A 72,089-nucleotide genomic window follows, 5' to 3' on the forward strand; every position below is an offset into this window, starting at 1 on the left:
CAAGAAGTTAAGAAAGGGGGAGAGAAAGAAGGGAGTGATCATTCACCCCCTAACAAATCTAAGAAAAAGAAAAAGCCAGAATCTAGGCTATACCCTACGGTAGAGCTAGAAGCCTTGGAGCTAGATAATTCCGATTCTGACACTCTGGATTCTAGCGAAGAAGGTGGTCTAGAGGAGGAGGTGGCACGGTATGAGGAAGAAAGATATCACCCTGATAGACACCGGCCGCTGAAAACAAAAATGAATGTGAGGCCACCACCTATAAATCCAGCGGGCTCACGCCCCTCGGCGCTTCTGCAGTATGAGCTTCGGCTGAATACTGGTACTGACTCCTTTTTACCTTTAGAGGAACGGAGAAAAATACAAATGGCTTTTCCAGTATTCGAGAATGTGGAAGGCGGAAGAGTACATACTCCCGTAGATTACAAATAAATCAAAGAATTGGCCGAATCCGTTCGTAATTATGGGGTCAATGCTAACTTTACCACAATACAGGTAGAAAGGCTTGCTAATTTTGCCATGACTCCCACTGACTGGCAGACGACAGTGAAAGCAGTGCTTCCCAACATGGGACAATACATGGAATGGAAGGCTCTCTGGTATGATGCAGCCCAGGTGCAAGCTAGAGTTAATGCCACAGCTGAAGATGAGAATCAGAGGCAGTGGACATTTGAAATGCTGACAGGTCAGGGTCAACATGCCCTTAATCAAACCAACTACATCTGGGGCGTCTATGGTCAGGTGTCGGCCGCTGCTATTAAAGCATGGAAGGCCCTCACAAAAAGGGGAGAATCCAGTGGACACCTTACAAAGATTGTCCAAGGACCCCAAGAGCCATTTTCAGACTTTGTGGCCAGAATGACCGAGGCCGCCGGTCGCATCTTTGGTGATTCAGAACAAGCTATGCCCCTGATTGAGCAACTTGTCTATGAACAAGCAACCCAGGAATGTCGAGCGGCTATCGCCCCTCACAAAAGCAAAGGTTTACAAGATTGGCTCAGAGTGTGCAGGGAGCTGGGGGGGACCCCTAACCAATGCAGGACTAGCTGCCGCCATTTTACAAACGCACAGGCGTGGAGATTTATCTAGTCGAAAAGCTTGTTTTAATTGTGGGAAAATGGGGCACCTTAACAAAGATTGTAAATCCCCTGAAAGAACAAGAGAACTGAAGCTTTGCCATCGTTGTGGTAAAGGTTATCATAGGGCTAGTGAGTGCAGGTCAGTCCGGGATATGAAAGGGAGGCTTCTGCCCCCTATTGAAGAACCCAAGGTACCCCAATCAAAAAACGGGTCACGGGGCCCATGGTCCCAGGGCCCTCAGAAATATGGGAACCGATTTCAGAAAAGCAATCAAGAGGAAGTAGAGGCTTCCGAGGAACCCCCGGAATGGACTTGCGTGCAGCCTCCGACTTCTTACTCATGCCCCAAATGAATGTTCAACCGGTCCCAGTCCATTCCCCTGGACCTTTGCCTCCTGCCACCATTGGGCTTATTCTGGGCCGTAGCTCCTTAACTTTACAGGGACTCATTATATATCCTGGGATTGTTGACCCGTATCATAAAGAGGAGATTCAAGTTCTCTGTTCTAGCCCTCGGGGTGTATTTTCTATAAAGCAGGGAGATAGAATTGCACAACTGGTGTTGCTGCCCTCCCTCGAGGATGGAGAAACCTACACTTTACAAAAAAGGGCTATGGGATCTTCTGGAAGTGATTCAGCCTATCTGGCTATACCCCTAAATGAGAGACCTACAATAAAATTGTTAATTAATGGAAAAGAATTTGAAGGGATAATGGATATGGGAGCAGACAAAAGCATTATTTCACTCCATTGGTGGCCGAAGTCTTGGCCCACTGTTGTTTCATCTCATTCTCTACAAGGTCTTGGATACCAGTCCTCTCCTGCCATCAGTGCCTCAGCCTTAACCTGGCTGAACGCTGAGGGCAAACAGGGATGTTTTACCCCCTATGTGTTGCCACTCCCTGTAAATTTATGGGGACGGGATGTGTTACAAGCCATGGGCATGACCCTAACTAATGAATACTCCCCCCCAGGCATCAGCCATTATGGCAAAGATGGGGTATACAAAGGGTAGAGGCTTGGGTAGGCAAGAACAAGGCAGAATAAAACCCATTACACAACATGGAAATCGGGGTAGAAAAGGACTGGGTTTTATTTAGGGGCCGTTGAGGCTTCACGACCCATACCGTGGAAAACAGAGGAGCCGTTATGGGTCTCTCAATGGCCTCTATCCTCTGAAAAATTAGAGGCTGTCACAAGATTAGTGCAAGAACAGGAACGGCTGGGGCATCTAGAGCCTTCTACCTCCCCATGGAATACACCAATTTTTGTTATTAAGAAGAAATCTGGGAAGTGGAGATTACGCAATGACCTGCGGGCCATTAACAATCAGATGCATCTTTTTGGCCCTGTTCAAAGAGGACTTCCTTTGCTTTCTGCACTCCCTCAAGATTGGAAGCTTATTATTATAGATATTAAGGATTGTTTCTTCTCTATTCCACTTTACCCACGGGATAGACCAAGGTTTGCCTTCACTATCCCTTCTCTTAATCATATGGGACCAGACAAGAGATTTCAGTGGAAGGTACTGCCACAAGGCATGGCCAATAGCCCAACAATATGTCAGCTGTATGTGCAGGAGGCTTTGGAGCCAATTAGGAAGCAATTTACATCTTTAATCATGATCCATTATATGGACGATATTCTTATTTGTCACAAAGAGTTAGATGTTTTACAAAAGGCTTTTCCCATGCTGGTGGCTGAATTAAAACAGTGGGGATTAGAGATTGCCTCAGAAAAGGTTCAAATTGCAGATACAGGGCTCTTTTTGGGCTCAATGATTACTCCCAAAAATATAGTTCCTCAGAAAATAGAAATTCGCAAAGACCACTTACAAACATTAAATGATTTTCAGAAACTTCTGGGAGATATAAATTGGTTGAGGCCCTTTTTAAAAATTCCATCTGCTGATCTAAAACCCCTCTTCGATCTCCTGGAGGGTGAGCCTCATATCTCCTCACCCAGAAAATTTACCCCTGCTGCCCACCGAGCCTTACAGATGGTGGAAGAGGCCTTATAGGAAGCACAATTACAACGTATTGAGGAGTCACTACCTTTTAATCTGTGTGTTTTTAAGACAGCTCAATTGCCAACTGCAGTCCTGTGGCAACATGGACCATTACTTTGGATTCATCCAAATGCTTCCCCTGCTAAGATTATTGACTGGTACCCTGATGCTGTTGCACAGCTCGCGCTTCGCGGAATAAAAGCAGCTGTTACGCATTTTGGCAGGGATCCTGATTCCTTGATTGTGCCTTATACTGCTGCACAAGTTCAGACCTTGGCAGCCACATCTAGTGATTGGGCAGTTTTAGTTACTTCCTTTTCAGGACAAATTGATAATCATTTTCCAAAGCATCCAATTTTACAGTTTGCCCTAAACCAGGCTATAGTGTTTCCACAAGTGACAGCTAAAGACCCACTCCCAGATGGGACTGTGGTGTACACTGATGGATCGAAAACTGGTATGGGAGCTTATGTGGTCAAGGATAGGGTTATATCTAAACAATATAATGAAACTTCACCTCAAGTTGTAGAATGTCTGATAGTACTGGAGGTTCTTGAGGCTTTTCCAGGACCCCTCAATATTGTATCAGATTCCTCTTATGTGGTTAATGCAGTTAATCTCCTTGAGATAGCTGGAATAATAAGATCCTCCAGCAGAGTTGCTAACATCTTTCAGAAGATACAAGCTGCCTTGTTAAATAGGAGATTTCCTGTTTTCATTACCCATGTCCGAGCACATTCTGGACTCCTAGGTCCCATGTCCTTAGGGAATGACTTAGCGGACAAGGCTACAAAGCTGGTGGCCGCTGCCTTGTCTACCCACACACAAGCAGCAAAAGAATTCCATCAGCGCTTTCATGTGACGGCTGAGACCTTGCGCCGTCGTTTTGCTCTATCCAGGAAAGAGGCTAGGGAAATTGTTACTCAATGCCAGAATTGCTGCGAATTCTTACCTGCTCCCCACGTGGGAATAAACCCACGTGGCATTAGACCATTGCAGATGTGGCAGATGGATGTTACTCATATTCCCTCTTTTGGAAGGCTTCAATATGTTCATGTTTCTGTTGACACCTGTTCTGGCGTAATGTTTGCCACACCCCTAACAGGGGAAAAGGCCTCATATGTGATTCAACATTGCCTTGAGGCCTGGAGTGCTTGGGGAAAACCCAGAATTTTAAAAACAGACAATGGACCAGCATATACCTCTCAAAAATTCCGACAGTTTTGTCGGCAAATGGATGTTACCCATCTAACTGGCCTACCTTATAACCCTCAAGGACAGGGCATTGTGGAACGTGCCCATCGTACACTCAAATCATATCTGATTAAACAAAAGGGGAGTATTGAGGATGTTCTACTCTCGGTACCAAGAGTTGCTGTGTCCATGGCACTTTTTACCCTTAATTTCTTGAACTCTGATGCCCAAGGCCACACTGCGGCCGATCGCCACAGTTTAGAGCCTGATAGGCCAAAATAATTTGTAAAATGGAAAGATGTGCTAACTAATGAATGGAAAGGCCCGGATCCTATTCTAATAAGATCCAGGGGAGCTGTGTGTGTTTTTCCACAGGAGGAAGAAAACCCCCTGTGGATCCCTGAAAGACTCACTCGAAGAGCTCCTTCACAACTCCAGAATAAGAAGGATGGAGGCCAAGTGGGTGATGAAGACTCTCCTACTCGGGATGATGGTTCCTAGTATGATGGGAGAGTTACGGTGGGCCATCATGTCTACCTTCCCCTACCGATGCCAGTGATGCATAATGCCCAGGAGTTCCCTAGATTTTTCACAACTAATAGAGAGTTGGGGCTTGCCTTTTTGCCTTTAGATCCTCAGATACAGAGTTTTCAGGATGAGAGAACCTTGTCATTGGTAGGAAGCTTGTGCTTTACTGTGATTTCTTCATTAAAGGATAATTTTATTCATATGGATCCAGAAAGATCTAATGCTAATCCTTTTGAATTAATGGAAGCTGTACTGATCTTTCTCCTATGGCAATGATTGCTGGAGGATATAGTGAGAAGGGACAGATTACTTTTGATTGGAAAGGGGCATTAGGCAACAGTCTGAGTGAGGGACAGAGCTCTGGATCATCTGATTGGTCCTCCTCCAATGTTAAGTATACCCCTTTTAAGAGAACTAATTATTCAGCTGCTCCAATTTGTGTTTGGCTGCCCTTTATTTGGGTTGTGAGTAATGATACCTTAGGTAAGAATCAGAAAGAAATAAATTGCTCTGCTTAGAATTGTTTTTATGCATTATGCTGGGATGCTATTAAGCACCCTTTTGCTTTGGTAATGCGCATGCCTCGATTTGTTCCAGTTCCTGTTGAGGTGCCAAGTAGTTTGAGTTTGTTTAGGGAAAAGCGAGATTTTTGGGATCTCTGCTATTATTGTGGGCCTGATAGCTGCCGCCGCGGTTACTGCTTCGGTTACCGCCTCGGCCCTTGCACTTTCCGCCACTGTGCAGACAACTCAAACCATTAATGAACTATCAGCCACTGTGACCATGGCCCTAGATAAACAGGCCACTGCCAATTCTCAGATACAAGGAGGCCTGATGTTGGTAAACCAACAGATTAATTTGGTTCAGGAACAATTGGATATATTGTGGCAGATGGCCCAATTGGGATGTGAACAAAAGTTGCCTGGCCTTTGTGTCACTTCAGTACAATATGAGAATTTTACAAGAGCAGCTAACCTGTCAAAAGCTCTGTCTCAACATTTATTACAGAATTGGACTTTTGAGTTTGAGCAGACACTCCGTGAGTTGAGAGTGGCGATCCTGCAAGTGAATTCCACGCGTCTGGATCTTTCTCTGATGGAAGGCCTCTCCTCCTGGATTTCATCTGCATTTTCTTATTTTAAGGAATGGGTGGGGGTGGGATCATTTAGCCTAGTTCTCTGCTGTGGAATAGTGTTGATGCTTTGGATGGTGTGTAAGCTCAGAGCCCAAACAAAAGAGACAAAGTGATGGTGGCACAAGCACTTGCTGCCTTAGAACACGGAGCCTCCCTGACATTTGGTTAACCATGTTAAAGCAATAGGTCGCTGGCCTCCCGGCTCTTGCACCCCACGAGGCTAGTCTCATTGCACGGGATAGAGTGGGTAGGCTTCAGCAGCCCAAGGAGTTGCAAGGCTAAGCACTGCACAGGAGAGGTCTGCGGTATAACGACTTTCTCCTGGGAGATAAGTCATCTTGCATGAAGGTTCTATGTCATGATCTCCTTCCCCCAGAAAAACGACATCGGGACTGGTCAGGGCTCCCTCTGGGGATAAGACCCTGGAGAGGAGCTTTGTACATGTTCCAAATTTGCACATGGGGATTTGACCTCTATCTCCACTCCAAAGTTGTGGGTGTCCTATGGCTTCAAAAATAAATGAATAGGGGGAGATGTGAGGAGCCGTCCTCACTATCGCTATTGCCATTAGAAGATGGCGCTGACATCTGCTGTCAGTTGGAGTTTACCGTTTAAGCTGTGCCTCACCCGTCATCTGGGGTGATGAGCAAACCACCAATCCCGGCTCTACACGTCTCACTCGGAGCTCCTAGGCTTATATAAGGGGCTGGGTTTCTTAGCTTGGGGTCTCCCTCTCAGAAGCTGATCATCTATCTCTCAAGATGTATTAAAGCTTTACTGCAGAAGGATCCGAGTGTCCTGCGTCGTTCTTGCTGGCGAGACGGTAGCGCAGGACACCCAGTATCTACCCTACAGTGTTCTATGACCACCCCACTGTCTGCAGTGTCAACCACAGTGTCCACCCTACTGCTACAGTGTCCACCACAGTGTTTACCACACAGTGCCCAGTGTCCATCCCACTGTCTCCCCACTGTGCACACCACTGTCCCCTGTGTCCTACTCACCATCAGCAGTGTTCAGCCCAGTATCCCCAGTCTCCACCCCACTATCACCAGTGTCTGCCCACTGTCCCCAGTGTCCAACACACTCCACTGTCCCCAATGTCAACCCTACTGTCCCCATTGTTCCACCACACAGAACCCCCTTTGTCCCCAGCCCACTGTCCCCAGTGCCCCCACCCCACTGTCCTGCGGTGACACACCATACTGTCCCCAGTGTCTTCCGAATGTTCTTCAGTGTCCCACATCACTATCCCCAGTGTCCTCTCCACTCTCCCCATTGTCCAGTCCACTGTTCACAGTGTCCATCGCACTGTCCCGAGTGTCCCAACACACTGCTTCCAGTATCCACTCCAGTGTTATCAGTGTCCACCCCTCTGTCCCTCAGTGTCCCAAACCCTTGTACCCTGTGTCTCATAAAACTGCCCCCCTCAGTGTCACACCTAAAGTACCCAGTGTACCCTACTTTCCCCAGTGGACCCCATTGTACCCAGGGTTCACCCCAGTTTACACAATGTCCACACCAGTGACCACCACACTGTCACCAATGTCAACCCCACTGTCCTCAGGGTTCAACCTAGTGTCCCCAGTGTCAATTTCTACCGCATTGTAAATCAGTGTCCAACCCCACTATTCCCCAATGTCTCACCATACTGTCCCCAGTGTCCACTCCACTGTCACCAGTGCCCACCCTACTGTCCCCTGTAACCACCCTACTGCCTCCAGTATTCCACCCCATTGTCCCCCCAGTGTCCAACCACAGGGTCCATACTGTCTACCACACTTGGTCCTGTGTCCACCAAACTGTCTCCAGTATCCACTCCACTTTCTACAGTGTCCACCACACTGCCCCAGTGTCGCCTGTGTCCAACACACTAGCCTCAGTGTCTCACCTCACTGTCCCCAGGGTCCACTCCACTGTCTTCAGTGTCCATTCCAATGTCCCCTGTGTCCACCCCACTGTCCCTTGTGCCTGCCCCAGTGTCCCCACTGTCCACCCTTCTGCCCCAAGTGTCAATCCCATTGTCCCCAGGGTCCACCCAACTGTCCCCACTGTCCCCACTGTCCCAATGCACTTTCCCCCAGAGTCCACCCCACAGTCCTCTGTGTCCACGCCACTGTCTCCAGTGTTACACCACACTGGCCCTCAGTGTCCTTCAGTGTACCACCCCATTGTCCCACCAGTGTCCCACCCCACTATCCCTAGCCACCACGTCACTGTCCCCCTGTGTCCCCAAACCACTGTTCCCAGTGTCCCCAGTGAAACACCACCATCCACCCCAATACCCCAGTGTCCCCAGTGTGCACCGTACTGTACTCAGTGTACAGATCAGTGTCCACCGTACTGTACCCAATGTCCACTGCACTGTCCTCAGTGTCTGCCTCACTGTGCCTCAGTGTCCCAACCTAATGTCTCCCCAGTGTCCTACCCCATTGTCCCCAGTGTCTACCACAATGTTCCCTGTGTTCACCCCATGACGTCCTGTTCTTAGGTGTGTGGATTAATATCGCTGTTGTCAATTTGATTCCGTTGGTCTACCTGTCTATTTTTTAAACATTTTTTATTTTAAATAGCTTGTTTTACATGTCAATCCCAGTTCCCTCTCCCTCCCCTCCTCCCGCACCCCCCCCATCCCCCCATCCTCCCACCCTATTGTCAATTCCTTCCGCATAGGGGATATCTAGAGTCTATCATTTCATTCAGGGTAGGGTCCAGGCACTTCCCTGAGAGTCCAGGCAGAGAGAGCAACCCTCTTTGTGTTATGGACACACGATGTCTGCTAGTATTCGAGGGATAAACACTGATCCACTGCTCAGGACCCCATAGGTAGCCCAGGCCTCCTCATTGACTCTCACATTCAGGGGGGGTCTGGATCGGTCCCATGCTGGCCTCCCAGCTGTTGGTCTGGGGTCCAAGAGCTCTCCCCTGTTGGAATCAGCTGTCTCTGCTGGTTTTGCCAGCCCATTCTTTGCCAATTTGCTCTTCGCTCCTCTCTCTCTGTCGCTGGGTTCCTTGGGTTCTGTTCAGTATTTAACTGTGGGTGTTTGCCTCTGCTTCCATCAGTCACTGGATGAAGGCTCCAAGATGGTTATAAAAGTTCACTATCAGGAATAGGCATTCGAGGTGGTCTCTACACTATTGTTTAGCTTGCCAATTGGTGTCATCCATTTAGATCACTAGAGGTCACAATGGTGCCTGATCTGTCTTCTAACCTATGATTCCCTCTTCCCCCTATCCTACCCCCCCACTCAACCTTCCTGTTCCTCCATGACCTACTCTCTCTTCCTCTTCTCCCCCTCTCTATTTCCCAGGTCCCCCTCCCCCCCCACCCCTCGCCATGTTCCCCATCTGTTCAGAGGATCTTGCCTCATTTCTCTTCTCTTGGGTACCATGTATATCTTTTAGGTTCTTTCCTGTTTCCCAGACTCTCTGTCAGTGGAAGTGCAGACTGACACTCTCCTGATCCATGTTTAAAATCCATATATGAGTGAGTGCATACCATGTTTGTCTTTTTGTGACTAGGTCACCTCACTCAGGATGGTTTCTTCCAGTGCTATCCATACCTGTCTATTTTTGTGCCAATACAAAGCTGTATTGAGCTGTAGTAGAGCTTGAAGTCAGGGATAGTGATGCCTCCGGAAGTTCCTTTATTGTTTTGGCTATCCTGGGTTTTTTTCATATAAAGTTGAGTGTTGTTCTTTCAAGGTCCATGAAGAATTGTGCTGGGATTTTGATGGAGATTGCATTGACTCTGTAGATTGCTTTTGGCGAGATTGCCATTTTTACTATGTTGATCCTACCTATCCAACAGCATGGGAGATCTTTCCATTTTCTGGTATTTTCTTTGATTTATTTCTTTAAAGACTTTAAAGTTGTTGTTATACAGGTCTTTCCATTGTTTGGTTAGCATTACCCCAAAATATTTTTTCTTGGTTCTTGTTATTTTAATGGGAGATGCTTCTCTGATTTCTTTCTCAGCCCATTTATCATCTGTGTATAATGGGGCTATTGATATTTTTTTAGTTAATCTTGTACCCTGCCATTTTGCTGAAGGTGTTTATCAACTGTAGAAGCTCCCCTGCAGAGTTTTTTGGGTCACTTATGTAAACTATCATATCATCTGCAAATAGTGAAAGTTTGGCTTATTCCTTTCCAATTCGTATCCCTTTGATCTTCCTTTGTTGTTTTACTGCTCTAGCTAGAACTTCAAGTACAGTATTGAAGAGATATGGGGAGAGTGGACAGCCTTGTCTTGTTCCTGGTTTTAGAGGAATCAAATTAAGCTTCTCTCCATTTATTTTGATGTTGGCTGTTTCCTTGCTGTATGTTGCCTTTATCATGTATAGGTATGCTCCTGTTATCCCTAGTCTCTCCAAGACCTTTATCAAGAAGGAGTGTGGAATTTTGTCCATTTCCTTTAGATTTTCAAATTTTGTGGAGTACAGGTTTTCAAAGTATGACCTGATGATTCTCTGGATTTCCTCAATGTCTGTTGTTATGTCCCCCTTTTCAGGTCTGATTTTGTTAATTTGTGTGCTCTCTCTCTCTCTCTCTCTCTCTCTCTCTCTCTCTCTCTCTCTCTCTCTCTCTCTCTCTCTCTCTCTGCCTCTTGGATAGTTTGGATAAAAGTTAGTCTATCTTGTTGATTTTCTCAAAGAATCAACTCTTCACTACATTGATTCTTTGTATTGTTTTCCTAGTTTCTACTTTATTGAGTTCAACCCTCAATTTGATTATTTCCTGGAATCTACTGCTCCTGGATGAGTTTGCTTTTTTTGCTCTAGAACTTTCAGTTGTGCTTGTAATTCTCTAGTGTGACTATTCTCCAGTTTCTTCATATGAGCACTTAGTGCTATGAACTTTCCTCTTAGTACTGCTTTCAAAGTGTCCCATAAGTTTGAGCATGTTGTATCTTAATTTTCATTGAAGTATAGGAAGTCTTTAATTTCTTATTTTATTTCTTCCTTTACCCAGGAATGATACAAATGAGCATTGTTCAGTTTCCATGAGTTTGTAGGGTTTCTGCAATTTGTTAAATTTCAACTTTAAACCATGGTGATACAGGGGGTTATTTCAATATTTTTGTATCTGTTGAGGTTTGCTATGTTGCCGAGTATGTGGTTGACTTTAGAGAAGGTTCCATGTGGTACTGAGAAGAAAGTGTGTTCTTTTTTGTATGGATGGAATGTTCTATTAAACCCAATTGGGTCATAACTTCTGTTAGTTCGTTTCTTCGTTAAGTTTCTGTATGGTGGTCCTGTCTAGTGGTGAGAGTGGGGTGTTGAAGTCTCCCACTATAAGTGTGTGAGGTTTTGTGTGTGATTTGAGCTTTAGGAGTGTTTCTTTTATGAATGTGGGTGCCTTAGTATTTGGAGCATAGATGTTCAGAATTGATACTTCATCTTGATGAAGTTTTCCTGTGATGACATGAAATGACCTTCTTTTTTCTCTTTTGACTGGTTTTAGTTTGAAGTCTAATTTGCTAGATATTAGGATTGCTACACCAGCTTGTTCTTAGGTCCATTTGACTGGAAAATCTTTTCCCATCCCTTTACTCTGAGGTAACATCTGTCGTTGAAGTTGAGTTATTATTCTTGTATGCAGCAGAAGGATATATTCTGCCTTTGTATCCATTCTGTTAGCCTGTGTCTTTTTGTAGGTGAGTTAAGATGATTGATATTGAGGGATATTAATGACCATTGTTGATTCTTGTTTGTTTTGGATTTGGTGGTGGTGGTGGTATAGTATGTGAATCCCCCCGCTGTCAGTGGCTTCACCATAATCCAGCTCCAGCAGCACAATGTCCTCATAGAAAAGACGTGACTCCAGACCACCCTGCCACCTCTTCTGACATAAAGCAAATTCCAAGAAACAGGCCTGCACCTTATCTGTCAGTTAAAGATTAGCTTAATTGGAAAACTACAAAGGATAGGCCTGAGCAATAGACACTATATTGTAAAAGATAGGATCAGATCCTGCCCTCAGGTTACCAGGTAACTCAGGACATTCTACCCCTCCCACTGACCTCTTGCCCTGCCAGCATCCTTGAAGCAGCAGTACATTTCCATTCCCCCCTCACTTCCCTATATAAATCCCTTTGGGATGAATAAAGTTTTGTCGACTTGATCAGAATTTTGTCTTGCTGTCCTTTCTCGTATCTCTTGTCCTTCATCTCTCTCCTAGGTATCACCCAGACCTATGTTGGGACACCATGCCCTTTTTTTTCTTTTGGTGTTTGGTAACGTGGGATAATCTATTGCCTATGTTTTTGTGAATGTAGTTAACTTCCTTGGTTTAGAGTTTTCCTTCCAGTATTTTCTGTAGGGCTGGATTCATGGATATGTATTGTATAAATCTGGTTTTGTTATGTATTATTTTGTTTTCTCCATTTATAGTAATTGAAAGCTTTGCTGGATATAGTAATCTGGGCTGGCATCTGGTCTCTTAGTGTTTGTAGAACATCTACCCAGGACCTTCTGGCTTTCAGAGTTTCCGTGGAGAAGTCAGGTGTAATTCTGATAGGTTTGCCTTTGTATGTTACTTGGCCTTTTTCCTTTGCTGCTCTTAATACCTTTCTTTATCCTATAAGTTTGGTGGGTTTTTTTCATTATATTTTATTACATTTTTTTAGAAAAGAGCTTGCTTCACATGTCAATCCCAGCTCCCTCTCCCTCCCCTCCTCCTGCACTCCTCTACCATCCCCCCAGCCTCCTCCCTTCCACATAGGGGATATCCAGAGTCTGCCATTTCATTCAGGGCAGGACCCAGGCCCTTCTCCAAGAGTCCAGGCTGAGAGAGCATGCCTCTTTGTGGTATGAACACATAAAAAAAGTCCATTTGTGTGCCAGGGATAAATACTGATCTACTGCCCAGGGCCCCATAGGTTGTCTAGGCCTCTTCACTGACACCCACATTCAGGGGGTCTGGATCAGTCCCATGCTGGCCTCCCAGCTGTCAGTCTGCGGTCCAAGAGTGCCCCCTTGTTCAGGTCAGCTGTCTCTGTTGGTTTCACTAGCCCAGTCTTTACCCCTTTGCTCATCACTCCACCCTATCACTGGGTTCCAGGAGTTCAGTTTGGTGTTTAGCTGTGGGTGTCTGCCTCTGTTTCTGTCTGTCACTGGATGAAGGTTCTAAGATGGTACTTAAAGTAGTCATCAAACTCATTATCAGGGATGGGCATTTAAGGTCATCCTTGAAGATCACTAGAGATCTCACTGGTGACAGATCTCTCTTCAAACCTATAATGGCTCCCTCTATTATGGTATTTCTCATCCTGTTCTCCCCTATTTTCCCCCAATCTTCCTGCTCCCACATGACATTCTCTCTCCTCCTCTTATCCCCTCTCTTTTTCCCAGTTCCCACTCTCCTCCCCCCTGCTCCTAATCTGCTCAGGAGATCTTGCCACATTCCTCTTCTCTGGGGTGCCATGAATATCTCTCTTGGGTTCTTTTCTGTTCCACAGACTCTCTGTTAATGGAGTTCTAGGCTGGCACTCCCCTGATCCATGTCTAAAATCCATGTATGAGTGAGTACATACCATGTTTGTCTTTCTGTGACTGGGTTACCTCACTCAGGATGGTGTCTTCTAGTGCTGTCCATTTACCTGCAAAATTTCAAGATTCCATTGTTTTTTTCCACTGAGCAATACTCCATTGTATAAATGTACCACATTTTCTCCAGTTTGTATCCCCTTGATCTCCTTTTGTTGTCTTATTTCTCTAGGTAGAACTTCAAGTAGAGGTATGGAGAGAGTGGACAGCCTTGTCTTGGTCCTAATTTTAGAGGAATTTCATTGAGTCTCTCTCCATTTAGTTTGATATTAGCTGTTGGTTTACTATATATTGCTTTCATTATGTTCAAGTATGTTCCTGTTATCCCTGATCTCTCTAGGACCTTTATCATACAGGAGTGTTGGATTTTGTCAAAGGCTTTTTCAGCATCTACTGAGATGATCATGTGGTTTTTCCTTTGCAGTTTGTTTATATGGTAGATTACATTGATATATTTTCTTATGTTGAACCATCCCTGCATCCTTGGGATGAAGCCTACTTGACCATGATGGATGATTTTTCTGATGTGTTCTTGACTCTGGTTTGCGAGTATTTTATTGAGTATTTTTGCATCAATGTTCATGAGGGAACATGGTCTGTAGTTCTCTTTCTTAGTTGTATCTTTGTATGGCTTGGGTACCAAGGTAAATGCAGTCTTGTAAAAAAGTGAAACTCCTGCTTCTATTGTATGGAACACTATTATACTGGAATTAGCTCTTCTTTGAATTTCTGGTAGAATTCTGCATTGAAGCCATCTGGGCCTGGGCTTTCCTTTTGGTTGGGAGACTTTTGATGATTGCTTCTATTTCCATAGGGCTTATAGTTCTGTTTAGATTGCTTATCTGTTCTTGATTTAATTTTGGCAAGTGATATCTATCCAGAAAATTTCCATTTCCTTTAAATTTTTGAATTTTGTGTAGTACAGGTTTTCAAGGTATTCCCTGATGATTCTCTGGGTTTCCTCGGTGTCCATTGCTATGCCCCCCTTTTCATTTCTGATTTGTTAATTAGCGATCTCTCTCTCTCTCTCTCTCTCTCTCTCTGCCTTTTTGGTTAGTTTGGATAAAGGTTTGTCTGTCTTGTTGGTTTTCTTAAAGAATCAACCTTTGTTTCATTGGTTCTTTACAATGTTTTCCTGGTTTCTACTATATTGATTTCAGCCCTCAGTTTTATTATTTCCTGGTGTTTACTCCTCCTGGGTGAATTTGCTTCTTTTTGTTCTAGAACTTTCAATTGTGCTATTAATTCTCTAGTGTGACTGTTCTCCAGTTTCTACATGTGGGCACTTAGTGCTATGAACTTTCCTCTCAGCACTACTTTCAAAGTGTCCCATAAGTTTGGGTATGTTGTGTCATTTTCATTGAATTCCAGGAAGTCTTTCTTTTTATTTCTTCCTTGACCCAGAGATGGTGCAATTTTGCTTTGTTCAATTTCCATGAGTTTGTAGGGTTTCTGCAGTTTGTGTTGATGTTGAATTCTAATTTTGAGCCATGGTGGTTCGACAAGATACAGGGGGCTATTTCAATTTTTTTGTATCTGTGGAGGTTTGCTATGTTTCCAGTTATGTGGTCAATTTTAGAGAAGGTTCCATGTGGTGCTGAGAAGAAGGTATATTCTTTTGTGTTTGGATAGAATGTTCTATAGACGTCTATTAAACCCAGTTGGGTTATAACTTCTGTTAGTTCTTTTGTTTCTTTGTTAAGTGTCTGTCTGAAGGTCCTGTCTAGTGGTGAGAGGGAAGTGTTGTAGTCTCCTACTACTAGTGTGTGAGATATTATGTGTGATTTGAGCTTTAGTAATGTTTCTTTCACGAATGTGGGTGCCTTGTATTTGGCTCATATATGTTCAGAACTGAGACTTCATCTTGATGGACTTTTCCTGTAATGTCCTTCTTCATCTCTTTTGATTGATTTTAATTTGAAGTCTAATTTGTTGATACTAGGATTATACCAGCTTGTTTCTTGGGTCTGTTTGATTGGAAAATCTTTTCCCAGCCCTTTACTTTGAAGTAACGTCTGTCTTTGATGTTGAAATGTGTTTCTTGTATGCAGCAGAAGGATGGGTTCTGTCTTTGTCTCCATTCTGTTAATCTGTGTCTTTTTATAGGCAAGTTGAGACGGTTGGCATTGAGGGGTATTAACGACTATTGATTGTTGTTGATTTATTGGTAATGGTGTTATTGTGTAGAGGTTTTCCTACCTTTTTCTTTTGGTGTTTGGTAAAGTGGGATTATCTATTTCCTATGCCTTTGTGAATGTAGTTATCTTTGTTGGGTTGAAGTTTTCCTTCCTGTACTTTCTGTAGGGCTGGATTCATGGATATGTATTGTTTAAATCTGACTTTGTCATGGAATATTTTGTTTTCTCCATCTACAGTAACTGAAAGCTTTGCTGGGTACAGTAGTCTGGGCTGGCATCCTTGTTTCCATAGTGTTCATAGGACATCTGTCCAGGATCTTCTGGCTTTCATAGTTCCCATTGAGAAGTCGGGTGTAATTTGGATAGGTCTGCCTTTATATGTTACTTAGCCTTTTTCTTTAGCTGCTCTTAATATTTTCTCTTTATTCTGTAGGTTTTATGTTTTGATTATTATGTGGCGAGCGGACTTCTTTCTTGTCTAGCCTATTTAGTGTTCTGTAAGATTCTTGTATTTTCATAGGCATATCTTTCTTTAGGTTAGGGAAATTTTCTTCTTTGATTTTGTTGAATATGTTTTCTGTACCCTTGAGCTGTATTTCTTCACCTTCTTCTATACCTAATATTATTAGGTTTGGCTTTTTCATGGTGTCCCATATTTCCTGGATATTTTGTGTTGGGGATTTGTTGGATTTGAGATTTCCTTTGGATGATGACTGTATATCCTCTAATGAGTCTTCAACACCTGAGATTCTCTCTTCTATTTCTCATAATCTGTTGGTAGTTCCTGATCGTTTACCCAGCTTTTCTATTTCTAGCATCCCCTCATTCTGTGTTTTCTTTATTGTTTCTATTTCAGCTTTTAAGTTGTGGCACTTGCACCATGAGCACATCTAATGTATTGGGTGAAATCCTGGAGATTCAAATGAAAGAGAAGATGTCCAGCTAGTTGTGCTGAGAGAGAGAGACAGACAGACAGAGAGACAGAGAGAGAGAGAGAGAGAGAGACAGAGACAGAGAGAGAGAGAGAGAGAGAGAGAGAGAGAGAGAGAGAGAGAGAGTTTTGAGGGAGCAGCCTTATATACAGACTTACAGCACAATGGAAAGACCCCAGGTGTAAGAGTTCAAGTTTTCACCGGGCATTGGTGGCACACACCTTTAATCCCAGCACTCTGAAGGCAGAGGCCAGCCTGGTCTACAGAATGAGTTCCAGAACATCCTCCAAAACAATACAGAGAAACCCTGTATCGAAAAACCAAAAAAAAAAAAGTTCATGTTTTCATAATTAGATGTTGATGCCAGTGGGGTAAAACCAGGGCTTTTAAGCCAGGACTAGAAAACAGGATGCACCTGTGGTTATTAGGTGATAAAGAACTCACAAAGACCATGTGGGGTCTAGAGCCCAATATTTCCCCCTTCTTTATATATAAATTAGTGCCTGTCTTAGGTGACTAGGACGTTAACCCCAACCTTACCCGTCAATGGAGAAATCACTGAGGCTGCATGACCCTCCTGTCTTAGGTTGGCTGCATCCCCTTAGCCTTGCCCATCATTGGCTGCCTAATTTTTCTGTAGGCTCAACCATAGTTGAGCTGAAGGATTCTCTGTGGCCTCAAGTGACAAATTGAAGCTGGGCTTGTCTAGCACCAAGGCACCTTAGCCAAAAGAAGCATATGATAATAAGTCCTATGGCTACAAGGCCCAGAGATGGGGATCCAGCCCATTCTTTGATTAAACAGCCTGCCATCTATAATCCTCTCTAGAGGACAAAGGAACCCAAGTCTTGTTTATCCTAATTAACCATTTATAACCAACCTCATTTAAATGAAAACAAACATGTATAAACAATATTTGGGAATGTAGGCATCATTCTCTCCAAAATGCTTACTGCTGTTTGGGGGCACTGAAATACCATGGGGATCCAAAGAAAATCCAGAACTCCTGGCTATAGTGGTCTGCAAAACTCTCTTGTCCCAGCTGTTTTGAGGGTTGGATCACCTGGGCCACTGTTTCAAGGGGTCTTGCTTCATGAAACCATATTAGTCTGGAAGTAATCCACAGCTTTTCATGGTCTGTGGAAACAAAAGCAGAAATTCATTTACCAAGTAGCATATTCTTATACTAAAATTTTGAAGTCAAAGAGTTTTAAAATATATAGGTTGGATTAATCCAGCAGCATTTCCTTTAGCAGTTGGTGCTATTTGCTCAGCAGTCAAACAATTCAAAGACAACACAATAGCACACAGTACCCAGACTCTCTGTGTACTTTCCATCTTTATGTGGCTTTTTATTACTCTATTTCTTTTACTTTTACTTTTACTTTTATGAGACAAGATTTCTTTATTTACTTTGCCTGTCCTGGAATTCACTTGGTACACCAGGCTGGCCTTGAAATCACAGAGATCTGCTTGCCTCTGCCTCCCGAGTGCTGGGATTAAAGGTATGAACCACCAACATCTGGCTACTCTCTTTCTTTCTTTCCTCCTTCCTTCCTTTCTTTCTTTCTCTTAGTTACTTTATCCTGTTTCTTTTCTCTAAAGGTATTCCCTCTGAATACCTTTTTTCTTTTTTATTATTTATTTTTTTAATTTTAAATAGCTTGTTTTACATGTCAATCCCAGTTCCCTCTCCCTCCCCTCCTCCCGCACCCCCCCACCATTCCCCCCATCCTCCCACCCTATTGCCAATTCCCTCTGCATAGGGGATATCTAGAGTCTATCATTTCATTCAGGGTAGGGTCCAGGCACTTCCCTAAGAGTCCAGGCAGAGAGAGCAACCCTCTTTGTGTTGTGGACACACAATGTCTGTTACTGAATACCTTTTTTCAATTCACCCTCATAAATCCTTACATGCTGGCTAGTCTCTGAGGGTGATCTCTCAGGGTCTTCTCTCTTTCTTTCTTTCTTTCTTTCTTTCTTTCTTTCTTTCTTTCTTTCCCGATCTTGGTGGAACCTTGTGTCATGAGCAAGTCTAATGTATTGGGCAAAAGTCTGGATATTTAAATGAAAGACAAGACGTCCAGCTGTTTGTGCTGAGAGAATGCATGTATGTGTTTATTGTGAGGGAGCAGCCTTATATATAGATTTACGGCACAGTAAGAAAACCCCAGGTGTAAGAGTTTGTGTTTTCATAATTACAGGTTGATGCTAGTGAGGCAAGACTGGGGCTGTAAGCCAGGACTAGAAAACAGGATGCACCTGTGGTTATTAGTGACAAGCAACTCACAGAGACCTCATGGGGGCTGGGGCCCAACACAAGCCTTGCAATGTTTGAGTTGTTTCCTTCACTTTTTTGGTTGTTTTTTCTTGGCTTTCTTTGCTTTAAGAGATTTGTTTATTTCTTGAATGTTTTGGTTTGTTTTTTCTTCCATTTCCTGCATTTTTGTTTGTTTTTTCTTCCATTTCTTTAAGGGATTTTCTCATTTCCCTTTGAGGGTCTCTGTCATCTTCATAAAGTTATTTTGAAGGTCCTTCTCTTCTGCTTTGTGGGGACACCAGACCTTGAGCAGAAACCCACTTCCCCTTTGGCCTGGGAGCAGGCATCTATGTATTGTTTACTGAAAACAATTCAGTGCTTTAAAGCTTGATAGGGCTCAGATAGGGCTGGCTCACTGAAATACCATGCCTTCCACACCTCCTATGGCTAGATGCCTCTTCCTGCCCCCTGTGGTGTCTCCCCGATTCTGGGGCCGGAGATTAAACCACCAGCCAGGAAGGTGAGAAGTGGAAAGAATGGTATGTAAATGGATGGCAAAAGTCCTTAAAAAGGGAAGCCCTTTTTCTTGGAGAGACTTCTCCTGAGATTGCTTCTGAGAGCTCTCTCCTAAGCTGACTTGGGAAGATAAAGTTTTCTTAAAGCAACCGACCGGTCTCTGTGTCATCTATCCCGACCACCTCGCTACATTCTCGGATGCAGGCCGCACAGCAGGTGCGACACTGCTTCATCTGCATTGGGATGTTCAGGTCTTGCTGGTGTAGAGTTCCTAGACTCTGGTGGTGCCATATTGGTCTTTCTGTTGTTGGATGTGTTCTTATACTGTCATCTTCCCATCCTGTCTTCCAGTGGGTACAGGTGAGGGGTCTCTCCCTCTCCTCTCTTCTCCTGGTGGGTGTAGGTGGGCCAAGACTTCAATATCAGCAACTCTGGATGGTCTGGCTTCTCCTGGTGTTCTCTTTACCCAGGGGGTGTAGGAGGGCCAAGACTGAAATGTGGGCAGACTCCAGATGTGCCAACCTGCTGGGGTGGGTTTATTACACCCTGAGCAGATCCAGGAAGCTCCAAGGATGGGATGGGGAGAGCTGGGCCTAAGAAGGGCCCACACTCACTTCACGTGGAGGGCATGGGGGGGGCAAGACGGCAATGTGGGCAGACTCCAGATGGTCTGGTCTGCCAGGGTGGGTCCACTACACTCAGAGCACACCCAGGGAGCTTCATGGACATGTTTTAATTTTTGCAATTTAAAGTTTCCAATTTCATCACTAATGCCCAAAGGACAACAGGAAAAAAGTAACAAAGACAAAATTAGGGATAGACAAGTCATTTGGATCATAGATGCTGAAATGGAGGTACAGGGCATTAGTGGAAAGACAGAGTGGTATTATTTCTAAATAACCCAAATGATAAAGAGAAACAGATTCTACACCATGACATACATAAGTGGAGCTTCTTGTGAGCTGTTGAATGCAGTTGGTCTATTGATTGGAAAATAAGGAATCTGTCAATTATAGACTTCATTGTATTAGCTGACCCTGTATTCTATTGAAATCTGGGCAGACTCAGACTTGGGCCTTCCTAGTTGTCATCAAGAGAGGTTCTTTGGATTGAATGATATCATCTGGGACATTCTCATCACTGTAATTCTTTTTAAGAGAGTTTTTGCTATAGTGGAGTCACACAACTTTCTGCCATAGAACTATGTTGGAAAATTTATTTCATTTCATGTCTTTTCATCATGCACGATATGACTAAGACCAGTTTCTGTCACCCAATAAACTCTCAGATGAAAGAAATGAGGGCATAACAGAAAAGAAAATTCCTAAAGCTAGTTATTCTTAGGATCTCCTGAAGAACACATTTCAACTTCTTCCATGTTTCTACTCTATCCTTGAGAAAAATGCTGCAACAAGTCATGTTCTGCTCTGGTCATGCCTTGTTAATACAGTAGAATATTAAAATAATATACAGGGAGTAACATGTGTAAAAAGTTAAATAAAAAATTTATTATAAAAACTGATTTTAACTTCCCAAAGAGATAAGGAAATCAATTATAAATATAGTTATGTAGCGTTCTAATGTTCTGGAAAGTGACAATTAATTCAGAAACTATTTCTAAGCACTTTTAACTGTGAAAACATATCGTCAAAACATTGCTTATTGATTTTAATGCTGATATCTGAAATGTCTTTGAATAAATGAGAAAACTTCTTTTTCTTATAAAAATAATATATAATTTCTTTGGTGTTCATATAGAAAACTAAATAGGATCTGAGAAAATGGTTTTATCCATTAAACAAGGAATGAACTTGAATCTCCTCCTTGTGGAAAATGGAAATTAACCATTATATATACATACAGTTTAGTGACTCAGAAGATCATGTGAACATTGGTAATCAGATTTAATTCTCAAAGACATTGGGAAATGTGGTCATTTTCTATTAACATACAGATGCCCATGAAAATCTCTCAGGTGAGAGGAAAAGACAACAATAGAGTGTCCACTGGTGTCAGAGTTGAGGATGAATAAGTATAGCATAAGATCAGTCTTTTAAGTATAAAACTTCTAAAGGCCAATCTTTAGAAATAGCTGTGAACAGAAGTAAACCAGACTGCAATACTCGCATTGGCCACATGATGGCAGGGCATTAACATTTCATAAGTCAACCAATAATTTCCATTTTATAGGTTAATCTCAAACGAAGCTAAAGTTATCATGTTGTAACTACTGTCTGGTTACTGCAGGTTCTTATGTATTTAATTTTCTATTTTAAGTTTCTAGTCTCATAACATGCCAGTTTTGCTGACTTCAATGTACCTTAACATATATACAGAATTAACTTTCTTACTTCCTCATGTAATAATTATAAAACTCTAATGCATGCTTTAAAAAATTACACTCAGATTCAGCACTCTCTTGTGTTTGTGTCTGTTTGTCACTTGCCAACTCTTTGCCCACCTGAGTACAAATCCCTAATTCTCCCCCCAAAAATTTTTCCTTTTAATTACAAAAGCAGAATTCCAAGGAGAAAAAGAAGTCTCTATGTGCCCATTCTCCACCTGTTCTCTGACTAACTGGTGAAGAGGCTGTAACTTTTCTTTAGGTGTTCAGGCAGGTTCACCAGATTTCCATGGCCTAGTCTTTTGTTTTGTTTTGTTTTTTTGGTTTTATCTTCCATTCTTTTCATTAGCCTTGATCCTATGAAAAATAAGCTGCATTGTTGCAGAAAGTCTCCTTTCCATGACTAGTTGGAGCATGAGTGACATAAGGCTGCAGGACTGTCATTAGGCCAGCTGGACCTATGCATTGTAATTTTGTAGCATTTTGTAGAGCTCATAGTTGACAATCATGTCAGGGTTGAATTTACCTCCATAACAGGCCATCCAGGGGCCATTCTCCTATCATGGAGATATCAGCTTCAGAATCACTCAATCCTGTAAAAGCTTTTCCTCTTATTTTTAAATCCAATAATGCCTTATCATTTTCCTTCAGTGAGGTGCTTTAAACTACATATTTATCTTTATTGCTATATCCTCCCTCACAGAGCACATTTTCTCATGTAGGGACTACATAAGGCAATAATAATAATAATCGTACATCTTTGCTCTGATTAAATCGCCTATCGGTGGACACTGTGATTATAATTGCAATTTCCCCTGTGCAATCTTCATCAATGACTCCTGTATGAACCATGGTTCCCTCCATGGATAAATTACTGCAACCCAATAACAGTCCAATGGTTCCAAGAAATATAGGTCCCCAGTATGCTGTGTTATTATGATAACTTAAATAACTTAAAATGTTAAAGAGGGAAAGGGACAATATCTTTAGAGAAAGAAATTTAAATAGTAGCACTTCCCTTAGTAGTAGCTTGTAACAAAGGAATAGATTGATTAAAATCTGAAGCTGGCACAAATGTTATTGTTTGGGGATTTAAAGCACTTTAGTTTTGTAAGGCCTGACAAAGGCCCCTCAATCCATTTCTCTGTTGTCAGCTGGTATTGTTATTGTTGCTAAACAATGTATTGTCAGCCTTATCATATTTGGGTCAGAATTCCTTAATTTTCCTTTCTTGTATTCAGGGGATAATCCAGGAGCTCCTTGATTCTAAGCATTCATTTGTAAAGGCAATTTATATTGTTTGTTTAAGAGGCCAGGTCTGCCACAATTGGAATACTTTGCCAACATCTGCTTTTGAACAGTTCTTTCTGGTCTATGTTTATAGGTCCCCACCTTTCTCCATGATTTATAAAAATCCATAGCATTTCCTGTCCCTCTCTGAGGTCTGATTAGTCTTTGGCAGTCTTCCCTAGCATTATCAAAAGCCAGGCATTTTTACAAAAACTCTTGACTTGGTTTCCCCATTTCCTTGTTTTTCAATAACATCTTTGCTCCCTATGAAGCTAGCATAAGGCTCAGAGGGATCTTGTGTGATTTTTGTGTAGGTAGACCCAAAGTCATATTCCATATCAGTTTTATCCAGGCAGCCATAGCTATGTTCCTAACTTATGGAAGAACTGCCAGATGATAGCAGTCAACCCATTGCTGCTCATTAAAGACACTGGCCCTCCATGTATAAAGAGTTAGCATCCAGGTATACCTTGACCCCGCCCCTTGGGGACCTGGCAGAGTGCCCACCACTACATGCTTGGCAGGCAGTGCCCTGGCTGTGTGTGCAGGTTAGAAAGTCCTTTTAAAAGACAAACTCTGCTTTCTTTCTCTTTTTCTACACTATCTCTAAGGGGGCAGCCCTCCTTCCCCCTCTCTCTTTCTCCTCACTCTTCCCTTCCCCTTCTCCCTCCCCTTCTCTCAGTAACTTTCCACGTAAGTCCTGTCTAACGGTGATTTGTCTCTCACCAACCATGGGATCTGCTAAGGGTCCCACCTCAAGTAGTATCCATAACATAAAGGCTCATCAAATACCTTTAAATTGTGCTCCAGAACATCAGCATACATGGGAGATCACTTTTCTCCTGTAATCCAACAAATATTTACTATCTGAAAAAGCCATGTCATTCTGTGGAGTCAAATGCCTGCTCAGAAAGGAAAATAATTCCACAGGAAACTGACTTCACTTGGACAGAGCAGGATTGACCAGTGTCAGTGTCAGTGTCAGTGGGGAACTGAGATACTTTTTCCAGCTATGAGGGACTGAGGCATCTTAAAGACTAAAGTGACTACACACATAAAAAGTAGCTGCTAGCCATATGGATTTATTTTTCTGACCCTGGAGCATTGATCTCACACATTTTCTATTGCCATGCACTGCTGAGCAAAGCCAAAGAGGAACAGCGAGACAGGAACCCCCTCCCCCACATTCACGGATTCTCCCCCTCCAGCAACATGAAATCCATTTTAATTATAAACCAATAACTCACATATTTAAAAGGTTCTGGGTTTTATGGGTTTTTTGTTTGTTAGTTTTTGCTTTTTTTTTTTTTTTGGTTCTCCATAAAGGTTTGTTGGGTGAATGTGCAAATATTACAAAAGGACCAGCAATTTGATATTGTTTAGCCTAATATTTGTTGTGGCCTCTGCCATGCATGCTTACACATTTTCTTTAAAAATGTATGTGTGTATGCACACATGTGCCACAATTTTCAGTTCTTAGCTTCCATCACGGGTCCCAGGGATTAAACTCAGGTCATCATACTTGTGCAGCAAGTTCTTTTACCTATGGAGTACCTTGCTGCTATTCCACAAGTGTGTGTGTGTGTGTGTGTGTGTGTGTGTGTGTGTGTGTGTGTACTTTCATATAAGTATATACTGTACATTAGGCATACACACACACACACAATGCTATTATCCTCCCTTTCTTACCCCTCCTGTCATTTCGTTTTATATCTCAGGACAGTTTTACTTTGTGTCATAAAGACATACATACTTTTACATATTTGTACAAAATGTAGGAACACTGAGTAATATGAGTAATAACAAAAGTAAACTGTTAAAGTAAAAATACATGCAGTCTTTTTCGTTAGCATTTATTAACGTATGTTTTGCTTTGATTTTTTCCCTACAATTCATGTCTAATAATTAATGGTTAATCAGCTTGAAATTTTTCCTTAATGTTGATAATACCTTTTTCATTGACATCCTTGGAGTTTTCATAAATGTTACTATACTGATTTACCCTTTTTTATTCTTATGCCTTTATGCTAATAAGTATCAGCAAAAGCCTTCAATATAACATTGTAACAGGGCCCCATGCCAACCTCTCTTTTTTCTTTAAAGTTTATTCAGCAAAACACGATCTCCAGCTTCACTGAGGTGGCTGACCGAGTCCATGTCCAAAGCTGCTTCTGAACCGGACTTCAGTTGCTGGCACAGCCCAGTCTCAGCTCCCTTTCAGCACAACGGGCACAGCCCTTCAGTGTGTCTGTAGGTGTCTCTGTCTGCCTCCCCTCTTGTCGTTCATCCTCTGGACCTCTGAGCTGAGGCCTGCTAGCTTCAGGACAGCTATGGAGCAGGGTGGTAGGCAAGATATCCAGCAATAAACGGAGGTAATCTCAGCGATGCACTCATTTATAAGAAACCAATAGAAATGTCTCCAGGCAAACTGCTCCTTCTTCATATGGCTTTGGGACGTTGGAGACTGCCTGACCTTTATTGCATGAAGACTGGGTACGTTCTTGTCTGTCAGCTCACAGAGTTTGGGCATATGGACATCTATTTTGGCAACCATAACTCCTTGTTTTAAAAAAAATGAGTTCATGGACAGCAATCTGGATCTTCCTTAGGCGTCAACATCTAAACAGCTGCAAGGTCGGAGGTGGAGCCTGGAGCCACGCCAACTTCTAATTCACCCTAGTGACCAGACACAAAATATCACTTACTTCCATTCTGACCACAGCTCTGCGCTGTGTATAGCGGCTCTGTGGTCCCACCCAACAAAGAGGGAAAGAGAAGGGTGGTGTTGCTGTGCCCTCTTTTGGTAGACATCTTTAGATTTCATCTGTTGCGATGGGAACTTCCACTTGTTTGTTCATGAGTTCACTCCTTTACTCCGTCATGAGTTTGTGATACAGCTTTGTATAGGTCTCCCTGCACACCTTTGATCCCAGCACTCAGGGGGCAGAAACAATCGGGTCTCTGAGTTTGAGACCAGCCTGGTCTACAAAGAGAAACCATGTCTCAAAAATAAAATAAAAATAAAATAAAAATGGGGCTGGAGAGATGACTCAGTGTTTAAGCACACTGGCTGCTCTTCCAGAGGTCCTCAGTTCAATTCCCAGTAACCACATGGTGTCTTACAAGCACCCATAATGAGACCTGTTGCCTTCTTCTGGCCTGCAGGCATATATGAAGGCAGAACACTATATGCATAATATATTTAAAATCTAAAAAATTAATAAATAAATAAAATTTAAAAATCCAAAAAACAAAAACCACCAACTAGTTTAGCTATTACATATAGAGACATATTCCCTCTAGTCCTCTTGTCTGTAGAACTTTGATCTTGAAGGAATGGTAGATTTCATCAAAGAGTTTTTCTGTGTTTTATATTTCAGCTTTAATTATTATTTGCCTTCTAGAGGGTTTGTGTTAGATTTGTTTGTATTTGTGCTAATTTTTAATGGAATTATTTGTGTTCTTATTTTTTGAGTGCTAGATAATTTTTATTTTTTAATTTAAATTTAAATTAGAAACAAGATTGCTTCACATGTCGATTCCAGGTCCCTCTCCCTTTCCCTCCCCTCCTCCGACACCCTCCTACCAACCCCTCCATTACCCCTTTATTTCCCCAGGGAGGGTGAGGCCCCCCATGGGGGTGTCCGTAGTCTGTCATTTCATCCAGGGCAGGGCCTAGACCCACCCCCAAGAGTCCAAGGTGAGAGTGCATCTCTCATTGTTGGATGGGCACCCAAAGTCCATTTGTATACCCGGGATACATACTTAGGCCTCCTCACTGACACCCCCATTCAGGGGGTCTTGATCAGTTCCATGCTGGAATCCCAGCCATCAGTCTATAATTCAAGAGCTAACCCTTGTCAGGTCAGCTGTTTCTGGGGGGTTAAACCAACCCAGTATTAACCCCTTTGCTTATTATTCCTCCCTCTCTGTCACTGGATTCCTTGAATTCAGCTCAATGTTTAGCTGTGGGAGTATGCCTCTGCTTCCATCAGCCAATGAATAGAGGTTCTGTTTCCCAGACTCTCTGGCCATGGAATTGTAGGCTGGCACTCCCCAGATCTATGTCTAAAATCCATATATGAGAGAGTACATGCATGTTTCTCTTTTTGTGACTGGGCTACCTCACTCAGGATGGTTTCTTCTAGTGCCGTCCATTTGCTTGCAAATTTCAGGATTCCATTTTTTTTTTCTGCTGAATAGTACTCCATTGTGTAAATGTACCACATTTTCTTTATCCACTTTTCTGTTGGGGGCATCTAGGTTGCTTCCAAGTTCTGGTTATTACAAATAATGCTTCTATGAACATAGTGGAACAGACATCGTTGTTGTATGAATGGGCATCTTTTGGATATATGCCTAAGAGTGGAGTTGCTGGGTCTTGTGGTAGGTTTATTCCCATTTTTCTGAGGAATCTCCATACTGATTTCCAAAGTGGCACTCACACCAGCAGTGGAGGAGTGTTCTCCTTTCACCACAACCTCTCAGCATAAATTGTCGATGGTGATTTTGATTTTAGCCATTCTGACAGGAGTGAGATGGTATCTTAGAGTTGTTTTGATTTGCATTTCCCAGATGGCTAAGGATGTTGAGCACTTTCTCAAGTGCCTCTCAGCAATTTTAGACTCCTCTATTGATAATTCTCTGTTTAGTTCTGAAGCCCACTTTTTAATTGGCTCCTTTGGTGTTTTAGAGACTTGCTTCTTGAGTTCTTTGTAAATTTTGGAGATCAGCCCTCTGTCAGATGTGGGGTTAGTGAATATCTTTTCCCATTCTGTGAGCTGCCTTTTCCTTTGCCTTACAGAAGCTTCTCAGTTTCAAGAGGTCCCATTTATTAATTGTTGACCTCATCATCTGTGCTAATGGTGTTATGTTCAGGAAGTTGTCTCCTGTACCAATTCATTCAAGGGTACCACCCACTTTCTCTTCTAACAGGTTCAGTGTGGCTGGATTTATGTTGAGGTCTTTTATCCATTTGGACTTAAGTTTTGTTCATGGCAACAGACATGGATCTATCCGCATTCTTCTACATGTCAGCATCCAGTTATGCCAGCACCATTTGTTAAAGATGCTTTCTTTTTTTTCTTGTATATTTTTAGCTTCTTTGTTGAAGATCAGATGTTCATACATGTATGGGTTAATATCAGATTGTTCAATTTGATTTCAATTGTCTACCTGTCTATTTTTGTGCCAATACAAAACTGTTTTCAGGACTACAGCTCTATAATAGAGTTTGAAGTCAGGGATGGTGATGCCTCCAGATGCTGCTTTGTTGAGTAAGGTTGTTTTGTCTACCCTGGGTCTTTTGATTTTTTTTCATATAAATTGATTATTGTTCTTTCAAGGTCTGTGAACAATTGTGCTGGTATTTTAATGGGGACTGCAATGAATCTGTAGATTGCTTTTGGCAGGATTGCCATTTTTTACTACATTGAATCTACCTACACAAGAGCATGGGAGATCTCTCCGTTTTCTGAGGGCTTCTTTAATTTCTTTCTTTAAAGACTCAAAGTTTTTGCGATACAGGTCTTTCACTTGTTTGGTTACCATTGCCCTAAGGTATTTTTTGTTGTTTGTGGCAATTGTAAAGGGTGATGTTTCTCTGATTTCTTTTTCAGCCCTTTTATCCTCTGTATATAGAAGGCCTACTGATTTTCTTGAGTTGATCTTGTAGCCTGCCACTTTGCTGAAGGTGTTAATCATCTGTAAGAGTTCCCTGATAGAGTTCTTTGGGTCACTTTTGTAAACTATCATATCATCTGCAAATAGTGAAAGTTTGACCTCTTCCTTTACAATTTTATGACCTTGATCTCCTTTTGTTGTCATATGGCTCTAGCTAGAACTTCAAGTACAATATTTAAAAGGTATGAAAAGAGTGGACAGCTTTGCCTTGTTCCTGATTTCAGCGGAATTGCGTTGAGTTTCTGTTCATTTAGTTTGATGTGGGCTGTTGGTTTGCTGTATATAGCGTTTATTATGTTTAGGTATGTTCCTGTTATCCCAGATCTCTCCAAGACCTTTTTCATGAAGGGGTGTTGGATTTTGTCAATGATTTTTTTCAGTGACATGATAATGTGAATTTTGTTTCTCAGCTTGTTTATATGGTGGATTACATTGATGGATTTTCATATGTTAAACCATCCCTGCATCCCTGGGATAAAACCAACTTGATTGTGGTGAATGATTGTTTTGATGTGTTCTTGGAACCAATTTGCCAGTAATTTATTTAGTATTTTTGCATCAATGTTCATGAGGGATATTGGTCTGAAGTTCTCTTTCTTAGCTGTGCCTTTGTGTGGCTTAGGGAACAAGGTAATTGAAGCCTTGTAGAAAGAGTTTGGCAAAGACCCTTCTGCTTCTATTGTGTGGAATACTTTGAGAAGAATTAGTATAAGCTGACCTTTGAATTTCTGGTAGAATTCTGCACTGAGGCCATTTGGACCTGGGCTTTTTTTTGATTGGGAGACTTTTGATGACTGCTTCTATTTCCATAGGTCTATTTAAATTGCTTATCTGTTCTTGATTTACTTTTGGCAAGTGATAGCTATCCAGAAAATTGTCCAATTCCTTTAAATTTTCGATTTTGTGGAGTACAGGTTTTCAAAGTATGACCTGATGATTCTCTGGATTTTGTCAGAGTCTGTTGTTATGTCCCCCTTTTCATTTCTGATTTTGTTAATTTGCATGTTCAATGTTCACACCCTGCTGTTTGGTAAGTTTGGACAAAGGTTTGTCCGTCTTGTTAATTTCTCAAAGAACCAACTCTTCATTGCATTGATTCTTTGTATTGTTTTCCTAGTTTCTGCTTTATTGATTTCAGCCCTCAATTTGATTATTTCCTGGTGTCTAGTCCTCCTGGGGGAGTTTGCTTCTTTGTGTGCTAGAGCTTTCAGCTGTGCTGTTAATTATCTAGTGCAACTATTCTCCAGTTTCTTCATGTGGGCACTCAGTGCTATGAACTTCCCTCGTAGCACTGCTTTCAAATTATCCCATAGGTTTGGGTATGTTGAGTCTTCATTCTCATTGAATTCTAGGAAGTTTTTAATTTCTTTTTTATTTCTTCTTTGACCCAGGAATGGTGCAATTTTGCACTATTCAATTTCAATGAGTTTGTAGGGTTTCTACAATTTGTATTGTTGTTGAATTCTAATTTTAATGCACGGTGGTCTGATAATATGCATGGAGTTACTCCAATTTTTTGTACCTGCTGAGGTTTGATATGTTGCCAAGTATGTGGTCGATTTTTGAGAAGGTTCCATGTGGTGCTGAGAAGAAGGTATATTCTTTTTTATGTGGATGGAACGTTCTATAGATGTCTGTTAATCACAATTGGGTCATAACTTCTATTAGACCCTTTGCTTCTTTCTTAAGTTTCTGTCTGGTATTCCTGTATAGTGGCGAGAGTGGTGTGTTGAAATCTCCCACTATAAGTGTGTGGGACTTTATATGTCATTTGAGTTTTAGTAATGTTTCTTTTACGAATGTGGATGCCTTTGTATTTGGGGCATAGATGTTCAGAATTGAAACTTCATCTTGGTGGATTTCGCCTGTGATGAGTATGTAATAACCTCCTTCATCTCTTTTGATTGATTTTATTTTAAAGTCTAATTTGTTAGATATTAGGATCGCAACCCCTGCTTGTTTCTTGGGTCCATTTCATTGGAAAATCTTTTCCCAACCTTTAACTCTGAGGTAATATCTGTCCTTGAGGGTAAGGTGTGTTTCTTGTATTCAGCAGAAGGAAGGGTTCTATCTTGATTCCATTCTGTTAGCCTGTGTCTTTTTGTGGGTGTTTAAGGCCATTAATATTGAGGGATGTTAATGACCATTGATTGCTCATTCTTCTTTGATTTGGAATGGTTGTTGCTGGAATTATGTGTGGACTTCCACCCCTTTGTTCTTTTGGCTGTTGGTAAAGTGGGATTATCTAATGCCTATGTTTTTCTGGTTGTAGTTGACTTCCTTGGGTTGGAGTTTTCCTTCCAGAACTTTCTGTAGGTCTGGGTTAGTGGATATGTATTGCTTGAATCTAGTTTTGTCATGGACTATCTTGTTTTCTCCATCTATAGTGATTGAAAGGTCTGCTGGGTATAGTAGTCTGGGCTGGCATCCGTGATCTCTTTGAGTTGATAGAATATCTATCCAGGACCTTCTGGCTTTCAGAGTTTCCATGGAGAAGTCAAGAGTAATTCTGATAGGTTTGCCTTTATATGTTACTTGGCCTTTTTCCTTAGCTGCTCTTTTTTTTTTTTTTTTTTTTTTTGGTTTTACAAGACAGGGTTTCTCTGTATTGTTTTGAAGGCTGTCGGTCCAGCCTGGCCTCGAACTCACAGAGATCCGCCTGTCTCTGCCTCCCGAGTGCTGAGATTAAAGGCGTGTTCCACCACCGCCCAGCTTCCTTAGCTGCTCTTAATATTCTTTTGTTACTCTGTAAATTTGGGGTCTTGATTATTATGTGGGGAGGGGACTTTTTTGTGGTCCACTCTATTTGGTGTTCTGTAAGCTTCTTGTACCTTCATTGACATGTCTTTCTTTTGGTTGGGAAACTTTTCTTCCATGATTTTGTTGAATATGTTTTCTGCTCCTTTGAGGTGGGGTTTTCTTCACCTTCTTCTATACCTATTATTCTTAGGTTTGGTCTTTTCATGGTATCCCATATTTCCTCGATGTTTTGTGTTTGGCATTTGTTGGACTTAAGATTTTCTTTGGTTGATGAATCCATTTCTCCTACTGTATCTTCAACACCTGAGATTCTCTCTTCCATCTCTTGTATTCTGTTGGTTACGCTTGTATCTGTAGTACCTGACTGTTTGCCCTGCTTTTCTATATCCAGCCTTCCTTCAGATTGTGTTTTTTTTATTGTCTGTACTTCAGTTTTCAAGTTTTGTACTGTTTGAATTGTTTCTTGCAATTTTTGCTTTGTCTTTTCATCCATTTGTTGCAGTTTTTTAATTTTGTGGGGTTTTTCTTACATTTCTTGCATTTTTGGTTTGTTTTTCTTCCATTTCTTGAATTTTTTGGTTTGTTTTTTCTTCTATTTCTTGCATTTTTGGTTTGTTTTTTTCTTCCATTTCTTTGAGGGATTTTCCTATATCCTCTTTGAGGGCCTCTATCATTTTCATGAAACTGTTTTTAAGGTCATTCTCTTCTGCTTCATTTGCATTGGAATATTGGAGTCTTGCTGGTGTGGAGTCTCTAGACTCTGACAGTGTCATATTTGTTTTTCTGTTGCTGAATGTGTTTTTGTATTATCTCCTTCCCATCCCTTCTAGTGGGTGCAGAAATAGCCCCTTACTGGTCTGGTGGTTAGGGGACCAGAGTTCCCTTTCGATGGGTGCAAGCAAGTCCAATACTCTGGTAGTTCTCCTCTTCCTGGTCCTAGTCCTGGTCCTGTGGATGGAGAAGAAGCCCAGGAATCTGGGGTGCGTAGTCTCCCACCTGGTCTCCTGGTCTCGTTGGTGGAAGAGAAGATCTGGGATCTAGGGTGTGTGGCTCCCACTGGGAAGGGAGTCTCTGTAGCAGTCCCTAGGCAGTCCCCAGGCAATGGAAGGCAGGCCCGGATGCGGGGCCTTGTTTACCTGGACCCACTGGTTCCCTGGTCTCGTTGGTGGAAGAGAAGACCTGGGATCTGGGTGCTTGGCTCCCGCCGGGATGGGAGGCTCTGTGGCAGTTCATAGGCAGTCCCCAGGCACTCGTGTTCTTATTTTTTAAAGGTGCACAATAAGAGCTAGAAATTCCCATCAGACTGATTTTACTTGTGTGCAAAGGGCTGTGTGGTGTTGTTTTCATTTTTATTTGCTTAAGGAAATCCCTCTGTGTGTGTGTGTCTGTCTCTGTCTCTGTCTCTCTGTGTATGTGTGTGTGTCTGTGTGTTTTGATTTCTGTTTTGTTCTATTCATCTTGTAATCATGAATGAGTTGTTGACTCTCCAGTCCCATGTGTCCGGATGTCCACATTTGTCTTCTAAGAGCACCTGACAGGATCGCAATACACAGACTTACAAGCAAGAAAAATGCCCATCCCTATAAAAATAATAGGATCAGACTGTAGGGAAGAAATGATAAAGACTAAGGTACAGCTTTACCGGACTACTTAGATATGCGTATCTATACCCTTCCAATTAAACTTTACCTTCTTATTGGAGGTGTGGAAATTTTCACTGCAAATTTGAAAGTCAGCCATTTTCAGGTTTCTGAGACAAAACCTTATTTGGTTTACTTTACATTTCAACATGGTATTTATTTGTTTGTTTGTTTGTTGAGATAAGGGTCTGTCTCTTTATGTAGCCTTTTTTGGCCCAGAATTCACTATTTAGACCAGGATAGCCCAAACTCACCAAGATCTGCCTTCTTTTCTCTCCCATGTGAAGATGTGAGATTAAAGTCAAACACCACTACACCCAGCTTTCATGTTTTCATTTCATGCAGCATCCATAAAGCTCTATCGCTGTCCTGCTTCCCTTACACTGAGAGCTCCAGACACACTGTCTCACAGCACGGTCCAGAACTTCTTTCTGAGCACTGCCATGAAAGTAGTGAACCATTCCAAATCATGTTAAATGTACTGATGTTGCTATTGTTACATAACACAATCAGAGACATGAAAACCCAGCAGTGTCAAAGACTTCTCTGGCACTATGACTCTACATAGATTAGTATTGAGTCTTTCTCTGTTTCTAATTTTACATTTATTGTGAATTTTTAAAACTATTATTACTACTGTGATGGTCCTGCGGTGGCTTGTAGCTAACCCTAAGCCCAGTCCCTGGATGTGTGCAATGGTGCTGAGTCTGTGTTTAGCCCTCTTGTCTCTCTCTAGTTTGTCATGTATGTCTGTAGAGAACAATACAAACAAACATTTGGGAAGATTTATGAAAATTTAACCTGTTGTAAATGTGATATACCAATAGGCCAATTTATACTTTTTCTTGGGACATTTTTCTAGATTATTTGTCCTTTTTCTTCAGATGTCTCATTAGTCCAGATTCCTTAGCTGGATGCCTTTGTTTTCCTGAAAAGACAAAAACGAAATCCTTCCCAAACTCTAATTTTGGGGAAGTTGTCTTGTGGCAAGTTATATCTGATTGAATGAAAAGCATTTATTAGTTTTATAGGTTAGTTTAGAGTAAAAAGCCACACTTCTTGATGAACTATCATCTCTAAGTATGAGGTCTCTTTTGTTCAAATCAAGTATTTATCAAGTTTGATGGTACCATAGCTTTTCTTCTCCTGAGGAAACAAAAGCAAAACCTCTTGCCCAATGTAACACATGTCCTGGTTTGCATTCTGAGCTCAACACATCTTTAAAGTATACAGGCTGATTTAATTTCATGGTTTTATTTACTGGTATCCAATGTCTCTCCAGAGCTGTTGTTCCTTTCTCATTAGCATTTAGAAAATTTAAAGTTAATAAAGCATTATGTAATATATTTCTGAAGGTCTTTATCATCCCTTTCTGTTTATTTAGCATATCATTTAGAGTTTGATTTGATCTTTCTGTAACTGCCTGCCCTGTAGGACTGTGTGGTATACCTGTAATATGCTTTATATTATAACAAGCAAAAGAATGTTTAATTTTCTTAGAGACATATGCTGGAGCAGTATCTGCTTTTACTTGTATAGGTATTCCCATGATGACCATACCTTCTAGAAAATTGGCCTTTTCCAAACTCAAAAGTAGTTACCCATTTAAAACCTGAATAAGTAGTAATGGTGTGGTATACATATTTTGATTTTCCAAATTATACAAAAAGGAATATATTCAGCTGCCAGATTTCATTGCTTTGAATACCCTTTGGGTTACTTTCTACAGGCAGTAGAGTTTGGTAGTATAAAGGACAAGTAAGACATTGCCTTATAATTTCCTTGGTTTGTTGTCATGTGGTGGAAAATTAATTCTAAAACCCTTGTTATAGATATGATTTTTTATGAAATTCTGAGTCTTTCATTACATTTATAGTCAATAATTGACCAGTTTCACCCTTACCTTATGCTAGAAGGTCTGGCAGACCCATATGGGATCAGATGTATGCTATATATATGGAATGAGTCCTATTACATATTATTAAATCATTTATCATAAATCATTAAATCTTGTATAAATTCAGTAGTTTCAATATGCAAAACAACTCTTCATGCATATTATGAATCAGTAACTATGTTGAGAGGTTCTTTGTGATCCATTAACACCATGAGAGTAGCATATAATTCTGACATTTGGACAGAATCATAAGCATTTAGATCTACTTCACTCAAATTTTCTGATTTTAAACCTGCCTTTCCTGATTTATCTGCATCAGTATAGAGTGTAAGGGCTCCAGTTATTGGTGTTGCCCTTACAATGAGAGGAAGGATCCATTAGTACTCTTTATAAGTTGGATTCTCTTGCTTTTGGGATATTTGTTATTAATCACTCCCAAAAAATTACTGAAAGCTCTTCACCAGGGTTTGCTTTCTAACCATAATTTGTCATTATTAAATGGTACTATAATTTCTGCTGGGTCTATGCCTGCTAATTTACTAAGTCTCAATTTTCCTTCTAGAATTAACTCAGAGAACTTTTTCACAAGTTTTTAGTTTTTTCCCCTCTGTTTCTCTGGTAAAAATATCCATTATAAGGTAATATATTCCTTCTATATTAAAATTCCTGTAGGGGAATTCTTGGAGGGTAATATGACCACAGTGTAGTTAAGCTTCAGATCTACATAATCCACATGTGCAATCTCTAATTTCTCCTCCATTAAAGTCAACTCTCTCTTGGCTTCAGCTGATAATTTCCTGGGACTGTTTAAGTCCTTGTCACCCTCTAAGATTTTGACCAAATTACTCAGTTCATCAGGACCTATCCCAATAGTGTGCCATAGATAGGTAATGTCTCTTAGCAACCTTTGAAAGTCATTAAGAGTCGGCAATTGATCTCTCCTAATTTGCACCTTTTGGAGTCTAATTTTTTTTGCAAACCTGTATTATAGCCTAAATAATTAATAGAATCTCTTTGTATTTTTCAGGAGCAATTTGCAATCCCCAATAGGGCAAAATTTTCTTCAAACATTCAAAAGTATCTATATTTGAATCAGCTAATAAGATGTAGTTCGTGTAATGATAAACTATAGATTGGGGAAATTGCTTATTATCATTTCCAGTGGCTACTGTACAAAATATTGGCACGGGGTAAGGCTGTTTAACATTCTCTGTGTGAGAACCTTCCATTAGTATCTCTTAGCAAGCTGAGAATTATTATAAGTAGGCACTGTAAAGGCAAATTTTCCTGTTTCTTTTTTTCTTGTAAAGGTATAGTGAAGAAACAATCTTTTAAATTAATAACTATAAGAGGCCATCCTTTAGGTAATAGAGAAGGCAAAAGAATTACAGACTAGAGAGCCCATAGCTGAATCACCTTATTAACAGCTGTTACCATTCTCCAATTTCCAGGTTTCTTTTTAACAACAAATACAGGAGAATTCCAAGGGCAGTTTGGTTCTTCAATATGCTGAGCATTTAGCTGTTCCTGAACAATCTTTTCTAAAGCCTGAAGTTTCTCTGTTATTAAAGGCCATCCCACAACCCATACAGGCTTGTCCATCAACCATTTTAAAAGTAGGGTTGTTGGTGCCTTTAAAAAATAAGCAGCTGTTGTGCTCTGTTCTTGTACAACCTGAATGGTCTTTATAATACCTTGTAATATCTTTCCCAGAAACATATGTTAATTTGTGTTTTGTTGACAATTTCAGGAATGTTTAACTGAGTATTCCATTGTTGTAACAAGTCAGGTCCCTACAAACTCATTGCAATGCTAACAACATATGGCTTTAATTTTCCTCTCTATCCTTCCAGCCCTAAACATTCAAGCCATCTGGTGCTCTGTTTTGTCTGAGATAAAGTTCCAATCCCTAGAAGTTGAAAATTTATTTCCTGAAGAGACCAATTTGAATACCAAAATACTGGTGAAATAATTGTTACATCGGAATCTGTGTCTACCAGACCTTCAATGACAATGCCATCTTTTTTGTACTTTTAATTTTGATCTCTGCTCATTTATAGAAGTTTTACAATATACTCACTTTGTTGTTTCTCCTCATTTTTTTGTTATCTCTTCTATAGCTATTCTATCATCCAGAGCCATTTGGTTTCTTACAACAGGTAATAGGTTATTTAATTGCTCTGGGAGGAAGTTTCTAAGATGACAGGAAATGACTGAACCAAATTTGGTATAGGGGGCCTGTGAGAGGCCCATCAAGTAGTTTTCCAATGGCAAAGTGTTACCTTGAATGTCCCTTGTTGACCTGTATTCATTAGTTCAATGCCAGCCTTTGCCACACCTTCTGCATAATCCAGAATGGACAGACATTCTGTTTGAATTATACTTAGAAAAAAACAGTCTCTAGGAATTCCTTTTAAGGTGAGCTTGTTTGATACAATAGAGACATTTGATATTTTAGTTTTTCTTCAAACATCTGGAAATCACCTTTTCTATACAAGCACCATCATGGTCATGAGATTCAATGTTGGGGGAAGTCCTGTGCATTTGTCAATAAAGTACTGTTGAGCCTATAGGGAACCAAGATAGGAGGGACTAGGAGTCCAGGAGGATTCTGGGAAGGAGAAACACAAGAGAGTCAAGATGTAACGCCATTGGGGTAGGAAGCCCGGAAACCTCTCCGATAAGAGACATACTTAGATTAACAATTATGGGGTAATTACTTAAAGCAGAGCTAGCCAGTAAGAAACAAACAAGGCCAACAGCTTCATAATTAATATAGCCTCCTGTGTGTTTATTTGGGACTGATACGGCTCTAGAACCAGGCTGGCAGGAAAGCGGCTCTGGAACCAGGCTGGCGGAACGGCTCCTTCTCAAGGAAAAAGCTTCTCTTTAACATAATGGTGATCAGGAGTGGGATTGAATTTCCACGTAGAAGGACAAAAGCTTTAAAGGAATTTTAGAAACAGAAGAACAGAAAGAAGCACAGATTTTGGTAGCAGCATTTTTCTCAGGTGTGCTCTGTTTTGCTATCGACAAGCCGAGATTCACACGGCTCGCTTACGGGAGTCTTCCTGACTCGGCATAAAAAGAAAAAAAAAAAAAACCAGCCAGCAAGGTTGTTTTAAGACACTCTGCTAATGATTAAAAGGTGTGTATGTACAGCTGGAAGTGGCAGCTTTTGCTGGATGTCAGCATGGACTGAGGTGGTAAGCTGGAATCACGCTTAAGCCCGCCATCTTGACGGAAAAAAAAAACTGGCAGTTTAAAACAGCCGCGGTTTTACAGATAAGACATGTGGCCAGAAAAACATAAAGATTTACAGTAAAGTCAGACTTGGATGAAGAAAATATCTAAAGGTTTACAGTGTGTTTAAAAATATACGTGAGATTGAGAGAGAAAATGAAACGGCAAAGTGGTATATAAATACAAAAGCCGGCGTTGTGGTGGCACACGCCGGTAGGATTTACTCCAGAGGCAGAGACAGGCAGATTTCCAAAGAGAAACCCTGTCTCAAAGAAAAATAAATAAAAGTGAAATAAATAAAGTAATAATAGATAAATAAATAAGCCACGTAAAGATGAAAAATACACAGAGTCTGGATACTGTATGCTATTGTGTTTTTCAGTTTTTTGATTGCTAAGGAAGGAACAGCTGCTAAAGTACACTTGATTATAAATGCTGCTGAATTAATCCAACTTCTATCTTTTGAAAATGCCTTGACTTCAAAATTTAAGTATAAGGATATGTTACTTGGAAAAGGAGATTTTGCTTATGTTTCCACAGAAAATGAAAAGCTGAGGATTCCTTCCAGACTTCTGTGGTTTGACGAACCAAGACCCCAGGAAGCAGTGGACCAGATGTTCCAAAAATTGAAACAGCTAAGATGATGCAACTTTACAGACCCTGAAAATAAGGACTTATACAGGTTTCTGAGTTTTGTCATGATCTCCATGGTATGAACAGCGCCCCCTTCCAGCACGAAGCAGTTTGGAATGAACGACGTCCTAATTCCCATCTTGTTTATAAACCTTTGTTTTCACTTAAATGGGATTGTTTATAATTGGCTAATGATCACAGCCAATATTTTTTAATGGTAAAAAGGGGAATTATGGTATGGGTATTGTTTTTCATTTATTGACACAAATTCAAGGTCAATTTTGTGATGTGTATATTTCTCCTCTTGATTAAGTATTGTGCTTATACTGATCTTTTAAAATGTAATGCATAATTGAATACAGACTATAGATAGTTACTTATAACAGAATTTATAATTAGGTAAGTTAGGTTTTCTAGATATACAGAAATATATTTGAGATACATAGACAGTCTTCAAACCTCTCAAAGACCTTCAGGAAATGGCATTTAAAATGGTTTAGGGTTTTTCTTGACAATGAGAAATGTCTGCTCCTGGCAACACCAATTATGTCTGAGAGGAAGATGGGCATCGAAGAAACTTGTGATGGAGTTTACTTTCAACATGGCAAGATTAGCCATTTGGGCAAGAAACTGCTCTTGCCTAGACTGTTTGACTGTTGTTGTATAATCTGGACATGCAGGACCCACAGGAAAGTGAACGCTGAACTCAGTCTTACAGGGTTCCTGCTTCATGGAAGAGTCTACGAGACTTTCTGCAGGCCAAAGAAAAATGACTGACAGACTGCTGATGCAGATGGACAGTTTGAAATTTCCTGCTTTGCTGAGAAATCTTCTGGACACATTGTGGCCTACGGGCTGAAGATGGATGCCCCAACGTTACAGAGGAACTTCGGGTGACTGTCCAGGCAGTAAGATGTCTCTGTCAATCCTAGTGTTTATATATTATCCTTCTGTGGTCTTTGGTGGAGTTGAAGATAGATATTTATAATTATAGTTTTCCTTAGTTATGATAAGAGATAAGCTACATATAGGACTTTGGACTCACAAGAATGAGATAGATGACATTTTCTTTAAATCTTGCTAAAATATTGTAACTATGTTCTTACTTGATAACTGTTCTGCTATATATAATTTGACGGTGTTAAAGTTAAGACCTTTCTTTTTGTTTAAACAGAAAAGAGGAGATGTTGGGGGAAGTCCTGTGCATTTGTCAATAAACTACTGTTGAGCCTATAGGGAACCAAGATAGGAGGGACTAGGAGTCCAGGAGGATTCTGGGAAGGAGAAACACAAGAGAGTTAAGATGTAATGCCATTGGGGTAGGAAGCTCGGAAACCTCTCCGGTAAGAGACATACTTAGATTAACAATTATGGGGTAATTACTTAAAGCAGAGCTAGCCAGTAAGAAACAAACAAGGCCAACAGCTTCATAATTAATATAGCCTCCTGTGTGTTTATTTGGGACTGATACAGCTCTAGAACCAGGCTGGCGGGAAAGCGGCTCTGGAACCAGGCTGGCGGAACGGCTCCTTCTCTAAGGTGCTGACCATGTCTTTTATGGCCTAATCCATTTGAATTGAATGTTGGAATTTTTAAAAGACAGAGAATCAATTATTATATTTCTAGCTTCTGTATTTGGTATCACTCTATTTACTGCCGATGTCAGTTTTTATAAGAAATCTGTGGAGGCTTCCTTTCATCCCTGCATAACTTTAATAAATGACTCAATATTCTTTCCTACTTTTCTAATTCTGTCCCAAGAATTCAAAGCTCCTGTGTGATATAAATTCAGGATGTGGTCGTCATATAGAGCTTGCCTTTGTACATCATCATAATCTCCCTCTCCAAGATGTTGATCTTGGGAGACTTCCATACCTCTAGCTCTAATCCATTGTTCCATGGTCTTAGCCTCTTTTTTGAACCAGGTACTCTAAAACAGGCTCTACATAGCTTTAACCAAGTCTCTTCAGTCTCTAAGGATAATTCTATTGCTAGTTGACCACACGTTTAATATCTGCTTCACAAATGGTGAATGCATGCTCATTCTCCTTAAATCTAACACTTCCACATAAGTCTAACTTTTGCACAGCCTTGTTAATATCTATCATTTGGCAATTGTTCCTGTAAGATGACTGGATAAATTGAAGTTGATTGTTTGAAAACTTTAAACCATTCCTTTCCAACCTTATAATGCAATACTGAAATTGGTTCTCCTTTAAATTCCTCTGTCTGGGTTTGAATATCCCTATGGTCTGTTTTATTAAGTTTTTCTAAGTCCTGTAATTTGGCACTCATACCAAACAACTTTTTAAGACATAAACCAAGAATTATCAAAAGGACAGCAAGGATAATCAAAATTATAATTAATAATATGTCAATTCCAATTATTATACCTTCATTTAATTGTTTTAAATCATGCACTGTATAATCACACAGAAACCTTTCTCAATCATATTTGGGTTTTATGGTAACATATTATTTATGATTTAGTAAAGCTTGTCTGAAGAGTCAGAAAGCAAAGTTGGTCACAAACTATAGAAACCAGGCACACACCTCTAATCCCAGCAGCCAGAAGCTAGGAGGTGGTGGTACACACCTTTAATACTAGGACTCAGGATTAAGAGGTAGCCTGATCTCTCTGAGTTCAGTGCCACCCAGGGATACATGAGATTGAATCACTCTAAAAGAGTAACAGATCACATGCCTTTAACCCCAGCACTAGAAGGGTACAAAGATAGAAGCAAGGTCTTTAGTATTCAATGAGAGGCATTCATTCTCCAGCCACTCTGGGAACAGGCAGTTTGAGGTGTGGTGAAGAGCTCATGGATCAGTCCTTTAAGTCTGAGTTAGAGGTGAGAGCTAGTGGCAAGCTGCTTTGCTTCCCTAATCCACGGGCTGAACCCCAGTATCTGTCTCTTGGCTTTTTATTAATTCGTGTTACAGTGTTTCCCAATTTTTAATGTGGGAAGAACCTCTCTGTCTTTTAAGCAACTCCTCCCTGTAAGAATTCCCAATTTTCTCATCAAATCTGCTGCCCATGACCATGAGGATGTGAGGCTGACTGCTGCTGTGTATAACAGCAAAAGCCTGACTGGATTTCAAGGCAACAACACAATTTGACAGCAACCAGAGAAAAGGGTCCAGAGGAGAGAGAAGCTCACCAGGAGAGAAGAAAGGAAAACCTGGCCAGTCGGGTTGTGACTCCAGCTTCATGTAGCTCAGGCCTATATTCCTGGCTACAAAGCCACAGGCAAGCAGTATTTTGTGAATTCGTACCCCAAAAGTTGGGCGCCAAATATAGCACAAACAATAAAAACCCAGAGACAGATATTTTGTTTAAAGTTGAAGATCAGAGAAGCAAAATAGCCAGCCACTAGCAAGTTCTCATCTCTACCAATGCTCAGACGAAAAAGACAATCCTGTCCTCAGCCTGCATCTCCAGACTGCATCTGTCTCCACAAAACCTCAGACTGCACTGAGCTCCTGTCTCCTCCTGCCTTATATTCCTCTCTAGTGCTAGGATTAAAGGCATGGGATTCTAAGTGCTGAGATCACCTTCGTGTGAGCTGTTTCCCTTTTAGACGGGATCAATTTCATGTAACTCAGGAGGGTCTTAAACTACCAGAGATCCATCTGTCTCTGCCTCCAGAGTTCTGGGATTAAAGGTGTGTACCACCAGTGCCCAGCCTCTGTGGCTAAGTAGTTTGGACAGTTTATACTCTGATATTCAGGCAAGCTTTATTTGTTAGGTCATAAACAAAATATCACCACAGGCAGGCATATAGTCAAAAGATGCATAATCACACCACAAGGACACCTGCTCAACTATGTTCATAGCAGGATTATTCATAACAGCCAGAATGTGGAAACAACCTAGATGCCCATCAACCAAAAAATGGATAAGGAAAATGCAGTACATTTACACAATGGAGTACTACTCAGCTATTAAAATAATGCCTTCATGAGATTTGCAGACAAATGGATGGAACTAGAAAAAAATCCTTCTGAGTGAGATAACCCCAGACCCAGAAAGACAAACATGGAATGTATTCACTTTTAGGTGGTTATTAGGAGTAAAGTATAGACCCAGAGAGGCTAGATGACAAGGACAGAGACAGCGGTGCATGGATCTCCCTGGAAGGGAGTAGAAAAGATCTCCTAGGTAAACTGGGAGCAGGGTTTGGAGGGAAGGAATTAGAGGTGGGCTCAGTGTGGAAAGTAGGTTGGGGACAGGATGAAGTGGGAGAGTAACAAAAGAGACAGCTTGATGAGGAGGCATTTCAGGGATAAGGAGAAACCTGGTGCCAGGGAAACCCCCAGGAACTCACAAAGATTACCCCGACTAAGACTCCTTAGAGATCATGGAGAGGATGCCTCAACTTGCCATCTCCTATAAGCAGTTTGGTAACTTCCCTAATTGCCATCAGAGATACTCTATTCAGAAACTAATGGAAGCAGAGGCAGTGACCCATAGGAAAGCACTGCTCTGAGCTCCAAGAATTTTATGGAAGAAAGAGAGGAAGGATTGTACCAGTTTGAGGGGTTCTGATGGAGGAACCCACAGAGACAGCTAACCTGAGCTCCTGGGGGCTCATGAATGCTGGACCAACAGTCAGGGAGCCTGCACAGGACTGACCTAAGCCCTCTGCATGTGTGTGACAATTGTGTATCGTAGAATCTTAATCAGGTTTCTAACAGTGAGAGCAGTACCTCTCCCTGGTAATTAGCTAGCTTTTGGTAACCTGTTCCCTATGCTGGATTACCTGGCCCTGCCTCAACATAAGGGGAGGAGCCAGTTACTACCTCACCTTGAGGCCATGTTTAGTGCAAGTCCATGGAAGGCCTGTCTCTGAATGGAGATGGAGGAGGAGAGGATGAAGAGGGGGTAGATGGCAAAGCGGAGGGGACCAGAGAAGACGGAAGGGAAACTGGTTGACACATAAAACAAATGAAAAAAAATGTTATTTAAATACAAAAAAGTTGTATGATTGCCTCTAATAAGTCACTGAACATGTTTCCTTTATCTTTGCAAGTGATTTCTAAAGAGCAAACTCAAAGTTCTTCACTGTGAAAGAGTACATGCTTTTCTCTTGTGCTTTTTTTTATTTTAATTTTAAATAGCTTGTTTTACATGTCAATCCCAGTTCCTTCTCTCTCCCCTCATCCCGCACCCCCCTATCCCCACTCAGCCTCCCACCCTATTGCCAATTCCTTCCACATAGGGGATATCTAGAGTCTGTCATTTCACTCAGGGTAAGGTCCAGGCACTCCCCTAAGAGTCCAGGCAGAGAGAGCATCCCTCTTTGTGCTGTGAGCACACGATGTCTGTTAGTATTCGAGGGATAAACACTGATCCACTGCTCAGGGCCCCATAGGTTGTCCAGGCCTTCTCACTGACACTCACATTCAGGGGGGTCCGGATCAGTCCCATGCTGGCCTCCCTGCTATCAGTCCCATGCAGAGCTCTCCCCTGTTCGGATCAGCTGTCTCTGCTGGTTTTGCCAGCCCATTCTTTGCCAATTTGCTCATCGCTCCTCTCTCTCTGTCACTGGGTTCCTTGGGTTCAGTTCAGTGCTTAACTGTGAGTGTTTGCCTCTGCTACCATCAGTCACTGGATGAAGGCTCTAGGATGGTTATGGACATCAAGTTCATTATCAGGAATGGGCATTCGTGGTGGTCTCTCCACTATTGCATAGCTTGCCAATTGGTGTCATCCCTTTAGATCACTAGAGGTCACACTGGTGCCTGATCTGTCTTCTAACCTATGATTCCCTCTTCCCCCTATCCTACTCCCCCACTCAACCTTCCTGTTCTCCCATGACCTACTCTCTCTTCCTCTTCTCCCCCTCTCTTCTTCCCAGCTCCCATTCCCCTCCCCACCCCTTACCGTGTTCCCCATCTGTTCAGAGGATCTTGCCTCATTCCTCTTCTCTTGGGTACTATACATATCTTTTAGGTTCTTTCCTGTTTCCCAGACTCTCTATCAGTGGAAATGCAGACTGGCACTATCCTGATCCATGTCTAAAATCCATATAAGAGTGAGTACATACCATGTTTGTCTTTTTGCGACTGGGTTACCTCACTCAGGATAGTTTGTTCCAGTGCTATCCATTTACCTGCGAATTTCAAGATTCCATTGTTTTTTTCTGCTGAGTAATACTCCATTGTGAAAATGTACCACACTTTCTCCACCCACTCTTCAGTTGAGGGGCATCTAGGTTGCTTCCAGGTTCTGGCTATTACAAATAATGCTGCTATGAACATAGTGGAGCAGATGCCCTTGTTGTATGAATTTGCCTCATTTGGATATATGCCTAAGAGTGGAATTGCTGGGTCTTGTGGTAGATTGATTCCCATTTTCCTGAGGAACCTCCATACTGCTTTCCAAAGTGGCTGTACAAGTTGGCACTCCCAGCAGCAGTGGAGGAGTGTTCCCCTCTCTCCACATCCTCTCCAGCATAAATTGTCTTTGGTGTTTTTGATTTTAGCCATTCTGACAGGAGTAAGATGGTATCTCAGAGTTGTTTTGATTTGCATTTCCCTGATGGGTAAGGATGTTGAGCACTTTCTTAAGTGTCTCTTGGCCATTTTAGCTTCCTCTATTGAGAATTCTCTATTTAGTTCTGTACTCCTTTGGTGTTTTGGAGACTTGCTTCTTGAGTTCTTTGTAAATTTTGGAGATTAGCCTCTGTCAGATGTGGGGTTAGTGTAGTGATGTAACAATAAATGGCACACTTACTGAAAGTAAAACTAAGTATTTATTGTAGAAATTACTCACAAGATACCAAACAAGTAACCCAGATGAGCCGAGTAGTTTTCCGCCGCTGAACTTGGAGCCAAAAGCCGGAAAAAAAAGACCAAGACTTCCGTTGTTCAGTCTTTTATACCTTCCCCCCCCCATAACGCCCCTAGCCATGCCCAAAAGTGGGCCTGGCTAGTGACGTAGTTCACCACCTATGTCCGTATACATCTTTACTTATGTCTGTATATGTCTTTAGTAATACATAAAGTGGGTGTGTTTAGCGGTGTGGTAAACCGCTCTTTTATTACCTCATCTGTATGTGCCTTGAGTAAGTCACATGGTTAATGGCGGCACTGTTTTCCTCCTACATTAGTAAATATCTTTACCCATTCTGTGGACTTCCTTTTTGTCTTGTTGACTGTGTCCTTTGCCTTACAGAAGCTTTTTAGTTTCAGGAGGTCCCATTTGTTAATTGTCAATCTCAGTGTTTGTGCCACTGGTGTTATGTTCAGGAAGTGGTCTCCTGTACCAAATCGTTGAAGAGTATCTCCCACTTTCTCTTCTAAAAGTTTCAGTGTGGCTGGATTTATGTTGAAATCTTTGATCCATTTGGACTTAAGTTTTGTACAAGGTGATAAACATGGATCTATCTGCAGTCTTCTGCATACCAGTACCCAGTTATGCCAGCACTATTGGTTGAAGATGCTTTCTTTTTTCCATTGTATAGTTTTAGCTTCTTTGTCAAAAATCAAGTGTTCATAGGTGTGTGGGTTAAAATCAGGGTTTTCAATTCAGTTCCATTGGTCTACCTGTCTATTTTTGTGCCAATACCAAGCTGTTTTCAGGACTATAGCTCTATAATAGAGCTTGAAGTCAGGTATGGTGATGCCTCCTGAAGTTCCTTTATTGTATAGTGTTGTTTTGGCTATCCTGGGCCTTTTGTTTTTCCATATAAAGTTGATTATTGTTCTTTCCAGGTCCTTGAAGAATTGTGATGGAATTTTGATAGGGATTGCATTGAATCTGTAGACTGCTTTTGGCAAGATTGCCATTTTTATTATGTTGATCCTACCAATCCAAGAGCATGGGAGATCTTTCCATTTTCTGGTATCCTCTTTGATTTCTTTCTTTAAAGACTCAAAGTTCTTGATATACAAGTCTTTCACTTCCTTGGTTAACATTATCCCCAGATATTTGATGCTGTTTGTGGCTATTGTAAAAAAGGGTGATATTTCTCTGATTTCTTTCTCAGTCACTTCATCATCTGTATATAATAGGGCCACTGATTTTTTTTTTTTGAGTTTACCTTGTACCCTGCCACATTGCTGAAGGTTTTTATCAGCTCTAGGAGTTCCCTTGCGGTGGTTTTCGGGTCACTTAGGTAAACTATCATACCATCTGCAAATAGTGAAAGTCTGACTTCTTCTTTTCCTATTTATATCCCCTTTATCTCCTTTTGTTGTCTTATTGCTGTAGCTAGAACTTCAAGTACAATATTTAAGAGATATGGAGAGAGTGGACAGCCTTGTCTTGTTCCTGATTTTAGAGGAATTGCTTTGAGTTGCTCTCCATTTAGTTTGATGTTAGCTGTTGGTTTACTGTATATTGCTTTTATTATATTCAGGTATGTTCCTGTTATCCCTGATCCTTCTAGGACCTTTATCATGAAGGGGTGTTGGATTTTGTCAAAGGCTTTTTCAGCATCTAGTGAGATGATCATGCGGTTTTTCTTTCACAGTTTGTTTATATGTGATAGATATTCTAATGTTGAACCATCCCTGCATTCCTGGGATGAAGCCTACTTGATTATGGTGGATGATTTTTCTGATGTGTTCTTGAATCTGGTTTGCGAGTATTGTATTGAGTATTTTTGCATCGATGTTCATGAGGGAAATTGGCCTATAGTTCTCTTTCTTAGTTGTGTCTTTGTGTGGCTTGGGTATCAAGGTAATTGTAGCCTCGTAAAAAGAGTTTGGCAGTGAGCCTCCTGCTTCCATTGTGTGGAATACTTTGAGGAGTAATGGGATTAGCTCTTCTTTGAATTTCTAGTAGAAATTCAAAGCCATCTGGGCCTGGGCTTTTTTTTTTGTTTGGGAGACTTTTGATGATTGCTTCTATTTCATTAGGGGTTATAGGTCTGTTTAGATTGTTTATCTGCTCTTGATTTAGTTTTGGCAAGTGATATCTATCCAGGAAATTGTCCATTTCCTTTAATTTTCTTAATTTTGTGGAGTACAGATTTTCAAAGTATGCCCTGATGATTCTCTGGATTTCCTCAGAGTCCGTTGTTATGTCCCCTTTTTCATTTCTGATTTTGTTAATTAGCATGCTCCCTCTGTGTGTTTTGGTTAGTTTGGACAGAGGTTTGTCTATTTTGTTGATTTTCTCAAAAAACCAACTCTTTGTTTCATTGATTCTTCTCAGTGTTTTCCTGGTTTCGACTTGATTGATTTCAGCCCTCAATTTGATTATTTCCTTGCGTCTGCTCCTCCTGGGTGAGTTTGCTTCTTTTTGTTCTAGAATGTTCAGCTGTGCTATTAATTCTCTAGTATGACTGTTCTCCAGTTTCTTCATGTGGGCACTTAGTGCTATAAACTTTCCTTTCAGCACTGCTTTCAAAGTGTCCCATAAGTTTGTGTATGTTGTGTCTTCATTCTCATTGAATTCCAGGAAGTCTTTAATTTCTTTTTTTATTTCTTCTTTTACCCAGGGATGGTGCAATTGTACATTGTTTAATTTCCATGAGTTTGTAGGATTTCTGTGATTTGTGTTATTGTTGAATTCTAATTTTAATGCATGGTGGTCTGATAAAATACAGGGGGTTATTCCATTTTTGTATCTGTGGAGATTTGCTATGTTTCCCATTATGTGGTCAATTTTAGAGAAGATTCCATGTGGTGCCGAAAAGAATGTATTTTTGTGTTTGGGTGGAATGTTCTATAGATGTCTGTAAAACCCAGTTGGGTCATAACTTCTATTAGTTATTTTGTTTCTTTGTTAAGTTTCTGTCTGGAGGTCCTGTCTGGCGGTGAGAGCAGAGTGTTGAGGTTTCCTACTATTAGTGTGTGAGATTTTATGTGCATTTTGAGCTTTAGTGATGTTTCTTTCACGAATGTAGTTTCCTTTGTATTTGGGGCATAGATGTTTAAAATTGAGACTTCATCTTAATGTGCCTTTCCTTTGATGAATATGAAGTGTCCTTCTTCATCTCTTTTGATTGATTTTAATTTGAAGTCTAGTTTGTTAGATATTAGGATTTCTACACCAGCTTGTTTCTTGGAACCATTTTATTGGAAGATCTTTTCCCAACCCTTTACTCTGAGATACTGTCTGTCTTTGATGTTGAGATGTGTTTCTCGTATGCAGCAGAAGGAAGGGTTCTGTCTTTATATCCATTCTGTTAGTCTGTGTCTTTTTATAGGCAAGTTGAGGCCATTGACGTTGAGGGGTATTAATGACCATTGATTGATGATTCTTGTTTGTGCTTGATTTATTGTTAGTGAAGTTGTGTAGTTTCTCCTCCCTTTTTCTTTTGGTGTTTTGTAAAGTGGGATTATATATTGCGTGTGTCTTTGTGAGTGTAGTTATCTTCCTTGGTTTTCCTTCTAGCACTTTCTGTAGAGCTGGATTCATGGATATGTATTGTTTAAATCTGGCTTTGTCATGGAATATTTTGTTTTCTCCATCTATGATAATTGAATGCTTTGCTGGATATAGTAGTCTGGGCTGGCATCCTTGTTCCCTTAGCGTTTGTAGGACATCTGTCCAGGATCTTCTGGCTTTCATAGTTTCCATTGAGAAGTCAGGTGTAATTCGGATAGGTCTGCCTTTGTATGTTACTTGGCCTTCTTCTTTAGCTGCTCTTAATATTTTCTCTTTATTCTATAGGTTTGATGTTTTGATTATTATATGGTGAGGTGACTTCTTTTTCTGGTCCAGCCTATTTGGTGTTCTGTAAGATTCTTTTATTTTCATAGGCATATCTTTCTTTAGGTTAGGGAAGTTTTCTTCTATGATTTTGTTGAATATGTTTTCTGTACCTTTGAGCTGTATTTCTCAAGGTTTGGCTTCTTCATGGTGTCCCATATTTCCTGGATATTTTCTGTTAAGGATTTGTTGGTTTTGAGATTTTCTTTGGTTGACGACAATCTATCCTCTAATGAGTCTTCAAACCTGAGATTCTCTCTTCTATCTCTTGTATTCTATTGGTGATACTTGCATCTGTAGTTCCTGATCGTTTACCCAGCTTTTCTATTTCCAGCATCCCCTCGTTCTGTGTTTTCTTTATTGTTTATATTTCAGCTTTCAATCCTTCAACTGTTTGAGTTGTTTCCTTCATTTGTTTGGTTGTTTTTTCTTGGTGCTCTTTAGATTCTTTGAGAGATTTGTTTATTTCTTGAATTTTTCCCCCATTTCATGGATTTTTTTGTTTGTTTTTTCTTCTATTTCTTTAAGGGATTTCCTTGTTTCTTCTTTGAGGGTCTCTATCATCTTCATAAATAATTTTTAAGGCCTGTCTCCTCTGCTTCGTCTATGTAGTGCTTTTCAGGTCTTGCTGGTGTTGGTTCCCTAGATTCTGGTGGAGTCATGATGGTCTTTCTATTGCTGAGTGAGCTCTTTTTCTGTCTTCTTCCCATCTCTTCTTCCAGTGGGTGCTGGTGGGGTCTTTCCATCTCCACTGGTTTCCTTCCTTCCTGAAGCTGAAGCTGGGGATGCTGACACCGAAGCTTAAGCTGAAGCTGGGGTTGCCGGAGGTTTGGGCCTGGAAGGGCTGATGTCTTTCCTGAAGCTGGGCTCACCGGAGTTTGGGGCCTGGAAGGGCTGATTTTTCACTTGGTTTTTTAACATGCAAGCTTTCCTCACTCAGGATGGCTTTTTCTAGTTCCATTCATTTGCCAAGCAGAGTTCTTATGATTCAGGCAATTCAATATATTATAATACAATATATTCTAATCATGATTTCCCCTCCACTACTTCTTCCTACACCGTTTCCTCATCCATTCACTCTACACCCCTCCCAAAAAAGAAAATATCACCTTAAAGAAAAACACTCCTTGGGTCTAAAGAGGTAGATCACAGTAAAGAGCACTTGCTGTTCTTGTAAAGAACCCAAGTTCAGTCCCAGCACCCACATGTTGCCTTATAACCATCCACAAACCCAGCTCCATGGGGCTAATGCCTTCTTTTGACTCTGCAGGCACCAGACATGTTGCACACACATACATGCAAGCAAAGCACCATCCCAACTAAATAAACACACAAACACACCCATTTATGTATAAATACATCTGTATCATGTTGAGTAAGTACACAGTCCTGCAGTCAGCCTGTCAGTCTATACCTGGCTTCACATTTAACATACTGACCACACTACATGTCAGTTCTTTCATCTGAAAAACCTATTTTCTTAACAATGACCATCATAGACATATCATGAGCACAAGCATACCCTGGCACAGAGCTTGCTGTTATCAGAATATTATGTATTTTTACGTTGCTGTGATAGAATAAATGACAGAAGAGACTTAAGAGAGGAAAGATTTGTTTTAACTCATGGTTCAGAAGCCAACAGCTAATCATGGCAGGAAAGGCATAGTGACCGACTGGGTGTGTGGCAGTGGGAGGGTGTAGTAATTGTATGCAACACTGACAGGAAGCACAGAGAGCTCAGACCTGAAGCAGTACTGGGCTGTCACTCACACATTCACCCCACTATCCTACTTCCACCAGCTAGGCCCCACCTTGTAAAGATTCACAATCTCCTAATCAGCATTACCATGTAGAGACAATGTGTTCAAGCACATGAGGCAATAGGGAAGATTACACATTTAAGTCACAATAGAAGCCCAATGTGGTTGTCCAAATCTTTAATTCCAGCACTCAAAGGCAGAGGCAGTAGGATCTTTATAAGTTCTAGGCCAATCAGATCTACATAGCCAATTCCAGGCCAGGCAAGGCTACATAATGAGACTCTATTAAAAAAAAAGTCAGCATCAGTCCATATAATTCAAATAAATGTTTACATTCTTGGCATGAGATGAAAAATGCAACCATCTAAAATAAAAGTATAAAACAAGGATCCTGAGGTCTAATAAGTTAGAGTATGAAGTATTTATATATAGTTCTGGAACGCACAGGTGAAACCTATAAGCAATCTAAAAGTGGTACCCTCCTGTAGCCTGTCCAACTACTGTACACTTGAATAGCTTCTTCATAGCTTGCTACTGCTGAGTAAAAGAAAGAAGCAAGCCAATATAAGTAGGTGCCAAAACATAATTGCAAAATGTTTTGAAAATTTGTTGTAGTTTGGTTCTGACATGTTTCTTAAAACTTTTGGTCACAGAGTTTCTGACATGCATATGCTATTCCAATGAATGTACATCACACTGCATGATAACTATTAAAGAATCTTATCAAGGTCTAGTTTTATTCTTATTTATGTATATATGTGCACATTCTATCTGAGTGACTACCATTTGCCATACAAAGGTAACCGCTGGTGCTCATGAAGACAGCATTAGAACTCCTGGAGCTAGAGTTACAGGTATTTGTGAACTGCCTGAAATATGTGCTAGGAACCAGACTCAGGTCCTCTGCAAGAGCAACATTCACATTTCCAAGTTAATCTTTCTTTAAAATAAACAAACAAGCTCCATCCACGGGGCCAGGCAAACCTGGGCCTGTTTCTGGGCCCATGTTCCAGTGCCTGGGGACTGCCGCTGAGTCTCCCCCTCCCAGCAGGAGCCAAAGCACCCCAGAACCCTAGTCTCCTTCTCCACACACAGGACCAGGACCAGGACCAGGAAGAGGAGAACTACCAGAGTATTGGACTTGCTTGCACCCACCGGAAGGGAACCCTGGTCCCCTACCCACCAAGGCAAGGAAAAGGCTCTTTCTGCACCCACTAGAAGGGATGGGAAAGAGATAATACAAAAACACACTCAGCAACAGAAAAACAAATATGACACCGACAGAGTATAGAGACTCTACACTAGCAAGACTTAACATTCCAATGCAAATGAAGCAGAAGAGAATGACCTTAAAAACAAGTTCATGAAAATGATAGAAGCCCTCAAAAAGAAAAATCCCTTAAAGAGTTAGAAGAAAAAACAAACCAAAAAGTGCAAGAAATAGAAGGAAAAACAAACCAAAAAATGGAAGAAATGGAGGAAAAGACAAAGCAAAAATTGCAAGAAACAATTCAAAAAGTACAAGGGTTAAAAGCTGAAATAGAGACAAAAAAAAACACTCCAAAATAATGCAGGAAATAGAAAAGCTGAGCAAATGGTAACGTACTATAGATGCAAGCATAACAAACAAAATATAAGAGATGGAAGAGAGAATCTCAGGTGTTGAAGATATACTAGGAGAAATGGATTTATCAACCAAAGAAAATCCTACATCCAACAAATTCCTAACACAAAATATCCGGAAATATGGGACACTTGAAAAGAACAGACCTAAGAATAATAGGTATAGAATAAGGTGAAGAAAACCCCACCTCAAAGGAGCAGAAAACATATTCAACAAGATCATGGAAGAAAAGTTTCCCAACCTAAAGAAAGACATGCCAATGAAGATACAAGAAGCTTACAGAACACCAAATAGAGTGGACCACAAAGAAGTTCCCTCCCCACATAATAATCAAGACCCCAAATGTACAGAATAACAAAAGAATATTAAAGGAAAAAGGTCAACTAACATATAAAGGCAGACCTATCAGAATTAAACCTGACTTCTCCATGGAAACTCTGAAAGTCACAAGGTCCTGGATAGATATTCTACCAACACTAAGAGACCACGGATGCCAGCACAGACTACTATACCCAGCAAAGCTTTCAATCACTATAGATGGAGAAAACAAGATATTCCATGACAAAACTGGATTTAAGCAATACATATCTACTAACGCAGCTCTACAGAAAGTTCTGGAAGGAAAACTCCAACTCAAGGAAGTTAACTACAACCAGAAAAACATAATCCCACTTTACCAACAGCCAAAAGAAAAAAAGGGGTAGAAATTCTCAAACAATTCCACCACCACCAACCATTCCAAAACAAACAAGGAGTAATCAATAGTCATTAATATCCCTTAATATTAATGGTTTTAACTTGCCCATAAAATGACACAGGCTAACAGAATGGATTCAAAGACAGAATCCATCCTTCTGCTGCATATAAGAAATACACCTCAGCCTCAAAGACAGAATTTACCTCAGAGTTAAAGGTTGGGAAAAGATTTTCCAATCAAATGGACCCAAGAAACAAGCAGAGTAGCAATCCTAATATCTAACAAATTAGACTTTAAAATAAAATCAATCAAAAGGGATGAAGGAGGTCATTTCATACTCATCACAGAAGAAATCCAGCAAGATTAAGTCTCAATTGTGAACATCTATGCCCCAAATACAAAGGCATCTATTACCATAGAAGAAACATTACTAAAACTTAAATCACATATAAAGCCTCACACACTTTTTGTGGGAGAATTCAACATCCCACTCTCACAAGTAGACAGGAATACCAGACAGAATTTAACAAAGAAGCAAAGGGTCTAATAGAAGTTATGACCCAATTGGGCTTAACAGACATCTATAAAACATTCCGTCCAAATACAAAAGAATATACCTTCCTCTCCGTACCCCATGGAACCTTCTCCAAAATCGACCACATACTTGGCAACATATAAAACCTCAACTGGTACCAAAAAAATTGGAATAACTTCATGTATCTTATCAGACCACCATGCGTTAAAATTAGAATTCAACAACAACACAAATTGCAGAAACCCTACAAATTTATGGAAACTGAATAACATGCAATTGCACCATTTCTGGGTCAAATAAGAAATAAAAAAGAAATTAAAAACTTCCTAGAATTCAATGAGAATGAAGACACAACACACCCAAACTTATGGGACACTTTGAAAAGAGTGCTAAGAGGAAAGTTCATAGCACTAAGTGCCTACATGAAGAAACGAGAATAGTCACACTAGAGAATTAACAGCACAACTGAAATCTCTAGAACACAAGCAAACTCCCCCAGGAGGAGTAGATGCCAGAAAATAATCAAATTGAGGGCTGAAATCAACAAAGTAGAAACTAGGAAAACAATACAAAGAATCAATGTAATGACGAGTTGGTTCTTGGAGAAAATCAACAAGATAGACCAACATTTATCCAAACTTACAAAACAGCAGAGTCACTGTGAACATGCAAATTAACAAAATCAGAAATGAAAAGGGGGACATAACAATGGACTCTGAGGAAATCCAGAGAATCATCAGGTCATCCTTTGAAAACCTGTACTCCACAAAATTTGAAAATCTAAAGGAAATGGACAATTTTCTGGATAGATATCACTTGCCAAAATTAAATCAAGAACAGATAAGCAATTTAAATAGACCTATAACCCCTAAGGAAGTAGAAGCAGTCATCAAAAGTCTCCCAACCAAAAAAAGCCCAGGTCCAGATGACCTCAGTGCAGAATTCTACCAGAAATTCAAAGAACAGCTTATACCAATGCCTCTCAAATTATTCCATGCAATAGAAGCAGAAGGGTCTTTGCCAAACTCTTTCTACAAGGCTTCAATAACCTTGATACCAAAGCCACACAAAGACACAACTAAGAGAACTTCAGACCAATATCCCTCATGAATATTGATGCAAAAATACTCAATGAAATACTGGCAAATTGGATCCAAGAACACATCAAAACAATTATCCACCATGATCAAGTAGATTTCATGCCAGGCATGCAGGGATGGTTCAACATACGAAAATCCATCAATGTAATCCACCATATAAATAAGCTGAGAAACAAAAGTCACATTATCATCTCACTGAAAAAGCCATTGACAAAATCCAACACCCCTTCATGATAAAGGTCTTGAAAAGATCCGCAATCACAGGAACATACCTGTGAACATAATAAAAGCTATATATAGCAAACCAACAGCCCCATCAAACTAAATGGAGAGAAGCTCAACTCAATTCCTCTAAAATCAGGAACAAGACAAAGCTGTCCACTCTTTCCATATCTCTTCAATATTGTACTTGAAGTTCTAGCCAGAGCAATAAGACAACAAAAGGATATCAAGGGGATACAAATTAGAAAGGAAGAGGTCAAACTTTCACTATCTGCAGATGATAGTTTACATAAGTGACCCAAAAAAACTCTACCAGAAAACTCCTACATTTGATAATTACATTCAGCCAAGTGGCAGGATACAAGATCAACTCAAAAAAAATCAGTAGCCCTACTATATGCAGACGATAAAAGGGCTGAGAAAGAAATCAGAGAAGCATCACCCTTTACAATTGCCACAAACAACATGAAATTCCTTGGGGTAACGATAACCAAACAAGTGAAAGACCTGTATTTCTTGTTCAAATTGTGTTAAATATTGGGGATGAGAAATGATACGTTTGGTGACACTTGCTTAGAAAACTGAGGCAAAGAAGGCACAAGTTCAAAGTCAGCTCACTTATATTAAGGCCTTGCCTCAAAAACCCAAGGGCTAGGAGTAAGTGAGCCATCACCTGAATTCATTCTTACCAGAGAAAGAAAAAGTAACTTCCTGAGGAAAGACAAGGACATTGAAACACAAAGCTTATCTCTGTGCCAGCAGCAGACTAGGCAGCTCATACTGATGAATTCATGGACTGTATCTAGGGCCCAGAAGCCTGGGATCCTTTCACTCCTGCCTCCAGTTTACAGATAAGGGACCTGAAGCACGGAGCAGGAATGAGGCAGCTTATACCACATGATAGTTTAGTTGGAACATACTTCAATGGTAGAGTGCCCACCCAGTGTGTGTGAGGCCCCAGGCTCCGTCATTAATATCAGAAAAGTAAGCAAACAAACAAAACAAGAGTTGCATATATAAACTAGCCATAGAGTACTTATCCAGCATATTCAAAGCCCTGAGACCAAAATATAGTTAATTATTATAAAAAGTTAGATGAGCCCTTGTCCCTACAGCTGCTGGTACTCGATTTTAGCTTTGCTTAAACAGTAGTCAGTGGACACCCTTCATTGGAATCGCCTATTTGAAAATACCAGATACCTTTGCTAAGGATGTAGCTCAATGGTGTAGTGTATATGTAAAGCCTTTGTGTCCAGCTGTAAGTGAAATGTATAGTAAAGCCTTTGTGTCTGGCTCTGAGAGCAATGTTTCAGCAAACCCTTTGGTATGTTTGACATCATGAGTAGAGGCTGAAAAAATGTTTTGAGACTGCTTAAACTTGAAAAGCTATTTCCCTGGATTGTCTGCACTTGTCATTATGGGAGAGCTTGCAGCTGCACCAACATTGGTCCTAAGACATTCTAACAGAACTGACAAGCCATAATCCAAAGGGGCTGAGATGTGTGTGGATTCTCTGCTCTCATGAGCAGCAAGAGCAAGATTATTTTGGTAATTGGAAATCTTTTCGGCCCCAATTAATCTTATAATTGTTTGAATAAAGTACCTAGAGTAAGCTAGCCAGGTGTCAGCGTTTTCTAAGAAGGCTCTACCCTTTTTCTCTTTTGGAAAAAATGAAGGTTAAGCATCCTGGTGAGCTTCTCTCTCTGCTGCAGCACCTACGACCCAACATTAAACAATAGCGGAGTGACTGCCTCCCTTAATCAAGGTCCAATGTTAGATCTCCAGCACCAACAGCTACATGAAATAGCAGGAGAAAAGGTGAATTAGAAGCTCCTATGCCAACGTTCCAGGAATGCGTTCCCTAGGCGATTCTTACAGTTCAAGATATCCCACACAAAGAGTAGTCATCTTCCGCTCAGCTCTAACGTTTTCAGACATCAGAACTTTTTAAGTTTGCCAACAGTTAGAAAATGGGTGGGTAGGTTTCAACACCTTCAAAGGGCATGGATTCACAGTTGGCACAGTCAGGCTACTTCAGCACTACAGTGATGTGACCGATGCATGCTACCATATGTCAATGCCAATAGTTATTCACATAACTTTTCTTTGAAGCCTCCGGTACTTTCTTCAGAATTATGATGGCTCCTCTTGGTTTAACAAGAGTTCTGTTTGGTTACTAATGTCTGTCAAGAATACGATTTATGAAGCAGATTATGCAACTGTTGAGGCTTCCAATTTCTTGTTGTGGGGTTCCCGCTGCCACCTTCCCCTATTTTCTTTGTGTGTGCTGACCAAGAATCACACGCTACATCTACTGATGTGTGACCATTGCTGCAATTTTCCCAGCATGCCTAAACCTAACTCTCTAACTATTCTCAGGAACTAATACTGTCACTTAGGTTGTTCCCCAGGAAGTCCTTTTAAAAACCGATCCTGGCCCTGAGCCAATATTCTTTAACCCCCCTTAAGTAAACTCAATCCTCTGCCCCAGTCAACTGCACTTAGAACGTCTGTTCTGGGGGTATGCCGCAGTCGACTGCAAATGTCAATAAACGCTTGGGACAAAATCGGGCTGTCACTTGGAGTTTCTTCCTTTGAATCAGCCAGGCTCATGCGCAGAACTTTCCCGCATTTTCCCGAGGTTGAACCTAGATAGCCCAGTCTGAGCCATCAGCCAGAGCCCTGGGCGGGCTAGCGGCAATGCTGGCTGAATGTTTGCCACGAGGGGGCGCCCACGAGCCCCAGAGCGGCGAGGCCTGGCCGCCCCCGTCAAGCCAGGCCGGGGCCTTTCAGTCTTCAGTGGTCCGATCCAACTCGCCAGTCCCCTGCCGCAGCCTCCAGAGAGCTGGGTTCTCAGGCCCACGTCAACACCCCCGGCCCAAAACAGGAAGTCAAGAACGCAGCCAAGAACTAACTGCAAAGCTTCCGGTGGCTCCGCCTCTCGAAAGTACGCGCGGCTCCACCCTTCCCCTCCGCCCCAAGCCGCAGCTGCGCGCGCAGGCGTGTCACGTGACCCCGCCCCGAGGCGGGGCGTGTCGGGACGGCCTGCAGCCAGCCAATGCGCAGTCGCGGCGGAGAATTTCAAATGTGGCTGCCATACTCGTAGCCTGCGTCGCGCAGCGGGAGCCGGAGCGGGAGGCCGGACGAGCTCGCCCGGACCTGAGCGGCCAAGGTACGGGGCGGGCCGGGCGGTGGGCACCGGGGGACCCGGCCGACCGGACGAGTGGCTCGCGGCCGCGCGCGCCCCGCGGTAGGCAGGGCTGCCGCCCAGCGCTCTTCCTGTCCGGCTCTAGCCTGCTGACTTGGGGCAGCTTTTGAGGCGTCTGGCAGGGGCTGACAGGTTTCCGCCCAGCGTGCACAAAGGTCGGGTTCGACTCCCTGCGCGGGGGGGGGGGGGGGTGCACACGCACGAGCTGCAATCAACTTTACTCAATCTGTGTGGCGCTCGGACATCCCCAGGGCAAATTTTAAAAACTTGGTGGTGATAGACTCGCTGGCTTACTCAACCCATTTGTACTTTTAAAAAGTAGTTGCATTTGTTCTGTTAGACACCCCTCTCCGCTCTGTCGTACGTATATTGGTAGAGATGAAATGTCGAGATCTACAGTACCTATTTAAGGCCTCAGATATGCATGGAGGAAAATAAGTCATAAAGAAAATAAGAAAGGAAAAGATTCAAGAAAGCATTTAACTAAGAAGAGATGAATGAAAATAGTCCTTTGTGGTGAAAATCATATGTGCACATTGTGGGCGGCAACAGTTTGCAATTTTGAGATCTGGAAGGTGTAGTCTAGCATACAAACAATGAAAAGTAGCCTGACATGCTGAAGCATGTCTCTTTTATTTGAAGCACATTGATGTTTAATGTGAGTACATGTGTCCTCTGCCCCAAATTAATAATTAGAGAAAAGCTGCTAAACGGAAACCTAGATATCTATATAATCGCTTCTGAACTAATACTGTAATCCTAAACACTAAAGGCTGGCCAGCACTAAAGTGTGTGGCTCACATACATGGTCCCAGATACTCAGGAGGCTGGGAACCTTAGAGCTCTTAAGTTCAAAACCAGCGTGGATAACAGCAGTACCTGTTCCAGAACAATTATAAGCAAAGCCCATTATGCTTAGAACATTGTATACCTCCAGTGAGGATCTACTAAAAAATGAATAGGTGACAATCTCTGGAATCACTACTTTCCTATGAAATGGCAGAAGATAAGACTGTCAGAAACATGAATGATGTTGACGGGAGAAGAGGAGGAGGTTGGTTTTTCAAAGCAGGGTTTCTCCGAGTAGCCTTGACTGACCTCAAACTCACAGAGATCCACCTGCCTTTGCCTACTGAGAGCTGGGATTAAAGGCGTGTGCCACTACCTCCCCCTACTCGAATGACATAGGATTTTTTTTTTCGTATGATGGGCTTGATTCTAAGTCTATTTTTGTTTATTTGTTTTTGAAATTAGTTTTATTAAGTAGCCCAAGCATGAATCATGACTCGAGTGCCTTAGCCTTCTTAGCAGCTTGGATTATGCCACAACACCTGACTATTACTAATATTTTAAAGGTAAAAAAATCATTATGATTTCCTTTTTTGAAGTAAGTTTACAATTTAGTCTTTACTTAATTCCTTCTTTTTTGAACAGCCTGTTTTCATTCCTTAATTTTATATTTGAAAATATCTGAGAAATGATAATTTTTTTTTAATTCATAGACAAAGATGGTTAAGGAGAGGTGTCAGAAAAAGTCCTTTCAAGATAGTCTTGAAGACATTAAGAAGCGAATGAAAGAGAAAAGGAATAAAAACTTGACAGAGATTGGCAAACGAAAGTCCTTTATTGTTGCACCATGCCAAGTACCCAGTAAGAGATTTTTGTGGTGTCTTTATTTTTGTGTGTTAGTGTGGCATTTGTTTGTGTAGTGTGCATTCTTGGGGGGAAGGGCGTGCAGTCTGTTGCTAGAGGAGAAGTTCTGGAGCCTTGCTATAGCTCTCTGTTCTGTTCCCCTGCAAAGGATCTCTTACTGTCTCTACACCCCTCCAACACCTTACCTTCCTTCCTGCCCTATACACACAGTGATGGGGATACCTGTTTGCCTGGCTACACCTGGCTCTATATGGGCTCTGGGGATTTGAACTCTGGGCCTCTCTGATTGCTTAGCAAGCTCTCTTATGCATTCAGCCATAATTGAAATTTTTATTTTATAGCTAACACTTCTACATTGCTGAAAACTTACCAAGATAACAACAGGTTATTAGTTTTGGCTTTGGAAAATGAAAAATCCAAAGTGAGAGAAGCCCAAGATATCATCCTACAGCTGAGAAGAGAATGTTACTACCTTGCATGTCAGTTATATACAGTCAAAAAGAAGCTAACTTCCCAACGAAGTGAAGAAACTGACCAGGTATGCTCATTACAAAGCTCTCCTATGTAGTTTTGGTGTAAGAAGTGCAGCTTTATAAAACCCTTTATAAGTGCTCTTTGGAGAATCACTTTTTAAAAAATAATTTATTACATTTATTTAGATTGTGTGTATAAGTTCAGACAACTTTCAGGTGTTAGATACATATGTGACATACATGTGTAACCTCGCACATATGTACATAGTATACAGCATAGAAAATAATTGCCTTTCTATTTCTTCCTGGTTGTCTTGCACACCTGTGATCTTGTGATTCCAGAATTCAGCATGCTAAATCAGGAAGACCCAAGTTATAGGCTAACCTGAGCTGCGCAGTGAGTCCTTATCTCTGGAACAGATTTTTAAGATTTAGATTACATTTTAAAGATTTTTTTTTCCTTCAGCATTTTAAATCTTTTCCCCCTTATTCAGTCAATTACTAGGGGGATCAGCCTATCAGCATCTGAATCTCTCTGATGCTTCCCAGAGCTCTTAAATGATTCTTTTTGTTTTTAATCTTGTGTGTGTGTGTGTGTGTGTGTGTGTCTGGACATATGTATGTTAGTGTGGATACTCCTGGAGCTATAGGTACAGGCAATTTTAGGCCACTTGAGATGGGTACTGGGAACCAGACTTGGGTTTTTCCAAAGAGCACTGCATACTCTTACACCACATCTCCAGCCCCTGCTTTCTGGAGTTTTTGCTGAAATTACAAGAACTAATAATCAGTGGCTGCTCAGTGGCATAAACCCCAAAGCGGTGGGGAGAAAATTCTACTATTGTCAGCCTTTAACGCTGCCAGTATTTTCAGTTAGTTATGTGTTACTAGTCGCTGTAGAGTCTTCGCATTTAAAAGAAGGGCTTGGATTGTTTTGTTTTTTCTGTCATGTATCTATGTGTATAGCTTGTTCTGAGCCACTCTACTTGTTCTTCAGTGTTCAACAGTAGAAAGTGCTTTTTCGTTTGTTCGTTGGTTTGTGATGGTCTCCATATGTAGACCAGGTGGGTTTAAATGTGTGCCACCGTGCCCAATTTAAGATGTTTTAGTATAAGACGGTCTTCTTGGTCTAGGTCTGTAGCTCAAGGGTGGAAGGAACACCTGTCTAGAATGCATAAGGTTTATTCATCCCCAATGCTGCAAAAGTAATTGTGAAAAAAGTGAAGATTTGGAGCCAGAGACATTATTGGGTAAAGGTATTCGCCTCTTGTTGATGAAAGCCTGACGAACTGAGTCAAATCATTGGGACCCAGATAGTGGAAAAGGAGAACTGACTCCCCATAGCATGCCTACCTACCAAATAAATAATATTTTAAATGTAGAGACAAAGGGAAATTTTTAAGACATTTCCTTCTTGTCTTAGTCAATGTGCTCACTAACTTTTTCTAGTAGTTCCCTGTGTTTTGTAATAAGTCTTTATATTTTTGAGATTTATTTTTAATTATGTATAAGGGGGTGTGAGCACATGATTGCAGGTGCCCACAGAGCTCAGAGGCTTCAGATCCCCACTCCCCAGGGCTGAAAGTACAGGCGCTTATGAGCCATCTAACATGGGTGCTTGAGACCAAGCAGAGAGTGCGTGGCTCCTAGCCACTGAGCTATCTCTAACCCCATAGTTAATCTTTTTAATTATGCTGCTACTATACAACTAAATATTCTCTTCTCCTTTGTCTTGAATAATGTAACTACTTTCAAAGTTAGCCATTTGATACCAGATTGAAACTTTCATCAGAACTCATTCTCATCCCAGTTGTATTAAATGTTCAGTTAGGATCCCTCCCCACACAAGTCATGTGTTCCACAGAGGCCTGGAAGGATCTGTCGCCTTCTTCTGGCCACGTGTGCATATATTCAACAGATATATACACACATGGACTAAATAAAAAATGTAAAATAAAACCAGTATGTGTTCATTAAATTCAAAAGTCAAATTTATTGGGAACTCTTCTAAGTGTTCCCACTGGGACTCATCTTTCCAATAGGAATGTGCAAACCTGTTCTATGTGCTTATATTTTCCCATTGTCTCCTGCTCTGGTTACCCCACACACACACACACACACACACACACACACACAGCGTCAGATATTTCTTGTCTCACCCCCATGAGAATTTGGATCCTCAGTATTTGTTTTCCTTCCTATGTCTCTATTGGATTAGTACATACAGCCAGAGGTGTAGTGTTCAGTATCTCTTGTCTCACCACACAACTTTAAAAAAAAAAAGAACAGAGATGGGAGGGGGGTGGCTAGAGGTGGTGTTCACACCTTTAACCCCTGCATTTGAGAGACAGAGACATGCAGGTCTCTGGGTTCAAGGCCAGCCTGGTCTTTATAGTAAAACCCTGTCTCAGTTGCGTGGACATGACTTCTGTCCTTACTTTTCTCGGTTATGTGTCAAGATCACCAAAGCCTGCATGCATGGCAACGTGTGGCTTGCCCTTGCTCCTTCACTTTACAGTGACATGCAAGAGAAGTCTCTCTGCTTGGAAGCATCAATCTCTTCATCTTCTTCCTATCTTACCCACCCTGGGTTTCCTTCCTGCTTCCTTGCTGTTCCGTGTTAGTTTCCTGTGTTGGCAGCTTCTTTATTGGTAAATGCCAGTTGCCCCAGACAAATGTGATATCCTCCCATGGTTATATAATTGTCTTTTGTTGACTTTCAGATTCGTATATCAAAGCTGGAACACAGGTGCAGATGTACACACTCAGAGCTACCACTTGATTTTAGAAAGCGTCCCAAACAGACTGATACAAAGTGCAGCTCCTTCCTTTCCGGTTCCCAAGCACGCTGTGCACCTCTGCCTTCCTCCGTATTTTTTATCTGCGTACATATTAGTTCCAGTTTGGGCCGTGGGCTCTATGTATAGCTCAGGCTAGCCCAGAACTCAGTCTAGAACCTGGCTAGCCTCACACTGGTCTTCCTTCTACCTCAGCACCAGATTGCTGAGATTACTGTGCTGCTGGGCTCAGTCTTTCTCCAGTTACGGCTCGTTGTCTCAGTAAAGTAGCCTGTGCACTCACTCTAGCCAAACCTGCTTTGTCAGCGCCGCCTCCTCTCTCCCTCTTCAGGCCTTACACATGGAATTTTCTTTCCAAGTGTTCTCATTTGGTAAATGTTAAGAATGAGGGAACCATTGGCAGAAACTCCATGGCAGGTTGCTTAACCCCGAATATGCCAAAGACCCCTGGGGTTATGCATGGTTTATTATGGGGCCATCCCACAGGCTCTACCACCACACCCACAGGCGTTTGCCATGGTGACCTCCCAACTTTTTCCACTCTGGATCCTTGTAAGCCATGCTTCATGTTGGTCAAACACATCTTTTTACTGCCTTACTTAATATTTAAGTGAGTTTCCATCACACTTAGACTAACCTTTCCTTCGCGGTCATAGCTCTCAAGGCTCTTGCCAGCTGGCTGGTGTATGTGTGCCTCCTGCTGCTCTCAGTTCTTGCATTTCAGCTATGACTTTTCCTGTTTCACAACTTTTGTATTTGCTGTCTCCACTGCTTTTTCAAAATTCCTCCAGCTCCTCAATAGCTGATTAGTTCTTACATTTCAGGTCAGAGTCACTGCGTGATAGAGCTCTCCAGTAGTTGCTCTAGATTCACTCTGATAGTGCCTTTATAGCACTTTTCACCTTGGAAATCAGACACGTGTCTCTTTTTTCATTGGGAGGAGGGGCACTCGGGCTGCCACAGTGTGCGTGTGAAGATCAGAGGACAACTTTCAGGTGGTGACCATGGGGTTCACGGACCCAGCTGACATTATGAGGCTTGAATGGCAAGGAATCTTGTCTGTGAGCTATCTTACTAGACCCTTTTTAAAATTTCTTTCTTTATACTAGAATGTAAGCTATAAGAGGGCAGTGTTGGAATCCTAGCCCCTGAAACTGCATGGCAGTGCTGTTGACTGTCAGCAATTATGTATTATTGTTGTTGCAGGCATATATGTTTATTCAGCAATGCATTCATAATACAGAATGCATGTACATACTTCATAGCAGTAAACAACTATAATGGTGTTTTCTTTTGACTTAATATATTAACAGAACCCGAAAGGATCTCTCTCAGAAGTGGTCTCCAGTAGTGACATCACCATCCGCGACTTGTCTGAGAAGACTTTACAGTTAGTGCCAAGTCTTTATTGTTTCTATTACTCCTCCATTTGTAAAAGGAAATTGACATCATTTGTGTTTATAGTCTGAGGCTTTTTCTACTAGGAGTATACTTAAGAGAATTTGATATTAAAATATTGTTGTATGTGGGAAGTTAGAGCTTTCTTTTCCTACTGTTTAGTGGCTTTAATGACTAGAGTTAGAAACTCACGAACTGTTTTCTTTCAGTAGGGTTTTTTTGTTTTTGTTTTTTGGTATGTCATGTTTTCATTGTGGTAAGAAGTCATTGTTAAAACTAATATTTTTTTTCCAGACCTAAAAACTGACCAATTTATTGTGAGGGGGTTGAACTATCACTGTTTAATACCTGTGTCTTATTGATCAGGTCTGATTCAGATGCCCCTTTTCCCTTTTCTTTGTGGATATTTTTGTTCTTTCGTGAACTGTTGAGATTTATTGTATATACCAAAATACCCAGCTCTTTTTTTTTTTTTGATCATTTACTCCTCCCCCAACTATGAGATCCTACCTTCCTAACTAACTTTGTGTTCATTCTCTTAAGGTGGAGGGGGAACAAGAAACACAAAAATGAAAATCAGAACAGTCAAAAAGCCAGTAAGACAAAAAAAAAGGCTCAAACAAAACAAAAAGTTCACAAAAATACCACTAAGTCTGTTTAGTGTTCTCGAACTGTCCTGGAGTGTAGTTGATATACCCTTTGGATCTTCATTGTAGAAAACTGATTTTCTCTTTGCCAGTATGAACGATTCAGCTCTTACACCATTTGGTGAGTTTGACTAACATATGTAGCTATAGATTGAAAACTTGGAAGGCTGATATAGGAGGACAATCGTTTAAAGATGACCTGGGCTATATGGCTAAACCTTAGCTCATGACAAATAAAAATCTAGAAAAGCTAAAGAATATGGCTTCATTCCACCTAGATCTCAGCCTTGGCGGTGCTGGCACTGAGTTGTGGCTGCCCATGTACTATTGGATACTTCAGTGTTCTTGGACTATTGGCCTGCATCACTGTGCCAAAAGCAACTCCCCCCCGCAGCTGTGAGGACATCGGTACTCCCAGATATTGGCAGTTAGACCCAAGAGTGCCATAGACAATGCTTTGTAGTTCTCTCACGTCTGTCCATGTCTTACAGAAGGAGCCATAAATACTATGAATTTCTAGCCCTACAGATTATTGTTAAACTGTACTCGTTTTAAATCTGTTGGATTTTAAGATCTGACAAATGAAGTTAGATGAGATAAGGTAATCAGATTTTTATTAGATTTCAAAATAATCATTAGCTCTACTCTTACCAAACCTATATTTTAATTTTTATAGCATCAACTGGAAAGTTTTTATATACAAAGAGTAAAATCGCAAATTGTCAATAACGGGTTTTGAGCACAAGAAAACTTGGTTAATGAAGCAAAAAAGAATCTGAGTTTAAAAGAAAATGGGCAGAACCAGTTTCAGAAGAATCTATAGTTGATACCATTAAAGCATATATTGTCACCAAATGACAGCTCCCCTAGTGCTGTCAGGTCCTGAAGAGCTGAGCGGCAAACTTTATTCTTAAGAACTTCAAGACAGTTTGGATTGACTGTTCCTTCTGTGACATGAGGTTGTGTTAAAGACCTGACCTCATATAAGCAGCATTTGGTTTTCTGTGATAGGGAACAAGGTCTGTGGATTTGGACTGCAATTGTGAAATGATATAACAAGCGTACAGCCTGGGAAAATGTTGGCTTTTTACGCAATTGCTAAGATTCTGTTTTTCATTGTTATTCTATAAGGCAAACTGCTCTTGAAGAAAATGGCTGGCCATTCCAAACCAGAGGTAAGTTGGGTAGAAAAATCTAAAACTACTGATTTTTGTGAATAAGTAAACTAGTGAATTTTTTTTCGTTTTCTTCCTTTTTAATTCTTAAGTCTGCTTATCTGTTATTCTGCTCAAAGTAACTTTATTTTACATAGACTGATACAGGATTAAAATAACCTATCCAGCCGGGCGGTGGTGGCTCACGCCTTTAATCCCAGCACTCGGGAGGCAGAGGCAGGTGGAATCTCTGAATTCGAGGCTGGGCTGGTCCGACAGCCTCCAAAACAATACAGAGAAACCCTGTCTCGTAAAACCAAAAAAATAAAAATAAAAAATAACCTATCCAAAGCATGTGGGGTGGCTTATACCTATATTCCTAGCACTCAGGAGGGTGAATGTACTAGTTAGGGTTACTATTACTGTGAAGAAACACCATGGCCAAAAGCAGTTTGGGAGCAAAGGGTTTATTTCATTCGCAGTTCCATATAACAGTTCATCATCAAATGCAGTGAGGGCAGGAGTTAATATAGAGAACATGGAGGGTGCTTCTCATGGCTTGCTCAACCTGCTTTCTTATTGAACCCAGGACCATCAGCCCAGGAGTGGCTCCACCCACAGTGCACTGGGCCCTCCCACATCAAGCACTAACTAAGAAAATGCTCTACAGACTTACTTACAGCTTGATCTTATGGAGGCGTTTTCTCAATTGAGGCTCCCTACTCTCAGATGAGTCTAGTTTGTGATTAGATGACATAAAGCTAACCACAGTGAGGCAATGAGGTCAAAAGTTCAAGGCCATTAGAGTGCACAGTTGAGACCCTGTCAGGAAAAACAACAGCAACATACCTATTCATCGTGCCAGGTCTATAAGGAGGAATTATGGTTGTGTTGTAGCTGCAGTCAACTGCTATATACTGTAGCATTTTACATATATTGTCTTAGTGTAACACTGTTGTAGCCTAGGAACATAATTCATTTTCTGTAGCCTCAGAAGTAAAGCATCTTACCAGAAGTGATTGACAGGGAGCATGCACAAAATGGATGTAATTTGAGTAAGCAAAAACAGGTGAAAACCCTCCTGTTCCTATAAATACAGAAGATATTTATCTGAAATGCATAATTAGCCATTACCCAAATCTTAGTCACCTTCAAAATATAATTTAACTTCTACTATCTCACTTTAGAATTGGAAGTTCTCTTTGTGCTTAGAGATTAAACAGAGAGGTTATTCCTTTTTCTTTACACTGTTGAACCAGAAGTACATAAAACCCCTCTTATATACGAAGTGCGTGTATATTTGCTTATGTGGGGAGTGTTTGGTTCTTTTGAGACAGGGTCTCACATATGAAGACCTGGCTTTGAACTCAAAAGAGATCCTCTGCCTTCTGAGTGCTAGAATTAAAGACAGACACCAGACTTCAGTTCTTGTTTTATTTTGGAACAGTGTCTCTTTCTGTGGCCCAAGCAGGCCTAGAGCTATGTGGCACAGGCTGGACCTCACTTGATCGTTCAGCATCTGCCTCCCAAGTATGAGCTACCACACATGGCTTTTCATTCCCACAGTATTTTTAAATGCTGATGTAAGCTGTTGGTTGTTCAATGATGAGTAAATAGATGGTGACTATTGAGTTTTCTACATTTTTCTTTACTTATAGTAAATAGAGTATTGAATAACTGCTGCAACTTTCAATTCTAATGTTCTTGGAATGCAAATTTCTGAAGCATAACACTGTTCCTCATTTGTTTCTTAAATGTTCAGAACCAAGTCCTGTTCCTCCAGACACACTGGGGAGTGATTTTGATTCAGGTAAAGTCAAGTCTACTGATGATATCTTACCTAGGACTGTGTCTTTCCGTCGCCCCATAAAGAAAGCTTTTAATAATGTAAGTCGCTCCCCTGCTTTGGAAGACTGTGAAGCCAATCATCGAGTGGGACAGTCTTTGGAAGTTAGAAGTGTGTGTAAAGACCCAGTTGTAACTCTGTACAGACTTGAAAATGTAGAACAAAATGTTTGTCTGTGGAACAAAGACCAAGTTAATTTATCCCCTAGACTGACTTGCCCAGGAAAGAGTGCTAAGACGAAAGAAGTCATTTTGCCATCTAAACCCGAACAAATGAAAAGTAAGCAAAACCATGCACTAAAAAGAAGAGCAGAGCAAAGAGGAGGCAACCAGAGATGCAGATCAAAACTCTCAGTGAGGTGCAAGGGCAGCAAAGGCAGAGATGAGCACACTGTGCACCCCACAAAGTTGAGTGGTTCTGCCGGTGCCAGTGACGCATATGATTTTAATCTGGAAGAGCGAGTTCACCTCACCCCTTTCCAACAAAAAGGGAGCAATGATTCCAGTGGAGAGACCAACAGCAGCCACAGGGAAGGAAGTGCTTTGGAACTGAGTGCCTCTGAGGATGAGTCTGACGACTCCTACCAGCCTCCTTACAAGCACTTGGAAGACCACATGCGAGAGTCAGACAGACCAGTTACCAGGTCTCTGCCTAAAAGAGGACTCAAGTACATGGATGAAAAAGATACAGAGAAGGCTACGCCAACCCAAACTCCTACCGGTAAGTGTGCTTATTTGCCTGGGTTTTGATGTGCTCTTAGATGCTATACCTGCCACACATTACTCTGGGAGAGGCTAGAGACTTCCCTTATGTGCTCTCTGCAGGGGAAGTTATAGCCTGATTAAATGGTAGAGGTGGAAAATGGAAACATGGCTGTGTTATTCTGTCTTACTTTAAACAAATAGGAATCTTACAGGACCTGAGACTTTCGAGCAGGGTGAAGGACAGGTTGTGGTTGGATTGAATTAAAAGATCTTCTTTACACTTGTGATCACCTGGAAATTTTAAAAAACAACAAAAAAAACCTATTTTAATGGACTTACTATATATTTAACAGGAACCATTGCTTATTTTTCTAATTGAATGTGAGCTTGTGAGAAGAAATTCTTTTCTCATCTGCTGAAAACTTAGGTCAGAAACTCTTGCTTTTATCAAAGTGATTCAGCATTAGTCATCAGCCTGCACCTACTCAAAAAGACTCCTTTGGGAATTTGATTCCAGTGGCAATAGTTCCATGCTGTCAGGTCCTATTATCTTCAGAATGATGTCACATTGTAACAGCTCAGTCAGCATGCTTGATTTGCTTAACTGGGATATTAAAGCCTGAAACAATGAATCAACTTTCCTAGTTGAACAGCTAGACAGTGTAGCTTACAAGAGTCTATTTTTAAACTATGTATCATGAGTATTCCTTCGGCTTTCAGTCGCTGTTTCTCTTTTTCTTAATTAATCTGTTTGTTCTACTTCAAATAAAAATACTTTAATGATAGAATAAATTGAGCAGGATTGACAAACTGTTGGTAATTATTGAAATTGAGTAACATAGGACTTAACTATTGTTAACACTTTTAGTGTTCTTTTGAAAACATTGTTTCAAACAGAACACAAACACTGAGATAGTTTGACCCCAGACTTCCACCAGCAACATTACCTGAAAACAGCCATAATCACAGGTTCTGTCCTATCCCTTGAATTAGAATTTGAGTGTCTTTATAAATTCTCCTGGGGGTTTATAAACACTGGTTTAGGAAGCATTCTAGAATATAACAGCCAGTCTAATCCTGTTGCTTGGAGGTAGTCTACCCTATTAATACTGCAATTGTTGTATATGTTTAATGGTGACAGGAGAGTATCTGACACCTAGATACTCTGTAGTTAAAAAACTCTATTGTAGAATATTGTCTTTCAGTGTTCTCACTATGCATAGGGTACCTGCCTCCCAATAGATGTAGCTGTGAGATAAAGGACATCTGAGTTTTGTAACAGTAGCACCAGAGGGAACACATTTTATCCTGGTCTTCATGGACTGATGGAGAGTTCTTGTATGTTTAAAGGAATGTACTGAAGGACCTTTGTAGGCAGTGGGTCTCCAACAGTGTTACAAACTTTGGTGTTGAATGAGACTGGGACCTTGATGATTCTAAGTATTAAAGTGTGACTAAAATGCAATTTGCTACTTTAAACCAATTCATAACATCTAAGCTACTGGGGAAGAAAGTTAAGTTTTGGTAAATAGTTCTGTTGCAGCTAGAAGTTCTTTACATCTTCCATAGTTTACATAATCTGGCTTGAAAAGAAGAAAACGCAGGAGGAAGTTTTTAAAACATAGATCATGAAGTGTATTTTGTATATCTAAAATATGTAACTGAGCGTATTTTTATTTCTGTGGATTTTGTCTCTTGGATCTATATTCAATAAATACTGTATTGTAGATATCCCACCTGAGACTGAAGAGTCACCTGGTTGTAGCCTAAAGGATGTCACAAATATCCTGATGCATCCTGTAGTGAAAATTAGGAAACTGTCTCTGTCTCCAAGAAGGCGTAAAGACAGCCCAGCAGTGCCTCTGCCTAAGCGCAGGTGTACCACCATCATAAGCTATAAAGAGCCAACACTCGCTTCGTAAGTACTGTGTGGACTTGACTGTAATGATCGACTCTTAACAGAAGGGCTGAAAAAGGGCTTTAGCTGTGAGCAAATAATATTTGAGGACTAAGCCTGGCATATTTTTAGAATAATACTATGCTGAATTAATACTGCTCTATTTGTAATCATGCCTAAAATCTTTACTTACAGGAAACTAAGAAGAGGGGATCCCTTCACAGACTTGTGCTTCTTGAATTCTCCTATTTTCAAGCAGAAAAAGGATATGAAACGTAGAAAAAAAAGTACAAAGCTAACACAGTAACTCCTTTTGTTGGATGCTATCAAAGGAGATTCTTCACTTTTGCCTAGTAGTCTGTGAGACAGTATGTACTGGGCAGACCCAATTCTTATCTGGATGTGCCTTAAACCTACACTTTGTAATTGTGTGGATTGCTACCAACATCAAAAATTTCTCTGGCATCTTTACTTTTTCCTTAAGCAGGGGAATTGCAGAGTTGAAAATTTGTAAAGATAAGATAGTTCTTTCATGAATCCTTGACATTACAGTAAGATATAAGTTGCTGAGAGTCCCTTATTCTACTATCATATAGATCCTTTAGATAAAATATATATAAAATCATGATTAAGAGAATTGATGGGTTTAGTTCTGGGACAAGGTAACTGTTATTAGAACTCTCAGTGTGTGTAATATCATTCCTTATTAGAATGATAACATGTCGTGAAACCCAGGCTAGCTCTTAGTGTTGTCAAAAGTCTACAAATTTGTGAATAATAAGGGTTTCTAGTTTTGATCTAAGTACAAAATGTAAGTAGCGCAGGTCAGAGAGTTGAACCTCTACAGGTGTGTATATATTTCTTTAAATTGA

General features: G+C 41.0%; 1 protein-coding gene and 1 pseudogene across 1 annotated transcript in view; one reads left to right on the forward strand and one right to left on the reverse strand.

Annotated features, from left to right (window-relative positions):
• Nucleotides 1-25,082: 25,082 nt before the first annotated feature.
• LOC121133368 lies at nucleotides 25,083-43,648 on the reverse strand (annotated as a pseudogene).
• Nucleotides 43,649-58,483: 14,835 nt separating this feature from the next.
• Sgo1 (shugoshin 1) overlaps nucleotides 58,484-72,089 on the forward strand; it is a 15,190-nt gene continuing 1,584 nt past the window's right edge. Inside the window, exons 1-8 of the mRNA XM_005072422.3 lie at nucleotides 58,484-58,611; nucleotides 60,150-60,297; nucleotides 60,642-60,838; nucleotides 64,885-64,961; nucleotides 66,748-66,791; nucleotides 68,533-69,336; nucleotides 71,049-71,238; nucleotides 71,413-72,089. The exon at nucleotides 71,413-72,089 is cut by the window's right edge and continues 1,584 nt beyond it. Coding sequence (XP_005072479.2) covers nucleotides 60,156-60,297; nucleotides 60,642-60,838; nucleotides 64,885-64,961; nucleotides 66,748-66,791; nucleotides 68,533-69,336; nucleotides 71,049-71,238; nucleotides 71,413-71,524 — 1,566 coding nt within the window. The 5' untranslated portion in view covers nucleotides 58,484-58,611; nucleotides 60,150-60,155 and the 3' untranslated portion in view covers nucleotides 71,525-72,089. The remainder of the gene's footprint in view (nucleotides 58,612-60,149; nucleotides 60,298-60,641; nucleotides 60,839-64,884; nucleotides 64,962-66,747; nucleotides 66,792-68,532; nucleotides 69,337-71,048; nucleotides 71,239-71,412) is intronic.

This window comes from Mesocricetus auratus, unplaced genomic scaffold, assembly GCF_017639785.1.
Source record: "Mesocricetus auratus isolate SY011 unplaced genomic scaffold, BCM_Maur_2.0 Super-Scaffold_100021, whole genome shotgun sequence".
Taxonomy (NCBI): domain Eukaryota; kingdom Metazoa; phylum Chordata; class Mammalia; order Rodentia; family Cricetidae; genus Mesocricetus; species Mesocricetus auratus.